General features: G+C 41.6%; 1 long non-coding RNA gene and 9 other non-coding genes across 10 annotated transcripts; 5 read left to right on the forward strand and 5 right to left on the reverse strand.

Moving 5' to 3' along the window:
- Nucleotides 1-9,199: 9,199 nt before the first annotated feature.
- On the forward strand, nt 9,200-9,270 carry TRNAG-CCC (transfer RNA glycine (anticodon CCC)). Its single transcript has one exon. It is a non-coding gene; the product is annotated as a tRNA-Gly (tRNA).
- A 9,574-nt stretch (nt 9,271-18,844) lies between these two features.
- TRNAQ-CUG (transfer RNA glutamine (anticodon CUG)) lies at nt 18,845-18,916 on the forward strand. Its single transcript has one exon. It is a non-coding gene; the product is annotated as a tRNA-Gln (tRNA).
- An 8,809-nt stretch (nt 18,917-27,725) lies between these two features.
- On the reverse strand, nt 27,726-27,889 carry LOC126074190 (U1 spliceosomal RNA). The gene has a single exon (XR_007516991.1). It is a non-coding gene; the product is annotated as a U1 spliceosomal RNA (small nuclear RNA).
- A 433-nt stretch (nt 27,890-28,322) lies between these two features.
- On the forward strand, nt 28,323-31,345 carry LOC126073316 (uncharacterized). Its single transcript, XR_007516720.1, has 3 exons — nt 28,323-28,411; nt 29,731-29,925; nt 31,030-31,345. It is a non-coding gene; the product is annotated as an uncharacterized LOC126073316 (long non-coding RNA).
- LOC126074191 (U1 spliceosomal RNA) lies at nt 28,981-29,144 on the forward strand. The gene has a single exon (XR_007516992.1). It is a non-coding gene; the product is annotated as a U1 spliceosomal RNA (small nuclear RNA).
- A 7,131-nt stretch (nt 31,346-38,476) lies between the features above and the next one.
- TRNAN-GUU (transfer RNA asparagine (anticodon GUU)) lies at nt 38,477-38,550 on the forward strand. Its single transcript has one exon. It is a non-coding gene; the product is annotated as a tRNA-Asn (tRNA).
- A 9,249-nt stretch (nt 38,551-47,799) lies between these two features.
- On the reverse strand, nt 47,800-47,872 carry TRNAK-CUU (transfer RNA lysine (anticodon CUU)). Its single transcript has one exon. It is a non-coding gene; the product is annotated as a tRNA-Lys (tRNA).
- Nucleotides 47,873-48,754: 882 nt separating this feature from the next.
- On the reverse strand, nt 48,755-48,826 carry TRNAH-GUG (transfer RNA histidin (anticodon GUG)). Its single transcript has one exon. It is a non-coding gene; the product is annotated as a tRNA-His (tRNA).
- Nucleotides 48,827-49,673: 847 nt separating this feature from the next.
- On the reverse strand, nt 49,674-49,745 carry TRNAG-UCC (transfer RNA glycine (anticodon UCC)). Its single transcript has one exon. It is a non-coding gene; the product is annotated as a tRNA-Gly (tRNA).
- A 5,699-nt stretch (nt 49,746-55,444) lies between these two features.
- Nucleotides 55,445-55,516, reverse strand: TRNAE-CUC (transfer RNA glutamic acid (anticodon CUC)). Its single transcript has one exon. It is a non-coding gene; the product is annotated as a tRNA-Glu (tRNA).
- Between the last annotated feature and the right edge of the window lie 16,573 nt (nt 55,517-72,089).

Raw genomic sequence — 72,089 nt, forward strand, 5'->3', positions numbered from 1 at the left:
TACAGAAGATGAGATCTTTGGCCCTAAACCCCTTTTGAGATTAAAAGGAACCTGTTAGAGGGGGGGATTGAAGCCTCCGCTGAGGCTTTCTCCGCTTCGCCATGTCCTCCCCTTGCAGCCTGCCAAGCCCCAGCTTCTAACTGTGGTTTGGCCCAACCACACCAGGGCCCTAACCACAGTTTAAATTTGGCCCCAGAATCCTGTGCATAAGTGAACCAGCATTTTGGCGCATGCACAGGACCTGAAGAGCTGTGTCCTTAACCTGTCCTTGGACCTGAGCATCACCACAGAGGAAGATATTTTCCAGCATACCACAGTGCCTGAGCCTAATTGAAAAGCAAAAGGTGCCTTCTTTGGTAACACGATTCAGCATCTGGACCTCCAAATGTGGACATGGGAGGGCTACGGGCAGAGAGTTCCAGGCACCAAACCAACCCCCAGACACCTTTGGAAATAAAAAGCTCCCAACCCCCTCACAAGGTTAGCTCGTGGTCTTTTGGCTGCTAGGTCTCACCTTGCTCTTTGTTTACACAAACAGTAAATTGCCACTCTCTATTTCCCTTGTAGCTTGTGGTGTGGTGCCCATCTTTTTTCAATCAGCTAATACGACAGGACAAGAAACCGTGTTCGGTTACATGCAGGGGACAGAATCGCTCTCTGTTGAGAACTACAGACGTGCACAATCCCTCCTATTCCTGGTCTCTGAACTTGGACTAAGGAGTCTCTTGTTAAAAGTGTGAGTTCAATTCAGCTTGTGCCCTGGGCTCACTCAGAAGCCAGGATTTGAGAGTTTAATCTCCGTATTCTGGGGTTGGTGACACCGTTGTGCCTTTTCTTTGGACACGTGGGAGAAACCAGCCAACCCCAGTCCAAGAGGGACCTCAAAGGGTCCTGAAGGGAAAGGAAGGTGTGAATCATCTCCTCTAGAGTGGGGAGGGAAGCAGGAAATAGAACAAAGGAAAGGGAAGAAATCCTTTGAAATTTTCATTTCTGAAGTTATCAAAAAGTCATCTCTGAAACCAAGTCCTCTAATGGCTGGTGAAGGTGAGTTGAGTCCAATTTTCAGTTGCCAAAGCAGACAAAAAGAGACACACTTGGCCTGCTGCCAGTGAGTAAGCAATCCCCAGTTTTCCCAGTTGAGTAGCATTTGAAACTTCCCTACCCCAAATTTCTGTGAATTCCAAGAATGAACCTGAATTTTTTTTTTTTAATTACCTGTATCTGAAGAAAGAATTAGGTGTAAAGAAAATATGAAAACCACCACAGTGGGGAAACCAGCTACTGTTGAGACTGTCAAATTTCTGCTGTCCCTTTCATTTTAATTCCACTTTTCCACCAGACCTCCTAGATGGGGCCCAGTGCACAGTCTGTGGAATCTTAGGTGAGTCTAGCTTAGATGAGTCTAGGAGGTTCACTAACGAATATGCGAAGTATAAAAACCCCAGTGCCATTGAGTGTGAGGTATAGTAGTCACTTTATTTAGATATACATATGCATTTTATTTAAAAATGCATAAGAAGTAAATAAAGCACATCTGTGTTGTATTACATACATGGAAAGAAAAATTATGTATAAACCATTGACAAGCAAACAAAGGCTGCCATTCACTACCAAAACCCTGAAATCAGTTTTCTTGTTCTAGCCTGTTTTTCCATTCTGTATCTCAGCCTCTTCCCCCATTTTCTTACATGAGCACAAAAACTCAACCCTCTCTCAACTTTTAATTTGCATCATCCTACCAAAAAATCAGTTTAGCAAATTAGGGACCCTCGTGAGAGAACATCTTCTCTGAAAAATGATTCAAATCTTGAAAATATAAAGAATTTTTAGAAATGAATGAAAAAGCCTAGTCAATTAAAAATGGTTAAAATACCTGAGTAGGCTTTCATCAGAAATTAATGGCCAAAAGACACACGAAATATGCTCAACATCATTATTCATTAGGGAAACACAAAATAAAAGCTCGGTGATGAACAGCTGCCACCTTTGCCATGAGACCGGAAGAACTGGATGGTGCCAGGCTACCACTACTGAACATTTTGATCCAGAATTCTATAGGGAAATCCTGATCTAAACAGGGGAAATGCAGAACAGAATGTCAAATTCTCAGGGACTCCAGACTTCCTAGAACCACGGAGGGTGAATGAACCCCTGAAACGATTGCTCTGAGACAATTTTTAAACCTGAAACCAAAAATATCCCCTGAAGTCCCCTTAAAACCAAACAATACTTTAGCTTAACTAGAAAAAGGTCTGCCTTCAGCATTATATTCTTTTCTAAAAAAATTGTGTTTTCAGTGAAAGTTTATACAGAAAATTAAGTTCCCATTTAACAATTCTACACAATTTATTCAGTGACAATGGTTGTTACGTTTTACCCAGTGTGTCAACTTTCTCATTATTTCCATCTGGTTGTTCTGTTTCCTGTTATCTAGTTTCCTTGCCCCCTTACCTTCTCCTCTTTGTTTTAGAATAAGTGTTGACCTTTGGTCTCATACAGATGATTTTTATTTTTTTAAGGAGTACAGTATTCATGGGTGATATTGTTTATTTTATCAGCCAGTTTATTATTTAGCTAGATGATGACTTCATGGAATAGTTTTGGTTCAAGGTTTAAGAGTATCTCATGGAGATAATCATGGGGAGTCCTCCAGCCTCAACTGGTCCAATAAGTCTGGACTTTTTAAGAATTTGAATTCTGTTCCACATTTTGCTACCATTCTATCAGAATCCATCTATTGTGTTCCCGATCAGAACGGTCAGTAGTGGTAGCCAGGTACCACGTAGTTCTTCTAGTCTCAGGGTAGATAAGGTCATTGTTCACGTAGACTATTAGTCCTATGGACTAGTTTCTTCTCTGAGTTTTTGGTTTCCTTCAATCACTTCTACTCTGGATGCCTAGAGACCAATAGTTGCATCTTAGATTGCTGCTCACAAGCTTTTAGGACCTCAGATGCTATACACCAAACTAGGATATAGAACATAAATTTAATGTACCATACTGCGCCAATTGACTGAGTTGTGCCTTGAGAGTATGGTCCTAAGCCTTCAGACCCCATAAACCAATTCCACAAGGTTTTTAATAAGTATCCACATTTGTGCCACCTATGTGCTTTATTGTATATATGAATAGATATGGATGCATACACTTACATATGTATATAATTGCATACAGATACATCTATATATGCCCACCTAGATATTCACATATATCCCTGATAACCACCTGGACACCCTGGTGGTGTTGTGGTTAAGAGCTACAGCTGCTAACCAAAAGATCAGCAGTTCATATCTCCCTCATCCATGTTATCAGATACTTGGAGAACTCTTCATTATTCTTTATGGCTCCATAGTATTCCATTGTATGTATGTACCACCTTTATGTTGAGCATTATGCCCTCTCAAGAAGTTTCTACACGTGATCAAATTGACAACAGCAACTGAAAAGATTAGATAGGAACCTAAGGGGGTAGTGAGTTTATGTTAAAGGAGATAGGATCAACTCAGAAAAGGAGGATAAGAATGGTTGCACAACTCAAAGAATGTAATCAATGTCCCTGAATTGTACATGTAGAAACTGTTGAGTTGGTGTATGTTTTGCTGTGTATACTCTCAACAACAACAAAATAAATAAATAAAATAAATGGGAATTAAAAAAAACTCAGTGAAATGTCATTACACACCCACCAGAAGAGGTAACATTTAAAAGACAGAGAACACGAAGTGCTGACAAGATATGGAGTACGTTATTACTGGTTAGAATTCCATTCTAGGGAACTGTTTGGCAGCTTGTGATGAAGTGAAACTTGCACCTACCCCATGACCCAGCAGTTCCAGTACTTGGTATACGTGTATTGAATAAAAATGCAACATATCAAAATTTGTGGGTAGCATCTAAAGCAGTGCTGAGAGGGAAATTTAAGGCACTAAATGCTTACATTAGTAAAGAGTCTTAAATCAAAAACCTTAAGCTATCACCCAAGAAATGAGAAAAGACGAATACACCTAAAGCAAACACGATGGGAAATAATAAAGATAAGAGCAGAAACTAATGACAGAGAAAACCCATGGAACAAACGCTGGCTTTCTAAAACGATCAATAAATTTGACAAAGAGAGAAGATAAATCAGGAGTATCAGGAATGAAATGGGATATCATATGACTGACTTGGTGCTGAAGAAGCTGGCCAACTGGAAATGCCAAGAGATGAAGACAAAAAAGTTCCAACAAAATCCTATTCTGTCTAAAGAGTAGGAAAAGGCTTCTTAGCAATACAGAAAGCTTTTAGACAATAAGTACCCTCCTCCAACCAAACAGCACAAAGAAAACTGTTTTTATTATGTGGCATGATGGGGCGGGAGAAACGGAAAGAAGACATGAAAGAGAGAAAAGCACGAGGACTTGCGCCTGTCCGAGAACAAATCAGCAATATATTGTGAATGTTTTCACGCCAAAAACATTAAAGGAAGTATAGTGGTTGCTAGGAGATTGTGGCGTGCCGTGTCCTATAGTGGTTAGTATCCTGTGTTGTGGCCACAGCAACTTCGGTTCGGATTCTATTCAGGGCAGTGTCATGGTGTACCATGGCTGAGCTGGTGTATCTTTTTCTTTCGCTCTTTGTCTCTGTACTGGCTTCGCCCTTTACCTGTGGCCAGACAGTTTCGCTTACTGGTGGCTCCCGAGCCCTCAGCTGTCAGGAGAGGAGAAGGAGACCTTGGTGCACACACCTGTGGCCCGGTCATGTGGTAACCCTGGACTCGCCCAATGTCTGAGCATGCGCATACACTATCTCAAAAGGTGAAGGCTGTCTCTCAATTAGCCTTGTCCATACCTTGCACTAATGAACTGTGTAGTCATAATCTTGTTTTTCTTTCAGTCGAAGTATGTCACATATCAGTGGGGACCTTTAAGACGAAAAGAGAAATAAGACGAAATAAAAGAGTTCCCACTCCAACAGGAAATTTTACAATAAGATCAACTAATCTAAACTGGATGCTGTCCCTTGGCCCCCAATTTTTATGCTAACAGTAAATTACTGAAGTATAATTCACGCAGAGTAAAATACAGAAATCTTATCCACACAGTCCAATGAATTTTGACGAATGTAACCATCACCAAGACCAAGTTACAGAAATTTCCCATCAAACCACAAAGATTCTTGGAACACTTTTCCAGTCAATCTACCTCACCCCCACTTAGGCAATCAACATCCTGATTTCTATCTCCACAGATTAGTTTTGACTATTCTTAAAATTTACATAAATGACCATACTTTTTTGTATCCATCTTTTTTTTTTTAATGCATCCTAATATTTTTGAGATATATCCACGTTGCTGCATGCATGTGTGTGTATTATTTTGGTGTTATTGATGAGTGTAATTTCTATGTGTGAATAAAAGACAGTTGGTGAACAATTCGGTCATTTCTAGTCTTGGCTATTGGGAATAAGCTGCTATAAAAAATTTCGTGCAAGTCTTTTTGTGGATATGTGCATTCATTTCTTGGAGTATGTACCTATTAGCGGAATTGCTGGGTTGTGGGGTTTTCCAGAATGGTTGTGCTGTCTTACTGTCTTAGCAGCAACAAGAGATACCATTGATCCATATTCTTGCCAGCACTTGGTGTTCTCTGTTTTTTACTTTTTACCCATTCTGATCAGTGTAGAATGGCATGTCATGGTGACTTAAATTTGTGTTTCCTTAATGAGTAATGATGTTGCAGGTCTCTTCTTAAGCCTTTTGGCTTTTTTTTTTTTTTTTTTTTAATTTTCTTTGGTGAAGAGAGCCTGCTCGCTTTTAATTGTCCATTTTCAAGTGGCTTAACTATTTTTTTTTTTAGTTTTTAAATAAATATTTTATCTTAGAATTGATTTATGTTTACAGAAAAGTTGAGATGATAGCACCAAGGATTCATATATATTCCATAACAGTCTCTCCTATTATTAATTTCTTAGAATGGTATATTTCACACAATTAATGAACAAATATTGATACATTATTATTAACTAAAGAACATATTTTATTCAGGTATCCTTAGTTTTTACTTAGTGTCCTTTTTCTGTTCCAGGATACATCATTACATTTAGTTGTCATGTCTCCTTAATCTCTTCTTAACTGTGACAATTCCCCAAACTTTTCTTACGTGTGATGGCTTGACAATTTTGAGGAGTACTGGTCAGGCATTTTGAAGAATGCCCCTCATTTGGGATTTGTCTGACGTTTTTCTCCTGGTTAGACTGGGGTATGGGCTTGGGGAGGTAAAATGCTATCCCGTCACATCGTATCAACGTGACTTAGCACTGCTGATGTTAATCCTGATCATCTGGCTGAGGCAGTGTTCCTCAGGTTTCTTCCATGGAAAGTTGCTCTTTTTTTCCCCCTTTCTGGACTGTTTCTTTGGAAGGAATACACTATGAGTAGCCACATTTAAGTTAGCCCTTTGTGAGGGCTGAGTACATAAATTACTTGGGATTCTTCTGCAAGGGACATTTGTCTATTCTCATGACAATGGGGGCAATTATTTATTTATTCATTCGTTTATATTAATATGAACTCATTGATATGTATTTTGTACTTTGGATTATAATCTAATACTACTTATATTTGTTGCTCAAATTATTTTAGGTTGGCCATTGGGAGTTCTCTCAATTGATTCCTGTGTCCTTTTGTCATACTCCTATCATTTTGTTTTTTTTTAAATGAGTTCCTCTGTGGCAAAAAGAGCTAAGCATTCAGCTAGGCAGTATGAACTTAGAGGTGCTTCAGAAGACAGGCCGATCTGTTTCCCAAAGATCTCAGCCTTGAAAACCCTATGGAGCAGTTCTGCTCTGCACATATTTGGTCACCATAAGTCATAACAGACTCCACAGCAATGAACAAACACCTTTCTTAAAGTCAATATTTAGATTTACTTCAATGAAAAGCCTAATTTATATTTACATCTACAAACATAAGTTCACAATTTAAATGAATGCATTTATGATATGTGGAGTACAGACCCAGGCAGATTCTCACTGCCTCTGCCCGGCTTTCTCCTCTGCTTTGTCTCTGTTATGTTCTTATTTCTGTCTAGATTGGGGCCACTGCAGCTGTCATCACTTTGCTCAGCTTTGCCCCTCTTTGGATGCCCCACTGCTCTCAGGCGTCAAATGACACTGCTGAGGGTGGCTGAGCATGCCAAGCTGGTATAATTGAAGAACACAGGCTCCTGATTTATCCAGGCTCTTACCTTTGGCCATGCAAAGGCCTAAGGTCCTACTGGCTGCTTCCCGCCAGCTGTATTCTGATTATTACCCACAAGCCTCACCCTTCCCTGGACCCTAAGGCCATGGTCTCTAACATCTTCACCACTGCTAGGTATGTGTACCACCTCAGAGCAACTTTCTTTCCTGGAGGTTCAGTTGCTTGACCCCCACTGTGTGGTGAGCCCAGCAACCAGCCCAAGGCCCAGCATGCGAGTCTGGGATCAACGGTGATGTTACAATTCTTTGCCTTGTCTCCCCGGGTCTGCTAGGAGAATAGGCGAATATGACAAGAATATCATTTCTAAACGTTTCATACTACTGAAACATACCTGAACTTACTTCCCAGCTAGCCAGAAGTTCAGCAGTTTGAATCCTCCAGCCACTTCTTGGAAACCATATGGGGCGGTACAGGTCTACCCTGTCCTAACTGGTCACTTGATTTGACAGCAACTGCTTATTATCCTGTTGGAAAGAGCCAATTCCAGAATTAGACCCTTTCAAGGCAGATCATTTTATTTGGATGCTATAACTTTATAGTGTGTTGCCTGATGCCCTTTTTTCTGGGCATCTTTTATGTGTTAGCTGTTTTTTCCAAAGAGAACTGTTTAAACCCATTTTGTTGTTGTTGTTGTTAGGTACCATCAAGTTGGTTCTGATTCATAGCAACCCTATTTGCAAAAAAACAAAACACTGCCAGATCCTGAGCCATCTTATGATCTGTGTTATGCTTGAGCCCATTGTAGCAGCCGCTGTGTTAATCCATCTGGTTGAGGGTCTTCCTCTTTTAGCTGACCCTCTGCTTTACCAGGCACGATGTCCTTCTCCAGGGACTAATCCCTCCTGATAACATGCCCAAAGTATGTGATACCAAGTCTCCATATTCTTGCTTCTAAGGAGCATTTTGACTATACTTCTTCCAAGACAGATTTGTTTTTCCTATTGGCAGTCAATGGCATATTCAACATTCTTCACCCACACCATAACTCGAAGACGTCAATTTGTCTTTGGTCTTCCTTATTCATTGTCCAGCTTTCGAGTACATATGAGACAATTGAAAATACCACGGCTTGAGTCAGGTGCGCCTTAGTCCTTAAAGTGACATCTTTGCTTTTCAACACATTAAAGAGGTCTTTTGCAGCAGATTTGCCCAGTGCAATGTGTCATTTGATTTCTTGACTGCTGCTTCCAGGGGTGTTGATTGTGGATCCAAGTAAAATGAAATCCTTGACAACCTCAGTGTCTTCTCCGTTTGTCATGATGTTGCTTATTGGTCCAGTTGTGAGGATTTTTGTTTTCTTTTTGTTGAGGTGTAGTCCATACTGAAGGCTGTGGTCATTGATCTCCATCAGTAAGTCCTTCAAGTCCTCTTCACTTTCAGGAAGCAAGGTTGTATCATCTGCATATCACATGTTGTTAACGAGTCTTCCTCCAATCCTGATACCTGGCTCCTCATGTAGTCCAGCTTCTCGGATTATTTGCTCAGCATACAGATTGAACAGGTATGGTGAAATGATACAACCCTGAAGCACAATTTTCCAGATTTTAAATCATGCCGTATCCCCTTGTGTTTGAATGACTGCCTCTTAGTCTATGTACAGTTTCTGTATGAGCCCAACTAAGTGTTCTGGAATTCCCATTCTTAGCAATGTTATCTATAATTAGTTATGATCCATGCAGTCAAATGCCTTTGCATAGTTAATAAAACACAGGTAAACATCTTTCTGTTATTTTCTGCTCTCAGCCAGGATCCATCTGAAATTAGCAATGATATCCCTCGTTCCACGTCCTCTTCTGAATCCGGCTTGAATTTCTGGCAGTTCCCGGTCGGTGTACAGCTGCAGCCGCTCTTGAATGATCTTGAGCAACAAAAAAATATTTGAGTTGCTTTTTCCAAGTCCTGCTAGTCTTTTTCTCAATAGCCATACCAAGGTAAGTGTGCAAATTATTCCCAGGCAAGCATTGGTGGTTCAGTGGTAGAATTCTCGCCTCCCATGCGGGAGACCCGGGTTCGATTCCCGGCCAGTGCAAGAGCTCCTTTTCCCCCTCTCTCCTTCACTTGCCCAAAGCTTTTACATTTCCTGCTCTGCTGGATTATTCATTGACAGGCAAAACAGGTCATTTGGCCCTCTGGCTGCAAAAGCGGGAAAGGAAAGTGAGAACTGTACACCTGGAGTTATTTCTGGAGGAGAAGACTTTAAGGAGTAATTCTGAACGGGGCCGCGTGGTGTTTTTGTAATGGTTAGTACTCGGCAGGCATACCAGCAACAACGTGGCAGACACCCAGTCTTTGAACGGACAAGTGATGTGGGCGGGTGTGCGGTTTTGTATACTTGAAATCCAAACCATTGTTATTTTTATCTTTTCTCCTGGAGGATCCCTGGAATCTAAAGTGTCACCTGCCCATTGATTCAAATCCTGGAACTTGAACTGATCACTGGGCCAGGTCTCACTATGGAGTAAAGAAAAAGCAATGAAATTCCTGAAAGGAGAGAAGCTGTGGGCTGGGCAGATACCCCGAGAAGAGGGAGGTTTGTGGGGAGGAAGTTCTCAAGATGAGGTGAGCTGTGCAGAGGGGCCTTAGATCTTCCTTCCTCCCTGATGCTCTCCTGCTCTTGGTAAAATTAAGGACAAACACGACCCAGATGTGGAGAGCAACATGTACAAGAAAATCACTTTTCTCACTCCTGTTTGTTTAACACTCCACTAGGTCAATCTTCAGGTCAGTGTATCATTTTTATTGCTCATGGTTAAATAACACTGGGAGGAGGCCATGTCAATCCTTGGCTCTGGAGGTTTGGAGGAGGAGACTCCAGAAAAGGAATGTCTGGGGGCCTGTGGTTTGTCCACACTGTTTTCGTCAACTCTTTTCTCCAGCAAAGCTTGTGTAGTTCTCAGACATATTGGTGGTTTCAGTCCACCTGACTCTTTCTTGAAGGGACAAGAAATGACTGGCCCAGGCCATTGGAGTGAGATGCAAGCACAGAACTGGAAATGCTTTCCTCCATCTTGTCCTCTGTTTGCTACCTCTGCACATCACCTTCCTCACACACCAGTTCACGATTGCCCGTAGTCTCTCTGTTGTTGTTGTTAGGTGCTGTGGAGTCGATTTCAACTCATGGCAATCTCATGTGAAAGAATAGAACTGCCCGTAGGGTTTCCTAGGTTGTAATCTTTATGGAAGGAGTCCTGGTGGCACAGTAGTTAAGCGGGAGGCTGCTAGCCAAAAGGTCAGCAGTTGGAACCCAGCAGCCTCTCTGCCAAAGAAAGATGTGGCCTTGGAAGTCCTATGGGGCAGTTCTACCCTGTCCTATGGGGTCAAAATGAGTCGGAATCGAGTCAACGGCAGTGGATTTAGTTTTGGTTTAATCTTGATGGGAGCAGATTACCAGGTCTTTCTCCTCTGGAGCCGCTGGGTGGGTTGAAATTGCAAACCGAGCAGTTAAACAGCCGATCACTTAACCGTCGCACCACCAGGGCTTCTTTGCAGTCTCTCAAAAGGTTTACAATTCTTCATACTTCCTGGAAATCATGTTTGCCTCTTGATCGTATCATTCTTCCAGGGTTGATTTTGGGGGAACCAATCAGCATCCCAGACTAGTTCAACATCCTGATTTACTTGAATTTCCCAGACTGTCAATAAATATCACATAATGCTCAGTTTTATTTTAATTTTTTCCCAGGCACTTCCTACATGGTACTCCACCCTTCTGCACACATCTCCTTTGATTGCTCTCTAGCCCAACTGCATGCCTGTCATGCTGGGGCTTCCCGTCCCTCCTCTATGGTGTTGGATCTCCTGTTTCTTAGATTTCATATCTTCCTCTGTCTTGTTTTTCACTCATGTTTCACTGGCAGCAAATATCTCTAACACACCATAACGTGTGTTTGACAGTTTGGTTCCACATAAAATTCTAGCTTAAAAGTAATTTTCTTTGATTTATCTTCTAGGGTTAATAATGTTATTAAAAACTTCAATGACATTCTGACCTTATTTTTGTTTGCAAGGTTCCTTTTTTTTCTTAGAAGAACTGAGGATCTTTTCTTCATTCCTGGTGTTCTGACGTTCCAGAATACTGTCCTCCAACTTTCCTTCTTGGGCTGGGCACTCCGTTGAGATTTTTGATAGGGCGCTATACATCTGTAGGTTTCAGGGTATTTACTTACAATGATTATTGGATAATTTCCTCTACTTTATTTTCTCAGCAGATAAGAGAAATGGTTTCCATTGTGTAGTGGTGTATTATGCCTTCGTCAACGGAAACCGTTTTGTGTGTGTGTGCGTGCGCGCACACGTATGAGTGATTAATTTACCTGTCTACGGAAAGTAGGTGGTGTAGTGGTTAAGTGCTACGGCTGCTAACCAAAGGGTCGGCAGTTCGAATCCTCCAGGTGCTCCTTGGAAACTCTATGGGGCAGTTCTACTCTGTCCTATAGGGTTGCTATGAGTCGGAATCAACTCGAGGGCACTGGGTTTGGGATGGAAAGTAGTACTGTAGATCAAATTACAAAATATGCACACAGAGTTACACCCAAAACTCTGAGTAGATACCAAAAGGAGATCCTATTAGAGAAGCTCATTTACACCCCCACCCTATCTCTGTGATTTTCCCGTGGTTCCAAGAATGCTAACAATCTAAAATGCCTCTTAAAAGAAAGAAAGGTGCCTTACTGCCTTTTTTTCATACTATATTTTTTTGAAAAGTGTTCAGGATTTTTTTTTTTCCCCTCACACTCTTGAGCCTTTGGAACTTGCCGGAATCAGTAGACTTGTTTATGCAGAAGAAAGTGGAGTGCGTTCCTACCTTTCAGGAGATGTTGGTTCCTCAGAAAGTTAAACATAGACCTACCTTACAACTCAGCTATTCCACCCCTAGGTATATACCCAAAAGACTTAAAAGCAGCAATGCACTAACAGACACACACATATCAATGTTCATTGCAGCACCATTCACAACAGCCAAAAGGTTGAAACAACCAATGTGTCTATCAATAGATGAATGGATAAACAAAATGTGGTATATATGTACAATAAAATACTACTCAGTCAAAAGAGAAATGAAGTCCTGATACATGCTACAACATGAGTGAACCTTGAAAACATTATGCTGAGTGGAATAAGGCAATTACAAAAAGACAAATATTGTATGATCTCACTTATATGAAATAACAAAACTAGGCAAATGGATAGAGACTAAAGTTTATTACTAGTTACTAGGGGCGGGACAGAGGGGGCAAAGGGGAGTCATTATTTAGGAAGCAGTGAGTTTCTGTTCATGATGATGAGAGGCTTGGCAAGCATTATGGGTGATGGTTGTACAACATGTTTAATGTAATTGAGATCAGTAAACTGTATGCTTGAAAAATGTTGAATTGTCAAATGTGTTTTATATATTTTGACAACAATAAAGAAAAGATGTTGAAGAGGATTTTGTTTTGACTTTTGGAGGCACCGTCTGTCAGTGCACATTGTGCTTGTGAAATCAATGACATCATTTTCTTTTCTGCCTGAAAATTAGCCCTTTTAAATTGGACAAATTAGCCTTTAAAATTGACATTACTTCCTGGGCAGTAAAACAATGGGAGATTCTTCAGTTCCTGGAGCTTCTGCACATTAATAGGATTATCAGAAGACAAAATACTTCCCTATAAAAACGGCACAGGGATGGTGTCTGACCTCCTCTAACTTCGCAAGTGGAAAGGAGACCCAAGATCAACAGCCCAAGGCTGATTCCTATGAGGCGGAGGTCAGACATGCCTCCTGTCTCTGCCATCTTTACCGATTGTGACACCAACTGCCCCTTCCACAGCACTCTCTACTTCTCTGCTGGGCTTAATAAGTTCTTTGCAATGGCCGCACAGGACTCAGACAATACCCATGATTATGTGGTTCATTAGGGAAGTAACAGGTTATACTTCAGGTTCAGAAACGCTCAGGATACAGTTCTCCCATCAGGACAGCCTCTTCCCAGCCCTGCTTGCAGGCATGCCTCTTCCTTACCCTCTGTCTTTGACGGAAGGCACTCAGCATTCTCCCTCCATGGGCCAGGAAGCCCACTGAGGTCTCTCCTGCCACCACTTCTCTGCCACTGCTTCTTGCCTTCTTCAGGGTTACAGCTTGCTCTCTGTTTCCTGAGTGCAGGATCTTCTCAACACAGGGATCCCAGGTCCAAAGGACACACTCTCTGCTCTTGGCTATTCTTCCTTTGTACTGGCAGGATCTTCTCTTTCCTGCCTCTGGAGTGGCTCATTTCAAGCCCAGCTTGTTTTCTAGTTCTGAGCCAGAACCTGGTCTGAGGGTACGATGACAACCCTTTTTCTGCCTTCAAAAAGCTCACTGTCCAGTGATTGACGTGTAAATTGAAGACTGTGGTCTTTTCTCCCCAAACCATATATCTTAGTCAAAATATCTGGGACACTGGCTCTCTCATTTATATTCTCTGAAATCACCAGAGAGTTTATTGGGAGAAGATTCCTGGGCTCCAATTCCAGTGATTTTATAGCCATGGGCCCTTGGAATCCGCATTTTTTATTATTTACTTTGTTTTCGTTGTTGTCGAGCTGAGAATATACACAGCAAAGCATATACCACTGCAACAGTTTCTACATGTACAATTTAGTGACACTGACTACATTCTTTGAGTTGTGCAACTTTCCTTTCTAAATTATTCCTCCTCCATTAGCATAAATTCACTGTCCTCCAGTGTTCCTATCTAATCTTTCCAGTTGCTGTTGTCAAGTTGTTCCCGTACAGATAAATCTTAAAAGAGCATAATGCTTAAGGTAGACGTTCTTTACTAAAAAAAAAAAAGCTAAAGTATTGTTTGGTTTTAAGATGACTTCAGGAGATATTTTTAATTCAAGGTTTAAAGATTATCTCAGGGCAATAGTTTCAGAGGTTTATTCAGCCTCCATGGCTCTAGAAATCCTAGATTCCATAAGAATTTTAAATTCTATTCTGCATTTTCCTGCTTTTGATCTGGATTCCTTTATAGAATTTTTGATCAAAATGTATAGTGTGGTAGCTAGGCACAATCCGTTTCTTCTGGACTCAATGCAAAGGAGGCAGTTGTTCACGGAGGCCATTAGCCACACATTGTATTTCCTCCTCCTGTTTCTGACTCTTCTTCCTCTATTGCTGCAGACAAATAAAGACCATTTGTTGTGCCTGAAACCTGCTCTCTACCAAACTCTCTAGGCTCTCTAGGCGATTCTGATGCATGTAGACAGCAAACGACAGTATGAAAAATAGTGCTTTAGGGCACCGGATCATATGTGACTAAATATAATAGTTTTTTTTAAGTTTTTATTGAAAATTGCATGATAGACAAATACGGTTTGAGAAAAATTAGTTAACCATGTTTTTGCCTTCTAGAAATAAAATAAAGCTAAAACCAAAGAAACCAAACCTGCTGCCGTTGATTCAATTCTTACTCGTAGCAACCCCATAGAACAGAGTAGACCTGCCCCATGGGGTTTCCAATGAGTGGGCTGGTGGGTTTGAAAATAAAGCTACTACTCCCATATTCTTTCCTAGATTCATTCAGGAAAACCAAAAAATTCAAAGAATAAAAACAAAACCCATCAAATATACAGAAATAAGTCTAGCCGACTCACACCTTGATTATACACGGACTCGCCTTTAACTCTACTGCCCTCAGCTATTCAAACACGAACACGAATGAGAATTTAGTTATATGTAGATGAAAACATTGGCTTAAACCGCTAAGTGAGTAGGTCCAGGTGCTTATCTCCCGACTGCCAAGTTATTAAACTTTTCCTGCTTTCTTTCCTTCTTTTCTTCTTTCCTTTCTGCTCCTCCTCCTCCTACTTCCTTCCTGGCTCTTCTTCCCCACCACTAGTGGAGGCCACCAGAATATCAGAACAGACTGCCAAAATCTGAGAAGATGAGGGGCTGTTTTTCACCAGTGTGTGTGCAATTTTCTCTGGTCAAGTCTTTTTGTTTAGAGCTTCCCTCCCCATTCTTATTTTAGAGCTTCCCTCCCCAGTCTTAGATTCTATGAGCTCATGGATTGTTCCTTTTTTAATTCAACGTATTATTTTCCATTACTATTATCGTTTTTGATGCTCAAATTACCTCAGTTTGGATCAGTTCAGACCTCTTCAAGGTGGTTCCTGTGATCTTTTGACATGTTTCTGTGAGTCAGGGAGGACATTCTCGCTTTCTGGCACAAGAATTTTCAGGATCAACTTTGATTTCCATTTCCAAAATCAGTCATTTCTCCAAGAATTCTGGTTCTTCTGGTGCAGAATGGCATTCAAAAGAAAGATGCAGCCACTAGGTAGCTAAGTGGACATAAAAAAGAAGTGAGTAGATATTCATATTTAAATCCTTAGTTTATACTGACACCTTCAATCTCAACCCAACACCAAGAGGTTCTTCCTCAACTTCCCCTAGTCCATATTTTTATCTCCAATCTACTCAATGGCACTGGGTTTATCTCCCATGTTGATAACCCTGATTCCAAACAATTTTTAATACATTTACTTGTGCTCTGTCCTATAATTCATGCAAAATTGTTTCAAAATTATTCCATCAATATGACTACCAACAATAAATCTACAAAGTAAAGTTCAGAATTTGTTTGCAGATTCTTCTGACATTAGAATATACACCACTGTGGATAACAGACACCTGCCTTCAAAATTTATTTGATTATTTTCTGTGTGATTGTATTATCATTTTGATATAGTTAGATTTAACTTCTTCTGCTTTTGTTTATCAATTGTGTTTTCTTTTTCATCCTTTTCTAGAAATGTAAAATGTCACATGGCTCAAAAATCAAAACTAAATAAAAAAGATAGTACTTAGCAAAGTCTCACCATCATTCCTATAGCGTAAGCCACGTTCCCTAGATGAAAACATTTTTATATTTTCTGGCTTATCCTTCCTGAAAAACATCCATGTATTAAAAATAAGCACAAACACATCTCTCCTCTCCTTCCTTAAAGAAAAAGTAGAATATTGTACACGTTTTTTCACTTCTTGCTTTGCTTTTTTCCCCATAAACAATTTATCCTTGAAATAATTCAACAGCTGTCCGTAGAGATCCTCACATTTTGGCCATGTAGAACTCCATTATATGTATGAATGCGCAGGTCATTCTTTAATGTGTTATATACAGTCTAATCATTTTGAAATCAATAGCCCAGGTGCACATGCAGCATCATCCTTTGACCTGGAGCTACAGCAGGCCTCATAAGTAAAGGGCACGTTCCTCCAGACTGCCAAGTCTGCCAAAGATCTCAGATGCCAGCCTCAATCTTGGGAGTCTCCATGATGCACTCACTTCTGTCTGCTGGCCACAAATTCACAAATTTCCTCTACCCTTCAGGATAGTAGCCACAAACTTGGAGGTCCTCAGGCCCCTCACTTCTGACCTGCCAGCTCTCACTGCTCCCTTGAGTTTGATAATTCACTGAAATGACTCACAGAACACACAGAAAGTCCTCTAAGAAAAAGGATACAAAGAGGCACACAGAGCAAGGATAGGGAGGGTTTTGAATGTGGAGAGTCCTTGTCCAAAAAGGAATGGGCTATCCTGCTGTTTGCATAGAAGTCTCTCACCATCCAGGAAGCCCAAGGAGCTTTAGTATCCAAGGCCTTTATTGAATAGAGCCTCATTACTTAGGCATGACTGAATGAATTTTTCCCATCACCCCCCAGGTTAGCTGATTTCAGGAGGTTGTCTTTCTATCCCCACCAGTCCCCACTTGAGTCACCTTATTAGCATAAACCCTCAAGTGTGATCTGGTGGCCTATAGAAAACAAACCAAAACCAAATCACACCTGTTAACAAGGGCACTTCAATTACTCAGCAAATTCCAAGCATTTAGAGTTATCTCAAGAAGTCCTGGCTACATAGTTTTCAAGTGCTGGGCTTCTAACCAAATGCTTGGGATTCAAACCTACCAGCCACTCCTAGGGAGAAGTTGTGGCAATCAGTTTCCGGTTTTGGTAAAGATTTAGGGCTTTGGAAACCTACTGGGCAGTGCTACACTGTACCATGGGTTACTATGAGTCAGAATCGAATGGGCAGCAACAGGTTTAGTTTTTCTTTTTTTTGGATTAGAGTTGTCTCTCAGAAACCAAGGACAAAGAAAGTTCTTGGATGCAGCTAAATTATTTTACTCCACAGTACATTTCAAAAAATAAATAAATAACTGTGAAGTTTCAGGGTCACGATATACTGAGAAATTGGAACATAATGGACATGGCCAAGCTCTCAGAAAACAGACTTTAGCTGTGTAAGTCTCAGACTCCTGTCTTATAACTGCTACAGCATGTGGTCTATCTTGAGCCATAGCAGATGAAGTTATTCCGGTTTTTCTGAGTGTATAAATGTTAAACATAGTTGATTGCTTTTTATTGTAAATCAAACAGACATTGTCATAAGAAAATTTATCCAAAAAATGATGGGTATAAGAGGAAAATGAAAGCTCTCCTACCTCTCAATCCTACTCCCGAACAAACCACTGCTGACACTCCTTTATATATTACACTTAGGAAGCTGTGGGGGCTTCGGCCTGTAGTAGGTGCTGTTTGGCCAAGGGACCCAGGAAGTCCCGAGTCCTCCCCTGACAATCATCTGCCCTTTCTGGGCAATGAGAAATGAGTGAAGGCAAAGACAAGGAAAATAACATCATTGTTTGCAGAAATTTCACCTTGGGACAGGAAACTCTCGTAAATGAGGCCGAGTATGTGGTTTAGGAAGGAGGCTCAGAGAGCTGTGCCATTGCCCTAGACCCAAAGTGGGCTTTACCTCATTTCCTGAGATGCGGATGAAATGATAGAAGTCAATAAAAGGAGAGGGGCAGAGAGAAAGCCAGACAGATGAGCCCATTCACACGGGTGATAGAGGACTGTTTTGAGATTAGTCGGTGGAAACTATGGATACTAAATCAGTATTTACATGCATTTTTCTATTGATACGGAGGATTGGTAGGGAGGAAACCCTGGTGGCGCAGTAGTTAAGTGCTTCGGCTGCTAATTAAGAGGTCAGCAGTTCGAATCCACCAGGTGCTCATTGGAAACTCCATGGGGCAGTTCTACTCTGTCCTGTAGAGTCGCTGTCAGTCGGGATCGACTCAACGGCAGTAAGTTTGGTTTTTTGAGTTTATTGAGATGGACGGAAACCCTGGTGGAATAGTGGCTAAGTGCTACCGCTGCCAACCAAAAGGTCGGCCGTTCAAATTCACCGGGCGCTCACTGGAAACTCTGTGGGGCAGTTCTACTCTGTCCTAGAGGGTCGCTATGAGTCGGAATCAACTCGACGGCAACAGGTTTGGTTTTTGTTTTTGTTTTTTTTTTAATGAGATGGAAACCCTGGTGGATTGATTAGGAGATACCGATGCTAACCAAAAGGTTGGCAGTTGGAATCTACCAAGTAGTCTTTGGAAACTGTATTGGGCAGTTCTACTCTGTCCTATAGGGTCGCTGTCAGTCGGAATCGACTCCAGGGCAACGAAGTTTTGTTTTGTTTGTCATTGAGATGCTCATATAGGGTAGCTCTGAGTCGGAATTAACTAGAAGGCAGGGGATTTCAGGTGTGGTATTCAGATACAGTGGGGAGCTCTCCAGGTGGTTCCATGGTGTAACGGTGAGCACTCTGGACTCTGAATCCAGCGATCCGAGTTCAAATCTCGGTGGGACCTAGATGTTTAACTCAAGTAAAAGATCTTAAAAAAAAAGAAAAGCTCCTTAGGTTTAGTGTATTTTTTTTTTTTTTTAATTTGTTGCTGAGAATACATACAGAAGAACATACACCAATTCAGCAATTTGTACATCTGTAATACTATGACATTGAATACATTCTTGGAGTTGTGCAGTAGTTCTCATCCTCCTTTTGCAAGTGTATTCTATTTTAAAGACTCGAAAGGAAGCCTTTGATTACTGAGTTAGTAATTTAACGCACTAACTGATGTGTCAAAAGGCTGGCAAATCTGAAGTCTTTGTGTCACACTAGAGCCTAGGCTTGTGTCTCTTTCATCCTCTGATCTACCAAAGTGCCTTGTGGGCTCCCTTAGTGTTCATTAGCAGGTGGTGCACCCACTTACCCAGACGCACACAGTTTTTCGCCTTGCAGCCTGTCTGCAGGGCCTGGAGTGGAAAATCAAGGCGTAACAATATTTATTAAAGAGAGAAATAGCTAGATAGTTGGTTACATGGGTTGAAAGTGGTTATTTCTGGAGAACAGGAAATGTAGAAAGGGACCAGGGGACTACTGCTTTTCATAACAAACTTTTCGGCATATAAAAATATATACTAAATAAAAATAATTTCTTCGTTATGTAGAATGTTTTTAAAGTTCATCATTTGTATTTGAATTGAAATTTTGATGTAGTCGTATGCATCACTCTTTTTAAAGATTCTCAGTTTTGTGTCGTGTGTAGAAATGTATTCCCACTGTACAATTATAAAAATGTTATTGGGGCAATTTTGAAGCAAAATCAAATCGTTATTTCCCTTTTAATGAACTGAACAAATGAGGTAATAAATTCCCAGATCTTCTCAGATATGACTAATTCCACAGCTCGTGCCCTGAAGCACCAACAGCTGAGAGGACTGGACAGAATTTAGTGCTAAACAGTCCTGAGACCAAACCTCAGCTTCCTCATCAGCAGCGCGCCAAAGATTTCCTTCAGTGTTGGCTCAGATATTTTCCACCATCTTCCACACTAGGGAAAAAGAAGCTCTTACTCTTCAGGCTAGCTCAGTCCACAGGCCATACAACTTCTCCTTTTAAGGTCCTATATATTGCCTAGATTTCTTTTGGATCCGCCCGCGATGGACCTCTTTGGAACCCTCTTCGGTATCCAGCAGCTCCCCAGGTTGCACAGATAGATCTGTATGCACTGTCTCCACTGAGGCCACAAGGGAAGTGCCTGAACCTTCCCCTTGGAACTGTTGTCATCTATTCAAATGTTTTTTCTGCCACTCTAGCTGCTCAGTTTCTGGGACTCCAGTTACATGGATGTTAGGCCACTTGATGTTTTCTCACAGGTCAGTGATGTTTCGTTCTTTTCATTTTTAGTTCTTTTTTCTCTCTGTGTTTCATGTTGGATAATTTTTATTGCTATGTCTACTACAGCATCTAATTTGCTGTTAAAGTCATCCAGTGAATTTTTCATCTCTAGAAGTTCTATTTGAGTCTTTTTTTGAATATCTTTCATTTCTCTCTGCATCAAGCTCGTGCTTTCCTCCATCTTCCTGAACATACAGAGTATGTTTATTAAAAAAAAAAAAAAAAAAAAACCCGCTGCCATCGAGTCGAGTCCGACTCATACCGACCCTATGTGTATGTTTATACAACTGTTTTAATAACTTGCCTACTGATTCTATCATCTTTGGCATTTCTATGTCTGTTTCTATTGATTGATTTTTCTCATGGTTATGGATCATATTTTCCTGCTTCTTTGCATACTTAATAATTTTTATTGGATGCTAGACATTATGCATTTATGTTAAGCACTAGATATAAATATATATATGTATATACATATAAACCACACCCGTTGCCACTGAAACAATTCTGACTTATAGAGCCCTATAGGGCAGAGTAGAACTGCCCCATAGAGTTTCCACGGAGCACCTGCTAAATTTGAACTGCTGACCTTTTGGTTAGCAGCCATAACTCTTAACCAATAGGCCACCAGGGTTTCCTTTTTATACATATATATATATATATATATATATATATATATATATATATATATATATATATATATATATATAGCCCTTTAGATTTTTACTTTGATCTGGGATGCAGTTAAATTATTTAGAAACAGTTTGATTCTTTTGTTGTTGTTATTGTTAGTCATAGTCTGGTCCTAAGGATGAATTCTTGTCACTTTAGTTGAAATTGGTCTTTTTTGAGGCTCTTCAGCAACAATTCATTTCATATGAGTTTTTAATAAAAAGATCAATGTGATTAAATGGAGGGCATTTCCTAAAGATCCCATATTGGCATGATTTTTGCCAATTAAAAGTTTTAATTTTGGACAGAAAATTTTCAGAAAATTCATTACATCATCATGCTTTCATAGCAGGTCAACTAAGATATTAAAAATATCTGAAAGCTATAGCATATGGAGAACATTTGAAGGAACCAAAAATGTTATGGAGTAGAAAGTCATGGGGAATGTCAAGTATATTATAGACTTATGGAACTTTAGAGGCCCTTTAGTCTTTTTTTTTTTTTTTTTTTGTCTAGTCTTCTATACAATATTAGAATCCTGTTCTAAAATTTTCCCAGTGGATAGTCAATGCTCTCTTTTGGAGCACTTGAACTTCTATCATAAGGAGCTCACTACTTGTTAAGGAAAGTTTCCATATTTTTTTTTCAAGCATTTCTATGTGTTCTAACTTTTTCCCCCTATTAATTTTTTTATTGTACTTTAGATGAAGACATACAGAGCAAACAAGTTTCTCATTAAACAATTAATACGCATATAGTTTTGTGACATTGTTTGCCAACCCCATGACATATCAGTACTCTCCCCTTCTTGACCTTGTGTTCCCCATTACCAGCTTTCCTGTCTCCTCCTGCTTTCTTGTCCTTGCCCATTTAGTCTCATTTTGTTTTATGAGCCTGTCTAATCTTTGGCTGAAGGGTGAACCTCAGTAGTGACTTCATTACTGAGCTATAAGGGTATTGGGGGGACATACTTTTAGGGTTTCTCTAGTCTCTGTCAGACTAGTAAGTCTGGCTTTTTTTTTTTTTTTTTTTTTTTTTGTAAGTTAGAATTTTGTTCTACATTTTTCTCCAACTCTCTCTGAGACCCTCTACTGTGATCCCTGTCAGGGCAGTCCGTGATGGTAGCCGGGTACCATCTAGTTGTGTTAGACTCAGTCTGGTGGAGGCTATGGTACTTGTGGTCCATTAGTGCTTTGGACTAATCTTTCCCTTGTATCTCTGGTTTTCTTCTTTCTCCCTTGCTCCAGATGGGGTGAGACCAGTGTAGTATCTTAGATGGCCTCTCAAAGCTTTTAAGACCCCAGACACTACTTACCAAAGTAGAATGTAGAACATTTTCTTTATAAACTATGTTATGCCACTTGAGCTACATGTTCCCAGAGAGTTTGATTCTTTTTAGGTTGGCTTTTAAGTTTTGTTGGGTGGGTTCAGAAAATCCTTTAGTCTAAGGCCAATTTAGACACAGTATGGAGGTATTACCTTACTGAAGACTGCCCTTCATGCCACATGTGTTAGATGCTTTTTCCATTCAGGCTGGTGTTACTGGCTCAGTCTGAGCTCTGTTCTAACTTCCTGTGGTCCAATGTCTGAAAAGAGCCGTTTCACACATACTTTGTCTTGTCTTCTGGTTTTTAAGGTGGAAGAGTAAGTATTGTCTCTGTTACTCTATCATGGCCTGAAGCAGAAGTCTATACAGTTTTCTTTTGTCGTATTTCACAATTCAGGCAAAAACTTTATCTTGGATGTTGTTTCCTATCTCCTATACCTAACATGCGCCATACACTATGCTATGGGTATTGTATCATCCTGTTAATCTATACAATAACTCTATAAGACATTTAATATTATTTTCATATAAGACTTGAAACACTGAAGGAGCTGGCCCAAGGTCAAACAGAAGGCAAGTAGCGGTGCCAGAACTGGAAGGGAGGTCTTCCCAGAGGTAGTGCCTCTAGCCACAGACCAGACCAAAGGTCCTTGTAATAACCTTGGTGTATCTGATTTTCCTGGTATCCAGTATCCAAGGAGTTCCTAGATGCTGTGTTGGTTGACTCCTTTTGGTCAGAAATTCCTCCCTCATGAAGTCAGAGCATAACTTGGCCCTTAAGCTCTGACTGAGAAAAGCCCTTAAACTCTCTGCAAACCCATGTTTTCTGACTGGTAAACCAAAAAAAACCAAACCCGTTGCCATCAAGTCGATTTCAACTCATAGTGACCCCATAGAGTTTCCAAGGAGCACCTGGTGGGGTTCGAACTGCCCACTTTTTGGTTAGCAGCAATAGCACTTAACCACTATGCCACCAGCGTTTGCCTTGTCATTGTAAGGCACTGAAAATGGACTTTGATCTTAATTCAGATATTTTGTGTTTGGGCGACGAAATCTCCAGATGCTGGGGAGAAAGTTCCCAGCTCTTCTTCATCGAGTTCTATCAGTCCGTAGGATGTACTTCTAGTTTCCATGTCCTGAATACTCACTTGGCAACTGGTGCGTTTTAGTTGGTTTTCTTTGCCTGCCCTTGTGTTCCCCGTCCTGCCCCGCAAGCCCTTGCCCACCCTAGCATTACCTGGGGCCCTGTAGACCTCTATGCTGTCCCCGAGGTAGCCATGAGGGAGCGCCATGGCCTTTCCCTCATTTTCTCTGTTTGACTAGTGTAAAATGGTTGCCAGTAATTTAAATTTACCAGGACACTGGCTCAGAAGTGGAAGCGAGGTGAGTACACACCCTGGGAGGTGTTAGGAGAACGCCCACACCTGCCAACACAGGACCTAGGGTTTTCTTCTAAAATACAGTTTAATATTCAGCATTTTTAGATAAGGAAAAAATTAAAGTTATTTCTCACAGTGAAAAATAATGTTCTATTTATTTACAATTCCCGGAGTCCCTGGGTGGTGAAAACGGTTAAATGCTCAACAACTAGCCCAAAGGTTGATGTTTGGAATCCACCCTGAGGAGCCTTGAAAGATAGACCTGGAGAAATACCACAGGTTTGAAAACTATGGTTTTCCCTCTCAGCAGGCCACAGATACTTCATTTGTATAGTAGGCTATAGACACTTTATTTGCATAGGTTATAGTCACTTCATTTGCATAGTGTATTGACCAATCCCTGAAAGGGGCATGCTAATTACAGGGCAGGCTGCAGCTCAGGGCCAGACAAAAAGTATCAAACCTCAAGTTGTTTACAGCTTACCCAGGAAATATCAGTCAACCTGGACGAAAGTAACAAACCCTTTGGGGCAGAAAACTGGGGCAAAGGTAACTCCTCAGGGCTTAGGGAAAAAAAATCTCTCAAGCAGTTTTACCAAAGAATCAAGGCAAAAGGTCACTTAAAGGATCTCATGTCGCCATAGGTGTGTTGCGGTGGCATCTGGAGAGAGTTGGCGGCAATGGGGGTAGGACTTGGGAGCAAGACATAAAGCAGGGCAGCTGTCACTCAAGGAAAGAAGTCTGAGGAAAGTTTAGATTTTTAAAAGGCATTTGATGAAGCACTGCTGCCTGGTTTGTGATACCAACACTCCGTCTCATCTTTATACGGAGGCATCAAAGTGGGCTTGATGTGCTTGTTATGTATGGTGGGTATGAATATGGAATAAAATACATGCTTACTCATATTAAAATATTCATCCTTGTACCACCTAAAATTATCTCAAGCATGACCAGTGCTACCCCTACCACATACAGGGAAACTGGCTATTGAAAAGTAAAATGAGCCCCACCTGGGGGTACAAAGTTGTTTGCTGTGATGGAATCTCCTAATACAGTCTCTCAGGCCAAGGAAACATGATGAATCATAATTCTTCTGAAAACAATTAGCCTGGGGCAGCTCTAGAAACTATTCCAGGCACCCTCTCATTTACAGACAGAGAAACTGGTTCAGAATTGAGGTCCATGACTTCCCCAAGACATGTGGCAAGGCTGATGCAGATGGAGAGGTTCTTGGTCTCCCAGAGTCTGCGAAAATGTAGCTAGGAGGCAGATGAATTTGCTCAGGACAAGGCCACAGCACAGTAGCCTACTGGTGGGAAATTTGAGACTGAGACCCAGAATCTAAGGGCTATGTATTTCCAGAGTGATTCTACCAGAAAGCCCATTCTTATACACTTAGGTCAATAAGGAATTCCAAGTCTTTGTCCCTTTACTAAGACCGGTGTTCCAATCTCCAAATCTTGGGCATTTTTTCTACCTTACACCTTCTTTCTTACATTTTTAACCTGATTTTGGTACATGAAATTCTCAAGCATAAAACAATTGTAGCTAATTTCTTTGAACATCCATTGAGTTCAACTGACGTCTTCGCAGACTAGTTGAAATCCACCTTCTTTTCTTCTTCATTTTTTTTTTGCCTGACTCTAGGCTGCAACTCCACAGCAATAGCAGTAGCAATTTCTCTGTAAAAAAGAATCTAGCTAAGCAATCAAGAAATGGACATAAATTGCAAGAATTTATTATAATGGAATAAAGTCTGACAAGCAAACAAAATGCTTTGACTGTCCAGCAACTGACCACCAATCTCTGGGTGTCTTCATGTGACTTGAGGGTCTGGAATTCAAGTCAACAGGAGCTGAATCTTCTTGAGGCTAGAAATCTTATGAGGAAGAATCTGTTCCTGCTACTGTGGGTTCTGGGTAAATTAAAAAAAAAAAAAAAAAGGCCCCAAAGTCATTGACAAAGTCTGGATTGAGATATTGGATAAAGTCAGAGATTGCAATTAGTAGTTAATGAAGAACTGTGAAAGAAAGAGCTATATGCAAAGATACTCTCCACCTGCCATCTCCTGTAGGTTCTGGTTCTTCTCTGGATAGAGAAAGGTGCTTGAATTCTTAGTGACACCTGGCCGTGGACCTCCACGCAGGGCCAGCCTCATGGGCACGTGGCCTGTGCAGGCACTGAGGGCCCCACACTCAGAAGGATCCTCATGCTTGGTTTAATGTTCTGCTGTCATTATCTTGGAATTGTTCATAATTTTGTCTTTGAACTTGTGCTTTGTAAGTGAAATTCAATGGGACAAGAAAGAGTGCACATGAGCAGAAGAAATGTGCACAATACATATGTCCACTGCAGTTCCTCACTGGCTCATTTATATACAGCATTCTTGATAACCCCATGAGCACAGACTTAAGGTGAACCGACAATGCATGGGGGTTCGGCAAGACTCAAAGTGAGTACAACGTGTGAAGCACAAGACAAGGCAAAGTCAAGGCATGACAGATTCAGATGGTTTAAAAAAATCCTTTTTTAGACTCAGTTTATGACTTACATGGACAGTGAAAGGAAAAGTTGTCAAAGGTGCCAGCTCCTCATGGCCCTCTCCTAAGTCGACACCCAAAAAAGGTGGCCAGAGGATGGCAACATAAGTAGTTGGAAGCTCTGTTGCTGAGGAGTCAATGCCTCACTGCAGCGGAGCAGTTTTATGTCCTGTGGCTGTGCCCTAAGGAGGGCTAGGTGAAAAGTCCCACCCCTCACTGGAAGCAGGGAGGTGGACAGGAAAACTGTCTAGGGGCAGCCTCTCACGGGAAAGAGAGGCAGATGAGAAAAGGGTCAAGCTCCTCACTAAGCTGTCCATCTTATTATGTTCCTGGGTGGAGGACAGGGTTTTCCACCAAGACTTGGGTTCTGACCTGCATGGCCTATGTAGACATGTACAAGGTGGCCAGAACACCATGGCAGACTGTTCCCCTGCATAAGGCGCGTCTAAAACTAATGGGCGCACTAACAGCCCGGGGAAGAAATGCTTTCTTGTCGACCAGAATTTGTTTCAGGATCTTCATGCTGTGAAAACAGACAGGATTTTTTACTGACATTAAGAACATCAGCCACGGAATTGTCTCCCTCTAGTGTTAAAAAAAAAAAAAAAAAAAAAAAAATTTTTTTTTTTTTTTTTTAGTGTTAGGGATTGAATTGTGTCCCCCAAAGAGATATGTTGGAGTCCTAATCCCCGCTACCTGTGAATGTGACCTTCTTTGGGGTAATAAGATCTTTGAAGATAAACCCACTGTGGTTGGAGTCAATTCTGACTCATAGAGACCCTATAGGACAGAGCAGAACTGCTCCATAGGGTTTCCAAGGCTGTAAATCTTTACCGGAAGCTGACTGCCACTTCTTTCTCCCACTCTTTTAAGAGAGTATCAGTTAAATAATACCAGAGAAGGGTGGGTCCTACTCCTAATCCTTTCTGAGTGCTGTTTCATAAAAGAGAAGAGAGTCGCAGAGAGGGTCAGGCACAGAAGGAAGACACTATGTGAGGAAGACCTCTCACAGACCAAGGAAGGCCAAGAAGCCAAACCCCCGGGGGCTACCGACAAGGACTGCTGTTCCCCCAGGAGCCCAGGGGAGGATAGCCCCGCTGAGGCCCTAAATGGGACTTCTACCCCCCAGGACACTGAGGAAATAAGTAAACATGTGCTTTGCAAAGCCAGAAACTTGGGTGTATTTTTATTATAATAGGTCTTCCTAAAAAACTTCGAGCAATTGGCACAAATGACTCAGGACAAAAGCTCAGCTGCCGCTTGAACGGGTTCTCTTATTAAGGGGCAAAGTGTTTCTGTTGTCGCAAGAGATTCTTCATATGTGCTGATTCGCATTTCTCGTGGAAAAAGCAGGAAGAACGATCTGACCATCTTCAGAAAAGCAATCAAAAGCTAGGAAAGAAACAAAGCCACGGACCTCCACGAGACTTTCTCTCCTGAACATGCGAGTGCAGAAAACAGACTAAACTAATACCGCCGCAACAGGGTTAGTTAAGTCTATCTTTAAAAAACAACAAGGATCAGGGGAAAGCGCGAACGCAGTCCCCCACTACCACAAATTATGCAGTCGAGTTTCCCACATTTGGGGAAATCGCAGGGGTCAGCACATCCGGAGTGCAATGGATAAGCCTCGCCCTGGGAAAACCACCTTCGTGATCATGGTATCTCCCCTGCCAGGTAAGTATGAGTTGCTTACCCTCCGCCCCGCCGCAGCCTCACACTCCTCACACTTTACAGAGACGGTCATTCCGCTATTCTCACTTCCGAGCCCTCATAGCCCCCCTACGCTCCTATTGCACACAATTCCAAGCCACGGCCCGGACTCGCTCCCACAGCACGGACGATCATAACGTGTTTAAGCAGCAGACACCGATCCAGCAGCCACTGCGCTGCCATATCTACATAAGACACCGCGCCCGTCAGTGACATCACCGACCGCTCTCTTCCCGCCTACCCACGCACCGCCCCCTCCCCGCTCTGCCCGCGAACCCACGCCCCGCCCCCCTGTCGGCGTTTTCCTCCTACCATTCCTCCCAGCCGGCCAATGAGCGGGCCGGCAGGCGGACGAAGAAGTGACGTCTCTCTTCCCCCTCCGCAGCTACCACCTCCCCCACCCACCGTTTAGGCGGCGAGCCCAGCCCGCGGCCTGGCCCCACTGCGCGGGTTCTTCACCTCTCCTTCCCACACCCCTTTGGCGATCAGCTGAGGTCTGTGTTTCCTTCTCGGAATAATGGTTCTCAATGCGTAGAATAGAACAAATGTTTTACTTGCTTCTAAATGTTTACCAAGGATACCGGCCGTTTTCAAATTCCAGTCTTCTTTGTGATATGCCACTTCAATTGAAATTTGGAGCCATCCTCAGAAAGGAAGAAACAATACTTCCGAAAATAGAGGGACTGCCCAGTGGGCTACAAGCCCGCACCCCTTACTGGTTTTACCACTATTGGACAGTTTCCAATCTAATTTCATGAATCCAGTAGGAGTTTGTAGCAGAGACGACTGGCGATCTTAAACTCTCAAGCATGGTCGGTGATGTCACTGACGGGCGCGGTGTCTTATGTAGATATGGCAGCGCAGTGGCTGCTGGATCGGTGTCTGCTGCTTAAACACGTTATGATCGTCCGTGCTGTGGGAGCGAGTCCGGGCCGTGGCTTGGAATTGTGTGCAATAGGAGCGTAGGGGGGCTATGAGGGCTCGGAAGTGAGAATAGCGGAATGACCGTCTCTGTAAAGTGTGAGGAGTGCGAGGCTGCGGCGGGGCGGAGGGTAAGCAACTCATACTTACCTGGCAGGGGAGATACCATGATCACGAAGGTGGTTTTCCCAGGGCGAGGCTTATCCATTGCACTCCGGATGTGCTGACCCCTGCGATTTCCCCAAATGTGGGAAACTCGACTGCATAATTTGTGGTAGTGGGGGACTGCGTTCGCGCTTTCCCCTGATATTTGTTGTACAAAAAAAAGATATTTGTTTTCGTTGGGAAACTAGATTGGCGCTTTTACGGGTCGACGTAGGAGAAAGGCAGCGAACGAGACTGCTGTTTCGAGTTCGTGGGTTGGTTTTCGGAAGAAAAAAGACCACGGTGTTTTTTCTTTTTTAGGCTGGCGGGGAGCTTTAATGAGCACGCGTGCGCAACTTTTTCAGGCGCTGGCCTCATTTGCTCTTTGACTCAGAGCTTCGTACTGACCCCATTTCTAGCGAATGTTCGGCTTGTTTCCGGGACGGTCGGAGAGCGACGGATGATCATACGGCTGTCAGTGAAAAGTTGTCTACACAGCCTGACAAATCCGCCTCTCATGCCACAGGTTTCAGAGGAACTTTTGCGTGACTCTTGCGCTAAGAGGCGATGCGGTTTGTGCGCTCACCTCATAGAGCGAAGCGGAAGCTTCTTAAAACTGGTTGAGTGTTTGTTTTATTGCAGACTTCGAAGGTTTCCTTGATTGACCATGGTTTTGTCTCCTGTATTTTGTTAGAGGCTCTATTCAGACACTAACTCGATATTTTCCAAATTTAATTTCTTAAAAAAGGATGTCTCAGAAGCATCGAATTGGCAGCTTGCAAGAACTAACTATGAATGAAACCCATAAGGAAGGGAGGACTGGAATCTGCCTCATGCCTCAGTCTCTCACCTCCCCCGAACTCCCAACCTTAATGATGGGAGTGTCATTAAAGAGAAGGGGATCCGCCAGCTTGTAGTTGCATGCAAGCCCGACGCCCACAAGGTGAGCCAGGATAAAGGACCACATGTGACACAAAAGGATACGGTGGCCGCTTCAATTCCGCCTCCCAAATCGTGGAAAATGTCTCCTTTGGCCCAAAGCTATGCAGGAATGGGAATCCTGGGAGATGTGTTTCCAGCTGAGCTAAACTGACACACTACAAATCCACCACAGCCCACCTCTTGTTCACTTGGCATCCAATGCACAACTTCTCCTCCCCCCTCCTCCTCTATATCTTCTTCCTACTCCTCTTTCTTTTAACCATACTTGACTTTCGAAGGGAAGCCCTGCTAACCAAAAGGTCGACAGTTTGAATCCACCAGCCACTCCTTGGAAACCCTAGGGGGCAGTTCTACTCTGCCCTGTGGGGTCGCTGTGAGTCAGAATCAACCGAAACGGATTTTAGCTTTCAAAAAAAAAAAAAAAAGACAATACCGAAATCATGCTTTTCTGGTCCCATGAAAACATGCTAGCCCTTTCCCCCAGAAAGGATACAAATTTTGTTATTTATCTTTAAGTGATGTGCTTTCCTTCTCTAGCCGAGAGTCACATTCCCCCTTTGCTACCCTGTAACTTAAAACTGAGATAAAAAGTTAACTACTACGACAAATATTATGTTAGCTGGTAGGGGGAGAAAAGAGAAATATTGGTTAATATATACACAAATGTATTCATATCAAAATAAGGAAGAAATAACTGTTACAGACCTCATTTTTGCAACTCTCGCATGGTCATAGCTGGCATATGTAACTACCTCCTTCAATACCCATTTCCTATTCCCTTTGCCATCAGCAACCACCACAGCTTGTCTGTCGCTGGTTTCTTGCCTGGTGAGGCAACGCAAAACCTTCTTTCCTAAAGGGCCTGGGCCATTTTCAGTCCTGGCTGCATTGGGTTGTTCTAGGTTTCCACTGAGCTGAATCACATGGCACAATGATTACTAAGGAGCCTGTTATGGATTGGATTGAGTCTCCCCAAAATGTGTGTTGTAAATCCTAACCTCTATGCCTGTGGTTATAATCCCATTTGGGGATGGGTTTTCTTTGTTATGTTAATGAGGCAGGATTAGTGTAGAGTGTGTTTTTAATTAATCTAATCTCTTTTGAGATATAAAAGAGACTAAACAAGAAAGCGAGAGAAGCAGAGATGGGGGAAGAGAGACGCCAAGGGACATGAAGATCGCCCAGGAGCAGAAGCCCAGAAGAGACAAGGACCTTCTTCCAGAGCCGACAGAGAGAGAAAGCCTTCCCCTAGAGCTGGCACCCTGAATTCGAACATCTAGCCTCCTAAACCACAAGAAAATAAATTTCTGCTAGTTAAAGCCGCACACTCGTGGCGTTTCTGTTATAGCAGCACTAGATAGCTAAGACACCTCAGGGGATCGCCTGCATTCCATGCATACTCCCCCTCACCTTCATTGTGTAGTGCCAGCTCAGTTTCCCCTTAATGGTGGGGATCAGTCATCTCAGTCAGTAAAGTAACCCTCTTTTTCCCCTTTGAATCCGTCATGAGGTGCCCAAAGTGGCCAGGTGGCAGTCTCAATGTCTACTTTAACGCGGCCATTATTCTATCTCCTGGTGGAAGCATTCCTCTCTTGGGAGCTAAGGCTTCTGAATCAGTAGAGGCCCGAGTTGCAGGGGAGGGAAGTAACATTTTTACTAATGCAGGGGGTCTAACATATGGCATAAATAGAATACCAAGCATAACTAAAAATGTGCAAGCAGCAGCAGATGAACTAGGTAAAGGGGACCTCCTAAAAATTAAACACTTATGCCTATCGAAAGTCTTCGTCAAAAGAGTAGAAAGAGAACCTAGAGACCAGGGAAAATTTCTTGGCTATGGCGTATCTGACAAGTATCTAATCTCTAAAATTTATGGAAAACCTTGACATCTCAACAACAAAAAGACTAACAAGCCAACTAAAAAGTGGACAAAGGATGTGAACAGACACTTCACCAACGAAGACATTCAGGCAACTAACAAACACATGAAGAGATGCTCGCGACCATCAGCCATCAGAGAGCTGCAAATCAAAACCACAATGAGATACCATCTCACCCTGGCAAGAATGGCACTGATCTGAAAAACAACGAATGCTGGCAAAGCTGTGGGGAGATTGGAACCCTTATACACTGCTGGTGGGAATGTAAAATGGTACCAACCACTGTGGAAAATGGTATGGTGCTTCCTTAAAAAGCTACAAAGAGAAATACCACATGACCCAGAAATCCCGCTCCTAGGTCTATACCCTAAAGAATTAAGAGCCATGACACGAATAGACATATGCACACCCATGTTCATCGCAGCATTATTCACAAGAGCAAAAAGCTGGAAACAACCTAAGTAGCCACCAACAGATGAATGCATTAGCAAACTGTGGTACATACTCACAATGGAATACTATGCAATGACATAGAATAACTACGAATCTGTGAAACATCTCACAACGTGGATGAATCTGGAGGACATTATGCTGAATGAAACAAGTCCATCACAAGAGGACAAATACTGCATGAGGCCACTATTATAAAGAAACAAGAAAACATTTACAAACAGGGGAAAAAAAAAATCTTTGATGGTTACCGGGGATGGGAGGGGGAGGGAGGGAAAGGTACCAAATAGATAGAAGACACGTGTTAATATTGGTGAAGGGAAAAGCAATACACAATACGGGGGAAGTCAGCAAAATATGACCAAGGCATGGGAGGACACTGAGAGGAACACAAGAACAAAGGGCAACAACGGTAATTACATAGACAACCCTGCAAGGAGCGTATTAAGAAACACTAATTTTTGAGTGGATACATAGGTAGATAGTTATGCCAAGAAGTGTGGGAGGGTGTAAGGGAAGACACCCACCTGCAGATACAGGTTTGGTGGTAGATATTTCTATATACATAACTGTAGGTGCTGCTTATATATTAATAGAGCACACAAGGGCCACAGTCAGGGCAACTTCTTAGACATAACCAAACACCTAGCGGGACGAAGTTCCCAGGCTCAAAGGCGAAGGACCATAGACCTGGGGGACATCTACGTCAATGTTCTGCATCCTACTTCGGTGAGTAGCGTCTAGGGTCTTAAAAGCTTGCAAGCAGTCATCTAACATAAAACTATTGGTCTCTTACCATCCGGAGCAAAGGAGAGTGAGGAAAACCAAAGACTCAAGGGAGCAATTAGTCCAAGGACTAATGGACCACATGAACCACAGCCTACACCACCCTGAGACCAGAAGAACTAGGTGGTTCCCGGCTACCACTACCGACTGCTCTGACTGGGATCACAACAGAGGATCCCAGACAGAGCAGGAGAAAATTTGGAAGACAAAATATCAAATTCACAAAAAAGACCAGACTTACTGGTTTGACAGAGACTAGAGGAACCTCTGAGGCTATGGCCCTAAGACACCCTTCTGAGCTGGAACTGAAGCCTTTCCCGGAGACCACCTTTCCGGCGAACTATAGACAGGCGCATAGAATAAACAATAACGCCCGCTAGGAACATACTCCTTAGAACAATCAATTATGCGAACTCAAAAGGGCAACGTTTGACCAAAGAGAAAGAGGAGAAGGCAGCAAGGGGTAGAGGAAATGGGGAACCTCGGACGGAAAAGGGGAGAGTGCTGACACGTTGTGGGGAATGGAACCAATGTCATGGAACACTTTATGTACAAACTGTCCAATGGAAAACTAATTATCTCTGTAAAATTTCACCTAACGCACAATGACAGATTTAATTTTATTATTTTTTTTTTTAACTAATGTTATCAGTAGCGATAATAGAGGAACCACTCTCATTTCCACCCGTTGATCTGTGAACCTGGGAGAAACATCACCATATATTGGACACTGATTTAGGGCATGTACTACATCCCGTAGGACAATACCCATATCCTCAAGGTGTCGTCATTCACTGGCATTGAAACTGAATCTTCAAAAGGACCATTCCATCATGCTAGCCACTGCAGGGTAAAACCATGAGCCCAATGCAATGGTCAGATTAATTCTTGTTCAGAAGCAATGCTGTGTGGAATACCATAATGGGGGATAAACCATTCTGTAAGTCCACACAGATGGTTGTTTTAGCAGAATCACTGCAGGTAGGGAAGACAAATCCTTAACAAGAGTATCTATTCCAGTGAGAACAAAGCACTGACCCTCACTTGTTGCAAGGGCCCTGTCTCAGGCTGGATTCTCTAGAGGAGCAAAACCAGTGAAATGTATATGTATACATACAGAGATATTTATGTCAGGGAAATGGATGGAGCAGTTGTGGTAGCTCGTAAGTCCCAAATTCATGGTCGGTCAGGTGTCAGGCTGGAGGCTTCACCTGACTCACTTGGTTGCAGCGGCTGACTCACATTGTTTCAGGGGCTGACCCGTAGTGTTGCAGAGGCTAGGGATCCAAAATAGGCAGGTCAGGCAGAAGGCCTCTGGTTCACAGGGTTCTGGCAGTTGGCAAATCCCAACATCTGCAGGCCAGGTGGCAGCATCTGGCTCACACCCCAAGAACCAGAGGTCAGAGGATGAGGAGTCACGTGCAGGATCCAGAGCAAGCCAGCAAACTTTGCCAGAATGTCCATAGATATTGGATGCAGGCCACATGCCCAAAGAAACTCCTCTTAGAACTCATTGGCTGATCACATCATATTACATCATGGAGGTGATTACACTACATTACATTACGGAAAAGCGGTCAGTTCAATGTCTACCAAACCACTGAGAATCATAACCTGATCAAGTTGACACATAGTATTAACCATTACAGGTCCTATGTGCTTAACCTGCCATCATATGGCTGGCTGATACTCTGCACCTCTGCTGGGGACTGGTGTCATATCAGGGGCTCAGAGCTGTTCTCTACTTTTGGCTGTTGAGGCATTCACTCACTAGTGGCTGTAGCCAGATTATCCTTGGTAAGTGGAACCCCACGTCATTAAGCACATGTATAATTTGCATCCCAGCTGCTAGGCCACTTTGTCTATGAGCCCATTGGGCATTCCTTTTTATGGTTTTCATTACTCTTTTGAGATTGTCTATCAGATCACTCATTGACATCATGTTTTCCGTGTGTGTGTGTGTGTGTGTGTATGCGTGTGTGTGTGTGTGATAGCTACTTTGAAGTCGGCTAAATCTAACATCTGGGACATCTTGGAGTTGGGAGTTGGTTTCTATTGACTTATTTTTCCCTTGAATATGGGTCACATGTTTCTTTGCATGTCTAGTATTTTTTGTTTATTGGACACATTGAATGACACACTGTAGAGATTCTGGATTCTGATATCTTCCTCCAGATTATTCATTTTTGTTTTAGGAAACCTTATGGGACAGTTCTACTCTCTCATATAGGGTCACTATGAATTGGAGTTGATTTGATGGCACACAACAACAACAACAAGCATTTTGATTACCGGCTGATTACCTTGAACTTGTATAGGACTGGATTTAGGCTTTAACGTAAAACTGTGGAAAACTCAAGGTGTTCACCAAAACCCTCAACTTGTTAGAACTCAACTTCCAAACGTTGTCTCCCCTGCAGCTCTGTCTTATCAGGGTTTGGTTTGCAGCACAGTTAGGGACTGTCAAGAGTAGACCTTACATTAGGGTGTGGCTTCTGCTCTTAAAGCACACCCTTTCTGGAGAGAGTCTCCGCTGGGTGCTCAGAGTGGTAAAGAGTTGTTAACAAAGCTTGAATTCCAACATTGCCTGGTACTGACCTCTAGGACCTCTGTTCTGTTCTCTATCCTGTAGCATCTGTCCTCTGGCAAGCCTTGGGTAGTACCTTCCTGCACATGAGCAGCCCAGCACTCAGCAAATGACCTGCAGTAGACCTAGAGATGGACTTCTGAAAACTGGCCTCTAAACCATTTTCTCCCTTCCAGTGCTATAATCTGTCCTAACTCTGATCTCTGCCTCCTCATGTGAGTACCATGCTCTGCTGGATTTCAGCTTGCTGAAATTTTGTACCACCATCAGGAATTCTTCCCAACCCTCTCTCAGGGATCACAGTCTTGCACTGTTTTTGTCCAAAGTCTCTAAACTGGTACCTCACACATTTTGTCATTTTTATGGTTATTTAAAGGAAGAAAACTAATTTGGGAGGAGTTACTATGTCATAGCTGCAGGTGAACAGAGCGGTGCACAGGCTTCAGCAGACCACCTTTAAAATGGTGGCTTTTCCACATGGATTACTGATTCTTGTCAGTGCCTTTGCAAATGAGGGTTTAATCACATGTGTTACTGATTTCAAAATAATTTGAACATCATTTTCCGCATTTGCAAATGAGTACAACCAAAAATGACCTGGGACTGCTGGATTCACTTTCAGCATGATGGCCCCACAATACCTAGGTTGAATATCCTGTTTTCTGGTGATAATTCAATGCTTCTGACTCTCCTAGGACCACAAAAAAAGACTGGCAAAAGGAGACCTGTAAGGGACCAAAATTTGTCCTGTTAGAGAGGACTGGGCCTAGGCTCAGCAGGTGCAGTAGAAAATGATAGCATTCCCAGAATCAGGAGACAGGTGGGGGGATGAGAAGCCACCATGAGAGGCAAAGGTGGGGAGGAGAGGCCCAGATAGACAAGCTGTCCTTGCTGAGGCCAGTGACTAAATGTGTCCTGGGATCGTCCTCACCATTTTTCTTCATCCTCCCAATCCTGTCCCTCTTCCCTCTGAATCTCCCTCTCCATAATCTTCTCCATTGCTGTCTAGACAGAGCAGAGTCAGAGGCCTGGTCCCACTACATCTTCTCTCCCATACGAGCTAACCTTTCTTCTGTGGGGACCCCCTTTGGGGGCCTGCTGAAGCCTGTACACTCTTCTTGTAATAATGGCTTTTAGTGTGTAGAATAGAACATTTAGAATGAAAAAAAGAAGTCAATTACTTTTAAATCCGGTTATCTTGTGTTGCTTCCACAGTATGGTAAGAGAGAATGAGAAAGCACCAACCTCCCAAGCATCGGAACCCTTACACCCAGAAGGACCTCAGAATTGGAGTTGTCCAGTGTACGAAATCTAAAGTCCAGTCCGTCTCAGGGCAATTGAAACCACCAGAATTCATTCTTCTTTACTGGCCCAACAGAAAGTGTAGTAGTTCCCAGGAGTAGGGTTCCAAGAGGAAGGACCACATGGTCCCTCGTGGCCACCCGGGGATCCGCATGGCCCCGGAAGCAGCCATATCCCGATCCAGAGAAAACACACTGGACTTTGCGCGACACTCAAGACCTTGAAATTAAAAGTCTTCCGCGGTGTAGACCGAACGAGCTGGATGACGAAAAGCCGTGAGCTTCTCTTCTCTCTAAAAAAAAAAAAAAAATCAGTTGTCCGAATGTAAAGTATCTGAGCAAAACCCGAAGTCAACCTGGGCGCGTTGCTGATGAGGAAAGTGAGGTTTGCAGAGAGCTGAATCATTTCCTCGGTCCCAGAGCTGGTCGGCACTAAGTCAGGGTCCAGGTCCCTGATGCGCCCTGCTTCTGAGCACAAGAGGGGAGCTGGGCAGTGGATAGAAACTGCTGCGCAGAGGGGGCATCTGACTGCGGGAGCGACTCCACCCTCCCTTGGCCTCTGAGAAGTCTCCACCTGTGCTCTTTTCCTCCAGGCGGAAGTCCAGGCGTCCATGGAAAGAAAGGACGACCAGTCTAAGGGTCTCTTTCAACCTACCCCATGAGGTCCCACCGAGACTTGCCATGGATCCACCTTCTTAGTCCTGGTAATGGAATTTGCGAGCGTTCCACGACCATCGTGAATGCTTTTCTCCCAGTTCTTTAGGCACAAGTTCCCTTGGCCCCAAGATAACCTGCTGTTTCCTCGCCTCCCCTTCCTCACTGCTTGGTAGGGAGCCTCAGCCCCGCTCGCTCTTCATTTCCTCTCTGGGTGCTATGTGGGAAACAGAAACCGAAAGCCAAAGGAATATGCCTATTTATAAATAAATTTTTAGTTAAATTTATTATCGAGCCAGGAAAAAAAAAAAAAAACCCGAAATGCAAGTTTGCAAGTAACCTGGAAAGGGCTACAAAGCTATAGCGGATTTGCAAGTCTACATGGAATTAAAGCTACAGTTGTTATACATTATCCTACTCTTCTTAAACAATCTGCTTTATTCAATATACAGCTCTGAAGCTTACTCTGACGCTCTGTTCGTCATAATTCCTTATCACTGCCTCCTACGGTAGCCCCTGACAATAAATCTTTATTGTCAACATTCCTCGGAAAGGCCTCAGGCGGGTAGCGGGGGGCGTTGTGGGCTCCCAGCGGGGAGCCTGGGCGGATCTCCGCAGCCTGGGAACGCGGAGTCCTGGTGGGCGGTGGTGAGCAGCGACTGTGCGCCTCCAACTGCGCGAGGCTGCGGGTGTCGAGTTCCCACGCTCACTCCGGCTGAATATCAACGCCCAAGCGTGTCCAACGGTGTGACACTCCGCCTAAGTGTCTCTTGTGCTCCCAGTCTCTGGAGAGAGCGCGATTGGACAGCCAGAAAGCTGTGAAGGTATCCCCAGCCTGAGGGTAAAGGGTATGTCCTGACATCACAAGCTGTGTTCCAAACTCCAGATGCCTGTGTCTCTGTGGCGCAATCGGTTAGCGCGTTCGGCTGTTAACCGAAAGGTTGGTGGTTCGAGCCCACCCAGGGACGGTGGTTTTTACTTTGAGCTCCTTCTAACTGCTTGAAAGCAGCTTTAGGCTGCTAGCAACTTTTATCCTCAGAGCCCTCTGAGGCTATATCCGCTTTGAATCAGACCCCAAAACTTGCTGCTCGAAGATTCAAGTCCCATAAAAGAGGCCAAAATAAGCAATTTCTGGGCAAAAGTTTTATTCTTCTACCAAGCTCGCGTCCGGGGCTTCAGAGTTTACTTATTCCAGAGCCACTGCACAAATTCTCTCACTTCCCAAAGCTGGAGTTTTACAACTGCGCATCCCAGAAACCTGAAAAATCCCAAGAATGGAGACTAAGAAAACCCCACTCTCATCTGTAGTGCAGCCAAAAGCTCTGTGAGGAAATCTTGGTTCTGCAACGGTACAAGTTTAAACAAATTATTGAATTTTTCGTGTCTCTATTTCTTCTTATATAAAAAGGGGCAAATAGGAGTACTTCCCTCATGGGTTAACCTAAATTTTAATGACAGGCACATAAAGCATTTGAGCACTTAATAAATGCTCACTGACCTCAGCTATTATAATTATTTTCAATGGCATCATCATCACCATTGCCGTTATCTACCCGCCTTTTTAAACAACTGCATATCCTTTCATAGTACAGATAGACCATTGTATATTTAAACATTTCTCAATTGATGGACATGAGATTGGTTTTAATATTTATTGTCAAACGTAATTCTTCAGAGAACTTATACAAATATTTTGAATCATGTGTGCAAGTATTTCTCTAACATATATTCCTGGGAAGTGGGCTTGCCTGATCAAACTATTTGTACATTTCCAATTTTGCTAGTTCCTGCCTAATTGCCCTCCAAAGAAGCCGTACCTAGTAATATCCCCACATTCTAAGAGAATGCTGTTTACTGGGAAACACCGTATCTGGCATTTTAATAGCCGTGCAAATCCATCACTTTTGGTTGGAGAATGTTATTGTTTGTTGATTTCATACGTTAGTCTGAATTTTATGGACGAGGGGCTGGCTCTGTGATGTTCTCCTGACTCCTAGAATTCTGGAAAAGTGGTTTCCAGGAGATACTTGAGCTCACATTCACCTGACTGTAGAAGTGTTGACAGAGGTAACCCTGTTCCCATCATTCCTGTGACAGAGAGCCCAGGCTGCAGCTGCTGAGGAACCCAGAACTCACCCATCCTCCAGGGTGCGACCTTTATGACTGGTCCTGAGCCAAGTAAAAATTGGAAAAAACACTTTCAAATTTAATTTTTTATCAGATTGGGACTTAAATAATGGATTTTTTTCTTCTTATTTTCTGTGGCAACTAGAGGAGACATTGCATCCTTGACACTTTATTTGAGGGAACTTCATACTAGTGGGTGTTCTGTTGTGGTTGTGGAATTGTTTGATCCATGCTGGTATGTGCTGCTTGCTATAAAATCTTATCTGGTGAGCTGGGGTGGACAAGCAGCTAACAAATACTTGTCATAGGAAATAGGGGATGAATTCTCAAATAATTTTACCTAGAGTCAAGTCCTACTTTGATCCTTTGAGAGGTTTGGGTGGTAACACTGAAGACAGGCTCTGAGATGCCTGTCACAGTGATCAGGTTGCAAGTTCTCAAGAGGTGTGTGTAGGACTTTTTTGTAGTTCTGTGATCTTTTCCTCCCAGAGGGATTGGCATATGATTGTCTGATAATAGAAAATCAAGGGAGTATAAAAAGGCACATGTGGTGAGAAAATTCTCACCTTCTCTACCCAAGCTGCCAGTTCCTGATGGCTGAACAAACACTAACCTCATTGTTTGAAATACAGAATAGTATTGACCTTCAATAAGTGTTTAGGAGAGTGGAGCACAAGAGTGAGGCTCTCTCCACTGTCTGTTTCACAAAAGATGCATCACTTGTGAGACTCATTCCAGGGAGGAGTCTCACACCCCAGCCTCGCTTTCTCCCTACCACCCTTTTTTATGGTCTCCTTTTATCATCCAGTCCCCTACATGTCTGTCATTTTGTCGTACTGTGGGGGCTTGCGTGTTGCTGTGATGCTGGAAGCTATGCCACCGGTATTCAGATACCAGCAGGGTCACCCATGGAGGACAGGTTTCAGTTGAGCTTCCAAACTAATACAGACTAGGAAGAAGGACCCGGCAGTCTATTTCTGAAAAGTATTACCCAGTGAAAACCTTATGAATAGCAGCGGAACATTGTCTGATATAGTGCTGGAAGATGAGCCCCCCAGGTTGGAAGGCACTCAAAAGATGACTGGGGAAGAGCTCCCTCCTCAAAGTAGAGTTGACCTTAATGACGTGGATGGAGTAAAGCTTTCGGGACCTTCATTTGCTGATGTGGCCCGACTCAAAAATGAGAAGAAACAGCTGCAAACATCCATTAATAATTGGAACCTGGAATGTACGAAGTATGAATCTAGGAAAATTAGAAATCATCAAAAATGAAATGGAACACATAAACATCGGTATCCTAGGCATTAGTGAACTGAAATGGACTGGTATTGGCCATTTGAATCTGACAATCATATAGTCTACTAAGCTGGGAATGACAACTCGAAGAGGAATGGTGTTGCATTCATCGTCAAAAAGAACCTTTCAAGATCTATCCTGAAGTACAATGCTGTCAGTGGTAGGATAATATCCATATGCCTACAAGGAAGACCAGTTAATACGGCTGTTATTCAAATATATGCACCAACCACCAGGGCCAAAGATGAAGAAATAGAAGATTTTTATCAGCTGCTGCACTCTGAAATTGATCAAACATGCAATTAAGATGAATTGATAATTACTGGACATTCAAATGAGAAAGTTGGAAACAAAGAAGAAGAATCAGTAGTTGGAAAATATGGCCTTGGTGATAGAAACAACGCTGGAGATCGAATGATAGAATTTTGCAAGACCAACGAGTTCTTTGCAAATACCCTCTTTCACCAGCATAAATGGAAACTGTATACATGGACCTCGCCAGATGGAGCACACAGAAATCAAATTGACTACATCTGTGGAAAGAGATGATGGAAAAGCTCAATATCATCAATCAGAACAAGGCCAGGGGCCAACTGTGGAACAGACCATCAATTGCTCATACGCAAGTTCAAGGTGAAACTGAAGAAAATCAGAGCAAGTCCATGAGAGCCAAAATATGACCTTGAGTATATCCCACCTCAATTTAGAGACCATCTCAAGAATAGATTTGATGCATTGAACATTGGTGACCGAAAACCGGACAAGTTGTGGAATGACATCAAGGAGATCATCCATGAAGAAAGCAAGAGGTCATTGAAAAGATAGGAAAGAAAGAAAAGACCAAGATGGATGTCAGAGGAGACTCTGAAACTAGCTCTCGAACGTCCAGCAGCTAAAGCAAAAGGAAGAATTGATGAAGTAAAAGAACTGAATGGAAGATTTCAAAGGGCAGCTTGAGAAGACAAAGTAAAGTATTATAATGATATGTGCAAAGAGGTGGAAATGGAAAACCAAAAGGGAAGAACACGCTCGGTGTTTCTCAAGCTGAAAGAGCTGAAGAAAAAATTCAAGCCTCAAGTTGCAATAGTGAAGGATTTTATGGGGAAAATATTAAATGATGCAGGAAGCATTAAAAGAATATGGAAGGAATACAGAGTCATTATACCAAAAAGAATCAGTCGATGTTCAGCCATTCCAAGAAGTAGCATATGATCAGGAACCGATGGTACTGAAGGAGGAAGTCCAAGCTGCTCTCTCTGAAGGCATTGGCAAAACACAAGGCTCCAGGAATTGATGGAATATCAACTGAGATATTTCAACAAAGAGATGCAGTGCTGGAGGTGCTCACTCGTCTATGCCAAGAAATATGGAAGACAGCTTCCAGGACAACTACTGGAACAGATCCATATTTACACCTCTTCCCAAGAAAGTTGATCCAACCAAATGTGGAAATTGTAGAACAATATCATTAATATCACACGAAAGCAAAATTTTGCTGAAGATCATTCAAAAATGGCTGCAGCAGTATATCGACAGGGAACTGCCAGAAATTCAAACTGAATTCAGAAGAGGACGTGGAACCAGGGATATCATTGCTGATGTCAGATGGATCCTGGCTGAAAGCAGAGAATACCAGAAGTATGTTTACCTGTGTTTTATTGACTATGCAAAGGCATTCGACTGTGTGGATCATAACAAATTATGCATAACATTGCAAAGAATGGGAATTCCAGAACACTTAATTGTGCTCATGAGGAACCTTTACATAGATCAAGAGGCAGTTGTTTGGACAGAACAAGGGGATACTGATTGGTTTAAAGTCAGGAAAGGTGTGCGCCAGGGTTGTATTCTTTCACCATACCTATTCAGTCTGTATGCTGAGCAAATAATCCCGAGAAGCTGGACTATATGAAGAAGAACGAGGCATCAGGATTGGTGGAAGATTCGTTAACAACCTGCATTATGCAGATGACACAACCTTACTTGCTGAAAGTGAAGAGGACTTGAAGCACTTATTAATGAAGATCAAAGACCACAGCCTTCAGTATGGATTACACCTCAACAAAAAGAAAACAAAAATCCTCACCACTGGACCAGTGAGCAACGTCATGATAAATGGAGAAAAGATTGAAGTTGTCAAGGATTTCATTTTACTTGGATCCACAATCAACAGCCATGGAAGCAGCAGTCAAGAAATCAAAAGATGCATTGCATTGGGTAAATCTGCTGCAAAGGACCTCTTTAAAGTGTTGAAGAGCAAAGATGTCACCTTGAAGACTAAGGTGCGCCTGACCCAAGCCATGGTATTTTCATTCGCATCATATGCATGTGAAAGCTGCACAATGAATAAGGAAGATGGAACAAAAATTGATGCCTTTGAATTGTGGTGTTGGCAAAGAATATTGAATATACCATACACTGCCAGAAGAACGAATAAATCTGTGTTAGAAGAAGTACAACCAGAATGCTCCTTAGAAGCAAGGATGGCTAGACTGCTCTGACATACTTTGGACATGTAGTCAGGAGGGATCAGCCCCTGGAGAAGGACATCATGTTTGGCAGAGTACAGGGTCAGCGGAAAAGAGGAAGACCCTCAATTGGGTGGATTGACACAGTGGCTGCAACAATGGGCTCAAGCATAACAACGATTGTAAGGATGGTGCAAGACCGGGCAGTGTTTCCTTCCTTTGTGCATAGGGTCGCTATGAGTCGGAGATGACTCAGGGCACTTAAACAAGACAAGATCATCCAGTCGCTATGAGTCGGGATTGATTCGACGGCACTGGGTTTGGTTTTTTTGGGTTTTCTCATCCAGTCGGAAAACCCTGCTGGCATAGTGGTTAAGAGCTAGTGCTACTAACCATAAACTTCGACAGTTAGAATCCACCAGGTGCTCCTTGGAAATGCTATGCAGCAGTTCTACTCTGTCATATAAGCTATTGGAATCGACTTGATGGTAGCAGGACCATCCAGTTATATCTGATATAATGTGATAATATGCAATTTAGGCTTAGGAGAAAGAAAGAACACATCAGGACTTCAACCTAAGCCACGTGCTCTGTCTCAATTTGTAAGAATTCCTGAGTCTGATGAAAGTCCTACAAACAATGTTACCATTCCTTATCATATTTATCAGGGTAGACAGATTATTGTCAGAGTAAGTGTGAGGATATCCTGGGTGTCTAGCCTAAATGGCATCTAAAGGACCTCAATCAACTATTGCTTCATCATTATGACTGAGAAAGTTGTACATCTGCACTATTTTTTTTAAAGGCCATACAGCAAAATTTTAACAAGAATTACCTCTTAGCAGTGGAATTGAGAATTAGGGAAATTTCATTTCTTATTTACATCTCATGAGTTTGTTTGTTTCACAACAAGCATGACTTTATTACTTTTATAATAAATAAATGACCCACTTTAAAAGTATATATTAAAAACCTCAGACAGTCCAGACCATATTGGCCTGCTGTGACTCAAAGTTGATCACGGGCTGCTGAAGCCACTAGATAGGCCATTATCCCATAATCACAGCCTGTCCCCTGAGAGTTTGGGGAAGTCTCAGTCTTTATGGACATCTTAATGCATCATGATCCAGAAGTTCCACAGGATTTTCTCCCCTTTCTTCTTCACTTGGCTTTTCCAGTCTTCTCCAGGCTAGAAACTTACAGATGCTAATTAAAAAGAAACTTTAAAAAAAATCCTGCACTTTGAAATTCCAGAAACATTGCCACTACTTTTTTGTGAAAAAGAGAATCCAGTTATGATATTCAAAACATAACATCAGCTGTAGAACTTTATTTTAATGAAATAGGAAGGCTCTGACAAAAATATAAGAGTTCTGACAATGATTTGTGGAAAATTTATCTCAGTGTTTATAATGATCTGGGTGAAAGGAAGAGTGAATCAAGTGAACATATACAGATAGATGGTCTTCCAGTCAAGATATGATACAGGCCTAAAGCAAACTCACTCTCACATAAATGAAAGAAATCAGAAAATACAAACTTAAAAAAAATTTTTTTGACACCAAAATGCAGCCAATGACAAAATTAATCACACACAAAAAAATTTTTATTGTGCTTTAGATGAAGGTTTTCAGAGCAAATTAATTTCTCATTAACAATTAATATGCATATTGCTTGCCAACCCTATTATGTGTCAACACTTCACTTCTCTACCTTGAGTTCACCATTACCAGCTTTCCTGTCCCCTCCTGCCTTCTTGTCTTTGCCCCTGGGCTGGTGTGCCCATTTAGTCTCGTATACATGGTTGAGCTACATGTATTATTGTTTTTTTTATGGGCCTGTCTAATCTTTAGCTGAAGGGTGAACCTCAGGAGTGACTTCAGTACTGAGTTAAAAGGGTGTCCAGGGGGCCGTACTCTTGGAGTTTTTCAACAAAAATCTTAAGAATGAAAAAGCCATGTGTGCTGGGTATTCTGCATTTGGCCCTCTAGATCCATTCTCACTGTAATCCACCCCATTCTTTGCCCCAAGAGGCCGACTCCTGCACAGAAGGATTCCCTTGCCCACTACCTTCCTGGCAAATACACCCAATGGGATGCATTAACTGGAGATGGGAGGGTGGCAAGAATATGAGTTGGGGGTAATTATTCCCTGCAGGTTGGCAGAGATTGTGTCTCCTCCATGAAGTCCACAGCTATTGTCTAGGGGCACTCTACTACAGCTGCAGTCTTAGCTACACCTATAACTTCTTCCAGGTTCCAGAAATAGCTCTCTCCCCTTGCCCCACCAGGTCCAGGGGTAGTAATGACTCTTCATTGTTGCTCAAGCTGGGATGTCACACCATCTTTTGATGACTGCATTCCCTTCTTAGACAGAGTCCAGTAATCCTGAGCTGGAGGTCCGAGGAACTGCCTCAATCCTCAGCAGGTAGGGCCTTCACAGAACCTCAGGGAATGTGCCACAAAATTATCTGGGAGCTAATTGTGTCCCCAGTAAGCTCATTAGCAGAAGAATAAATAACACCATACTTCCTTCAAAACTACCTCCAGTGAAAATTTCATAGTTTTGTAGGCAGAGCCATTCCCCCACGAAAGTTAAGAACAACAAACTGGTAAAATACTTGAAAAGCCTTTCTAAGCCTGACAGAAAACTTAGAAGCCTTAAGGGGAAAGACTGATATATTTAACTACATGAAAGTTTAAGAATATATATGGCAAAAAAATCAGATTTGTCAAGCACACACAGCTGGTAAAGATATGAACAGTCACATTTAGATTCAGGCAGTTTATTACTTACATAGGCAATAAAAGAATGAGTAGCCAAAAGTGCCTGGGTTCTTATCCCACACACCAAAAAGGAAGACACAGAAACAAAGGGGCTTGTTGACTGCAGCAAGAGTTGTGGGATACCTGTTGATGAGGAGCCAATTCTAGGCTACAGCTAAGCAGTTTTATAGTCTGCAGCTATAGCCTGATGGTGAACAGATCATAAAACTTCATATCTCATCAGAGCCAGGAAGGTGATGAGAAACGGTCCCATGACTGCCTCCAAGGGAAGATAGGCAAGTGAGAGATGGTCTCCTGGCAGATCTTCACAAGCCTCAGGCTAGTTCTTTAATGCCTCCAAGGTCTCTTGTTCTGGGAGAATCACTTTTTATGTTTAAGGATAAATCATTTCCCATCGAAATGATCTGGAGAAGGATAGTGAAAATGAACAGTTGCATAGCTTGAAGAAGGTAATCAATGTCACTGAATTGTACATGTAGAAATTGTTGAGTTGACATGTTTTGTCAAGTATATTTTCACCACACACAATACACACACACATATGTACATATATGTGTATATATTTGTGAATATACATACGTACATATATATATTTTTTCTGGTGTGTTGACAATATATTGTTGTTATTAGTTGTCGGGCTGAGTCGGTTCCGACTCATAGTCCCCCTCGCTCCCCGTCCTGTGCCATCTTCACAGTGGTTGCTATGTTTGAGCCTATAGGTGCAGCGACTGTGTCGATCAATCCCCTTGAGGGTCTTCCTCTTTTTTGCTGACTCTCTACCAAGTATGATGTCCTTCTCCAGGGACTGATCCCTCCAGGTAACATGTCCAAAGTACCTGAGACAAAGTCTCACTATCCTCACATCTAAGGAGCACTGGCTGTACTTCTTCCAAGACTGATTTGTTCGTTCTTCTGGCAGTCCATGGTATATTCAATACTCTTCCCGAACACCAGAATTAAAATGCGTCAATTCTTCTTCCATCTTCCTTATTCATTGTCCAGCTTTCACATGCATATGAGGCGACTGAAAATATCATGGGTGGAGTCAGGGGCACCTCAGCCTTCAAAGTGACATCCTGAAATACATACATGTATATGCGATACATATGTATACATATATGTTGACAATATGCATATATGTTTTTTTTTTTTTTTAATTTCCCACCGGCGCGAAGACAACGAATGTGTTTCTATCTGGTCACGTTCCAAGGTATCTTCTTGGAGTGTTCAGGGAGGACGAAGGGGGAGCCTGGAGCTCCGGGGCCCGCCACTCGGAACTGCTCAGACTCCTCCACCTTCGCCCAGCCGAGGAGCCCGGCCGGGGACAACCGCAGATCAGGAGCCTCTGGTCTCATGGACCAGAGTCGCTCGAATCTACCGCCTGGAATTATTTTTTGCTGAATTGGGGGCGACTGGAAGCTATTCCTGAAAATAATTCACCAAAGTTTAAAACAACAGTGGCAATTTAAAAGCTCGTAGTTCTGTTGATAGCTGACTAGAGAAGTTTCCGTAAAAATGGAAGAGAGGGGAAAAAAAAACCCGCCCAACGTGGGGCTCGAACCCACGACCCTGAGATTAAGAGTCTCATGCTCTACCGACTGAGCTAGCCGGGCTCCGGCACTTAGCTCTTTCCTACATTATTATCATTTTTTTTTTTCGAGAGCTCGTGTCAACGGTCTAATTATGTAGTGTGAAAGTAATCTCTGGATCTAGAATTTCATAGACGCAGTCTCCAAGTTTTACCACTGAGAAAACCCGAAGTTCAAAGACAGAGCCTGCGGAGGTTAGGCGAACTCACTGGATGTGCGAATGGAGGGTCCTGAAACCCAGATATTTCAGCAAATTCCTTCTGGATCGGGTCACTCTGAGAACCCGGTTTCAAGGACTCCGGCTCTGCAAGAGCGCGAGGGGAGGAGGATGAGTGTCGCGAACAACCACGGGGAGCAGGAGGGGAGCGGACACTCGCTCCTGGGACCTGGGAGCTGCAGCGCAAACTTCTTCCCAGTCCAAAACCCTATTCTCCCCTAAACCATGCCGGGGAGGGGGAGGGGGGACAGCTGGGAGAAGGCGACGCGTCATTGGAAAATAGGTCCTATTCACTATTTGGGGGGCACAAGTTTGTTTTTAAATACTAAAATTTTGTGTGGACTGAATAAAAGAGCATATTCATTGCCTCTGGAAGTCCCACCGAGATGTAAACTCAGATGGGATTTGCGTACTTGCTCGCGGGATCCTTGCCTCCTCTCCCCAAAGCATTCAGATCTCCAGCCTCTGGGGTCCAATCAGGCGCTCATGTGAAGGTCGACGGATACTGCCCTTGCAGCCTTGATTACCGCTTACACGAATTTTCATCCTGCTCTGAAACGTCTTTCCCTGTGTGGATGGTGGAAACTATTATTCATCAATTCTTTAACTGCAGTCCTGAGAGGCTGCCTCCAGCAAAAGCAGAATTACACCTTTAAAAGGTAGGGCTGCCAAAAAGCTTAGTAGTTTTTTGCCGTGACTCGGATTCGAACCGAGGTTGCTGCGGCCACAACGCAGAGTACTAACCACTATACGATCACGGCGCGCTACCCGCTAGGCGGCGGGCTGCCCCCTGATTTGATGTCTTTTGAAACAGAAATGCCAACCAGTTTCCTACATTGTGTTGATTTACCCAGTTCGTGTGACTCTCACCAGCCGAAATTCCATACGGATGCTTTCTCTTCGCAACTTCAAAGACCCGACACCTGAATCCCGATCTGAGCTCCTAAACACAGTGGGGAGCCAGGTCCTGACTTGAAGGGAGAGGCTGGAACTGCAGTCCTCGACCGCGCCCCCCGCCGCCCGTCTGCATCGATTTCTCTCTTCCTTCTTCTTCCTCCTCCAAAGAATCAAACCGTCTCGCCCAGGATTGGGAGAGGGAGCCCCGAAGGACTTTCACGTTTACATCTCCAACCTGTGGCCTATAATTGAGTTTTCTGTTCCCGGAATGGTGGCTCCGGAAGAGAAGCGAGGCTGAGAAGCTGCCGGAGGGATGAGGGTCCTCCTCCTGATTATTTTTCCTTGCTCACCTCACGGGAACTGCGGGCGCTTGCGGTGACTTCCTTGTGCTGCGTTTTCAGTAAATCAGAGCCGTCTCCGCGGATTCAGAAAAAGAAAACGGACCAGTCTGTTTCAGACACTTTCCTTAAGACCTCCAAAAGGACAGTTATCTTAAACCTCGTGCGACGCCAGCGGTCGAATCCCACAGATGTGCTCGATTCGGAGGCTGTAGATGCAAAAACCCGGAGGCTCGCTCTTGGGAGGGCTTCTTCGGAGATTCAGGGTGTCCGCATACAAACGCGGCCAAACCCCCTTTCAGCTCTTTGGGCCCCTTGTTTGCTGAAGTTGATGTCGTCCCCAAATTTCGGGTTGAAATAGAAAAAAACAACCTGCGTTGGCCGGGAATCGAACCCGGGTCAACTGCTTGGAAGGCAGCTATGCTCACCACTATACCACCAACGCACACGGCTGTTTCTTCGGCTGGTTTTTATATGAAGACTACGACGTCAAGTTTGCACCGCCCCCCCACCCCCCCATTCTTTGAAGATTTACATTAAAAGAAATTTAGATAACAAAGCTAAAGAAGGTAAAGGAAAAGAAGCTCTCTCGAGGATTTCGCTTACAATTAATGGTGTTGAAAATGTGGTAGTTTCCTGTTGTTTCATAAATTTAAAGAAAATCAGTTCTAGTTTTTTTCTATCGTCGCTCGAAGGAGATCTCTGAAATCCAGTGCACGAGTTAAATGTGAGAGTCAACTTTGTACATACAACGTTACGCATTAGAGTGTTTCCTTACGATATGAAATACATAAAAAATAAAATTGCAATTGAAAAAATATACACATTTTTAAGCTTTAAATACATATTGCCAAATTTCTGTGTGGAAAAGTTCTACCAATTTTTACTAGTCACCAAGTGTGTTAGTTATCTAGTGCTGCCATAACAGAAATACCACAAATGGATGGCTTTAACAACAACAAAAATTTATCTTCTCACAGTCTAGTACGTTACAAGTCCAAATTCAGGGCACCGCCTCCAGGGGAAGGCTTTCTCTCTCTGGAGGAAGGTCCTTGTCCTCAACCTTCCCATGGTCGAGGAGCTTCTTAGGCGCAGGGACCCGTGTCCAAAGGATCCGCTCTGCTCCTGGTGCTGCTTTTTTGGTGGTTTGAGGTCCCCAGCTCTCTGCTTGCTTCCCTTTCCTTTTACCACTTGAGAGATAAAAGGTGTTGTAGGCCACACCCCAGGGAAACTCCCTTTACCTTGGACCAGGGAGGTGACCTGAGTAAGGGTGGTGTTACAATGCCACTCTAATCCTGTTAACATAAAATTGCAATCACAAAATGGAGGACAACCATACAATACTGGGAATCATGGCCTAACCAAGTTGATCCACACATTTTTGGGGGGACATAATTCAACCCATGACACCAAGTATTACTAAATTACATTACAACTGGATCTCATCATTCTTTCTATAAAAAAAATAATTTTTTTTCTTTCTACCTGTGGCAAAATGCAAGATAAAAATATGAAGCGTCATTTTAATTTGCATTTACATTATTATTGAGGCTGATCATTTTTCAAAAGCTTTCCAACTATTTGTGTTAGTTTTGAGACTTACTAAGTCATGTGCTTTGCCTATTTTTTTAATTGGGTATTTACGTTTCCCTACCGATTTATACCAGTTTATCATCTGTCTTTTAATATTATTTGTGGGATTTTTTAGACGGGCAGAAGTTTTCACTTTTTATTTAGTCTAAATTATCAGTTTTATCCTTTATGATTCATCTGTCTTTGCCTTAATCTTGAAAAAGCCCTCCAGCCCAAGATTAGATAATTATTCACTAACTTTTTTTGTAGCTTTTAAATAGTCTCAGTTCTTGAGTTTAATTCTTTAATCTGTTTGATATGTGATTAACACAATAACTGCAACAATGGACTCAAACATACCAACGGTCATGAAGATGGCACAGGACTGGGCAACATTTGTTTCTATTATATGTATGGTCACCATGAGCAGACTCCAGGGTGACTAAAAACAACAAATGAGTTAGTAATTCCACTTCTAGGAATTTATTCTGAGGAAACGTCCAATAATATACACAAAGAGTTATCAAAAAAAAAAAAGGGATCAAAGTATTATTTGTAAAACCAACTTTTTTTTTTTTTTTTGGAAAGGAGAGAATAGGATTAAACCTATTTTAACGAAAAAGTACATTGGCTTTTGTTTTTAAAATATTTAAATCGTACATTGCTTGTATGAGTATAAATTGGTACAGCCTCTAAGGAGGGCAAATTGGCAATATCCATCCACAAATGCACATGCCTTTTGAACTAGCACTTCAATTCTTGTACACTTATTCCACATATGTACAAAATGAGTGACAGGTACAAGATTATTTATGGTAGCATTGTTTGTAATAAAATATCTCACATTAAACTTAACAACATTGGTTACCCCATTAGAGAGAAACTAGACAATCAGCGAAAAACAGGAAGAACCTCAAGGAGATGAATTGACACAGTGGCTGCAACAATGGGCTCAAGCTTAACAACGAATGTGAGAATGACACAGGACCTGGCAGTGTTTCACTCTGTTGTACATAGGGTTGCTATGAGTCGGAACCGGTTCAATGGCACCTAACAACAACTGATGGCAGAGATGGAAGTCAGGTTTATCAGTTACGCCCATTTGAATATTTGAATCCCGAACCATGTAAATATATTACATTTTCAACGATTAAATAATTAACTTGAAATAAAATATCGTGTTTTCTTGAGAATATTTATTTCTACTGGAAGGTGTTAGGAATATATCATTAAGTTAAAAAGAATAGCTGGATTCTCCCTCAAGATTGGGAACCAGACAAGGATGCCCTTTATCACCGCTCTTATTCAACATTGTTCTGGAGGTCCTAGCCAGAGCAATTAGACTTGATAAAGAAATAAAGGGCATCCAGACTGGTAAGGAAGAAGTAAAAGTATCTCCATTTGCAGATGACATGATCTTATACACAGAAAACCCTGCAGAATCCTCCAGAAAACTACTGAAACTAATAGAAGAATTCAGCAGAGTATCAGGATATAAGATAAACATACAAAAATCAGTTGGATTCCTCTACACCAGCAAAAAGAACATTGAAGAGGAAATCACTAAATCGATATCATTTACAGTAGCCCCCAAGAAGATAAAATACCAAAAAACCAAACCCAGTGCCGTGAAGTCGATTCCGACTCATGGTTGACCCTATAGGACAGAGCAGAACTGCCTCGTAGAATTTCCAAGGAGTGCCTGGCAGATTCAAACTGCCAACACTTTGGTTAGCAGCTGTAGCACTTAACCACTACACCACCAGGGTTTCTGGAAGATAAAATACTTAGGAATAAATCTTATCAGAGATGTAAAAGACCTATACAAAGAAAACGACAAGACGTTACTGCAAGAAACCAAAAGAGACCTACATAAATGGAAAAACATACCTCACTCATGGATAGGAAGATTTAACATTGTAAAAGTGTCCATTCTACCAAAAGTCATCTATACATACAATGCACTTCCAATCCAAATTCCAATGACATTTTTTAAAGTGATGGAGAAACAAATCACCAACTTCATATGGAAGGGAAAGAAGCCCCGGATAAGTAAAGCATTACTGAAAAAAAAGAACAAAGTGGGAGGCCTCACTGTACCTGATTTTAGAACCTATTATACCGCCGCAGTTGTCAAAACAGGCTGGTGCTGGTACAACAACAGATACTTAGATTGAAGGAATCGAACTGAGAATCCAGATATAAATCCACCCACATATGAGCAGCTGATACTTGACAAAGGCCTAAAGTCAGTTAAATGGGGAAAAGACAGCCTGTTTAATAAATGGTGCTAGCATAACTGGATATCCGTTTGCAAAAAAATGAAATAAGACCCATACCTCACACCATGCACAAAACTAACTCAAAATGGATCAAAGCCCTAAATGTAAAATCTAAAATGATAAAGATCATGGAAGAAAAAATAAGGACAATGATAGGAGCCCTAATACCTTACTAACAATGAAGAACAGAAACTAGATAACTGGGAGCTCCTAAAAATCAAACACCTATGCTCATCCAAAGACTTCACCAAAAGAGTAAAAAGATTACCTACAGACTGGGAAAACGTGTTTAGCTAGGACATTTCCGATTAGCGTCTGATCTCTTAAATCTACATGATACTGCAAAAACCCAGCTACAAAAAGACAAACAACCCAATAAAAAAATGGGCAAAGGATATGAACAGACACTTCACTAAAGAAGACATTCAGGTAGCTAACAGATACATGAGGAAATGCTCACCATCATTAGCCATTAGAGAAATGCAAATCAAAACTACAATGAGATTCCATCTCACGCCAACAAGGCTGGCATTAATCCAAAAAATACAAAAGAATAAATGTTGGAGAGGTTGCAGAGAGACTGGAACACACTTATACACTGCTGGTGAGAATGTAAAATGGTACAAAAAAAAAAAATTTTTTTTTTTTGGTGGGAATGTAAAATGGTACAACCACTTTGGAAATTTATTTGGCACTTCCTTAAAAAACCAGAACTAGAACTAACATGGGACCCAGCAATCCTACTCCTAGGAATATATCCTAGAGAAATAAGAGCCATTACACAAACAGATGTATGTACACCCATGTTCATCGCAGCACTGTCCACAATAGCAAAAAGATGGAAGCAACCAAGGTACCCATGAACAGATGAATGGATAAATAAACTATGGTATATTCATACAGTGGAATACCATTCATCAATAAAGAACAATGATGAATCCGTGAAATATTTCATAACACGGAGGAATCTGGAAGGCATTATGCTGAGTGAAATTAGTCAGTTGCAAAAGGACAAATATTGTATAAGACCACTATTATAAGAACTGGAGAAATAGTTTAAACAGAGAAGAAAATATTCTTTGATGGTTATGAGAGGGGTGAGGGAGGGAGGGTGGGAGGGGGTATTCACGAATTATATAGTAGAAAGAACTATACAGGTGAGGTCAGCACAACTGGACTAAACCAAAAGCAAAGAAGTTTCTGGAATAAACTGAATGCTTCAAAGGCCAATGTAGCAGGGGTGGGAGTTTGGGGACCATGGTTTCAGGGGACATCTAAGTCAATTGGCATAATAAAATCTATTAAGAAAACATTCTGCATCCCACTTTGAAAAGTGGCGTCTGGGGTCTTAAATGCTAGCACATTGCCATCTAAGATGTATCAATTGGTCTCAACCCACCTGGAGCAAAAGAGAATGAAGAACACCAAAGACACAAGGCAATTATGAGCCCAAGAGACACAACCCAGCCCAGCCCAGAGGGCCACAGAAACCAGAGACTACATCAGCCTGAGACCAGAAGAACTAGACGTTGCCTGGCCATAACTGATGACTGCCCTGACAGAGAACGCAACAGACAATCCTTGAGGGAGCAGGAGAGCAGTGGGATGCAGACCTCAAATTCTTATAAAAAGACCACACTTAATGGTCTGACTGAGACTAGAAGGATCCCAGAGATCATGGTCCCCAGACCTTCTGTTAGCCCAAGACAGGAACCATTCCCAAAGCCAACTCTTCAGACAGGGATTGGACTGGACTATGGTATAGAAAATGATAATGGTAACGAGTGAGCTACTTGAATCAAGTAGACACTACATGAGACTGTGTGGGCAGCTCCTGTCTGGAAGGGAGATGAGAGGGCAGAGGGGATCAGAAGCTGGCTGAATGGACAAGAAAATAGAGAGTGGAGGAAAGGCGTGTGCTGTCTCATTAGGGGGAGAGCGACTAGGAGTATATAAACCCAACCCAGTGCCGTTGAGGAGTATATAAAAAAAATGGCAAGGTGTATATAAATTTTTGTATGAGATACTGACTTGATCTGTAAACTTTCACTTAAAGCACAATAAAAATGAAAAAAAAAATAGCTGGTGATAAAACAATGTTTATAGTGTGATTTCATTTTCTGTTTTAAAAAATTGTACGTCAACAGTTGTATTACGAGAAATCTTTTTGTTTGTGTTTTCCTACATTTTCTGTATTTGATTAGGTGGTAGATAGAGGGGTTGATTCGCAGAAACAAAGGTAATCATCAAAATGAGAGCTCCACAGACGCGAGCACGAAAAAAACGTACCTTCCCTGACCGGGAATCGAACCCGGGCCGCGGCGGTGAGAGCGCCGAATCCTAACCACTAGACCACCAGGGACGCTGGGAAGCTCCTCCGATATAATTCCTATGGTTCTAAGTAGACGAGTGTTTTTTACTCTGTCTTGTGCATTTTTAAAATTACCTATATTTTCAGACTTTCGAACATTGGGTCTTCCCCACATTGAAACTACTTTTCCCTCATAGTTCCTTTTTCTTTCTTTTTGTGTCAAAAGAAACACTGTGAGAGAATCCCCAAAATCAGCTCTTAGAGCTGATGGACGATTTTGTACACAAGAATACGGTCCCCAAGTCAAGAGGCAAAGGACCAGAGAGGAGCAAGAGACTGAGAAAGGAGCGCTCTTTGCTCCAAGTAGTCACAGTGATTTCCTGAATTACAATAGCAGGAAAGTAAAAATCTCTAGCCGGACATTTGCCAAAAAGGACCAAGAACTTTACCTTGAGAACGAGGATGTGTGGGTAACGTTAGGAAATACTGGGCTTATTGCAGCTTTTTTTTCATCTCCTGTGAATTTAGACCAAACTCTGTAGGTTAAAACGAATATTATTAATAAGCAAATACCACTCAGCCCACGGGTGCTCATTGCTCACCAGAATCTGAGCTTAACTCGCCACTGGGAGACTAAAAGAAGGGCAGGGTCTTGGAGTTTTACGTTTTTTAATTATGAGGAAGGAAGAGAGGGAGAGAGGAGAAAGAAAATTGTTGGGTGCATGCTTAGACTGAAGGAACTTGTAAAACGATTTCCATCAACGCATGAGAGTGAAAGAAAGCAAATGTGGCAAAACGTTAACAATGAATCTAGGTGAAGGATAATCGAGTGTTTATCATGTAATTTCACCTTTCTGCAGGTTACAAATTAAAAAAAATAAAAAGTTGAGAAAAACAAAAATGAAACAAACAAAAAAAAGCAACCCCTCCCAAGCCTTTTTTTGGCCAGGTGACCATAACGTGATTAATCTCTACATATGAGTTCAAATGGAAAAATTTAAAGCAATTCCCCATACTTACATCAGGAAATGTTTTTGAAAACGAATGAAAAAAATAGAATTCAAAAATTAAATCATCAATGTTGTGTGCATGTCCCCAGGGCCTGACAGAAAAAAAACGAGTGATAGGACTTGAGGTGTTCGGGATTTTTTGTTTTGGTTTGCTTTTAAAGGTATCAATGTTAAAATGTTGTTAAAGAAGAGTATTAATCTTCCGCTCATTCAGCCTCCGCATTTTTATGGATTTAAATGCCAAAATTAAGGGAAAGAGTAACTAAATGCCAGACATTTATTTTCAAGCTCAAATAATCCTGGTGTCACATTTCACCAAGGAGCATGACAGAGCCCACTTGCTTTTACTCTGTACCACTACCTGTGCCACAAGTCTGAAAAAGAGTATCTAATTTTCAGAGTAATATCTTGGGATTGAACAGGGTGGGCACAAGGTAATAGAATTTATTTCTCTAGGTCTTCGAAGAAAATCATCCTCCTTACGTTTTGGACAAGTCCATTTTAATCGGTTACTCTACCACCTGCTGGTAACTTTGGGTAACACACGAGAACCTAGGAAGGAAAGTATAAGCTTGGAAAGCTGGTTTGAACTGACAAACCACCTTTATCAATAACAGATCGCCACGAGGAATCTTCATTGTTCAAGATAGGATTGCATCTCCTCCTCTTCCTATCATGACACACTTAAGAGTGGACAGAAAAAGAACGCGGTTCATTCACTTAACTCCACAATCCATTTTGTTTTATCAAACATGTAAAGATCATGAGCAAAGCTAGGTATTGAAGACAGGCCAATATACACTTAAAAAGTTCACAATCTAGTGGGAAAACAAATAAACAAACTATTAAAAGAGGTTTAGAGAAGATGGAGTAGATGTACGTTTCCCTATTTCTCCCTCTAAGTACAATTAATAACCCTGAACATTACATATAAAAGAAACATAAAAATACTCTGAGAGAAGAAAGCAGACCAGCTAATGACCTCGAGATCCAAGGAACAACACAATGGTGAGTTTCCTGAGTTTTCTTTTTGCCTCATATATCCCAGACTTGGAGCTGAAGAACCCAGCAACCTGAAACACAATAGGCACAGCCAGCCTCCACCCCCAAAAACCTCCCTAGCCAAAGGACCAGGAAAGAGGAAGCCCAGCAAAACAGAAAACTTTTAGAAAATAACCTCTCTACTCCAGCCGAACACCAAAATAAAAATTTTAATGTGGCCTACCCACACTCACACTGGCAAAGGCATTGTGGGGAATCTAAACTTCCACTCTCATCAGGCTGTAATGAGGTACCTCTCCCTACTTTTCCAGCTAGGGTGGTGTCAGAGGAGACCTTGTGAGAGAGTCAGGACTTTCACCATCACCTAGTGGTAAGGAGACCATCTTCCGTTCCCGGTGTCAGTGGTGGCCATGTGGGGAGCAGTAAAGAGGCACTCTTACTTCTCCCAGCAAGGTAGATACCAGTGCAGGTTTAGTGAGTGTCTTAGATATCTACTGTTGCCATAATAGAAAAACCATAAGTGGGTGGCTTTAAGCAAACAGAAATTTATTCTCTCACAGTCTAGGAGGCTAGAAGTGTGAATTTAGAGTGCCAGCTCTCAGTGAATGCTTTCCTTCTCTGTTGGTTCTTGTTATCAACCTCCCCTGGTCTAGGAACTTCTCAGCACAGGTACCCCAGGTCCAAAGGGCACACTCCACTCCTGGCACTTCTTTGTTGGTGGCATAAGGTCCCTTTCCTCTCTGCTTGATTCTCTCTTTTGTATCTCAAAAGAGATTGACTCAAAATACAACCTAATCCTGTAGATTGAGTCCTGCCTTATCAACATAACTGCCTCTAATCCTGCCTCATTAATGCCATAGAGGTTAAGATTTACAACACACAGGATAATCACATCAGATCACAAAATGGTGGACAACCACACAATACTGGGAATGATGGCCTAGCCAAGCTGGCACACATTTTGGGGGGGACACAATTCAACCCATAGCAGTGGGGAACCTGGACTTTTTCACTCACCTGTGTGTAACAAGGCAACATCTTTCTGTCTTCATATGCCTGAGCAGTGTTACAGAAAGTCAGCTAAAACAAGTTTAAATAAGACCCAGAGTCATAATACCTAACATGTCCATGTTTCAATAAAAAATCATGTATCATACCAAGAAGAGGAAGATCTGAAAGTGAATGAAAAAAGACAATTAATACATGTCAACATCTAGATGACAGAGAAATAAGAATTATCTGACAAAGATTTTAAAGCAGTTACCACAAAAATGCTTCAATACGCAATTACAAATATGCTTGAAACAAACGAAAAAATAGCAAGTTCCAGCAAACAAATTAAAAGTTTCAGCAAATAAATACAAGATGTAAAGAAAAACCGAATGGAAAATTTAGAACTAAAAAAATTCAATATCTGAAATAAAAACTCAATGATTGGGCCCAACAGCAGAATGAAGGGGACGGAGGAAACAATCAGTGAACAATACAGAATAGAAATTACTCAAACAGAACAAAAGGGAGAAAATAGACTAAGGGAAAAAAAAGCTGAGCTGCAGGGATCTGTGGAACTATAACAAAAGATCTAACACTGGTGTCTCTTTCCAGAAGGAGAGGAGAAAGAAGACTGAAAAAGTATTGGAAGAAATAATGGCTGAAAACTCTTCAAATTTGTCAGAGATAAACCTACACATTCACGAAGCTGGGTAAACTCCAAACGGGACAGACTCAAACAAATACATGCCAAGACACATCACAGCCAAACTACTGAAAGCTAAAGACAAAGGAAAAAATCTTAAAAGCATTGAGAGAAATGATACCTGTAGGATGGCATCGCATTTCTCATTAGAAACTATGGAGGCCAGAAGAAAGCAGCACAAGATTTTTCAAGTGCTGAAATAAAAGAACTGTTAACCCAGACTGTTATATCCAGTAAAAATATCCTTTAAATATGAAGGGAAAATCCTAGCAAGATATTTTGTAGATATAGACAAGATTATTCTAAAAGTTATATGGAAGGGCAAAGGAACTAGAATAGCTAAAACAACTTTGAAAAAGAAGAATTAATGGGAGATATCAACTTTTTTTTTTTTTTATCAACTTACCTATGTTCAAGACTTATTATATAGCTATAGTAGTCAAGACTATGTGGTATTGCCAGAGGATACACAGAACGATGGAATAGACTAGAGGATACAGAACAAAGAAATGAAAAATAGACTAAGACCCACCTGATTTTTGGAAAAGATGCAAAAGCAATTCAGTGAAGAAAAGATAGGTTTTTCAACATACGGTGCTGGAGAAATTGAACATTCATAGGCAAACAAAAGAAATTAATCTTGACCTAAGTCTCATACCTTATACAAAAAATTAACTCAGACTGGATCACGGGCTTAAATGTAACATGTAAAACTATAAAACTTAAAAAAAAAATAGAAGAAAATATTTGGGAGCTAAGACTTGACACCTAAAGCATGATCCATAAAAGGAAAGATTAATAAATTAGATTTCATCAAATTAAAAACTTTGCTTTGTAAAAGATGCTGTTAAGAGGATAAAAAAACAAGCTACAGAGAAAATATGTGCAAACCACATACCTTCATAGGACCCTACAGGACAGAATAGAACTGCCCCATAGAAATGGCTGGTAAATTCAAATTGCCAATGTTTTGGTTAGCAGCTGAGCTCTTAACTAACCACTGTGCCACCAGGGGTCCAACAAAGGGCTAGTTATCTAGCATACACAAAGAACTCTCAAAACTCAACAGTAAAAAAAATAATAAAATAATTCAATTACAAAACGGGCAAAAGAAATGAACAGATAGTTCACTAAAGAGGATATAAACCAAAACCAAAAACCCATTACTGTCACGTTACTTCAGATTCATAGTAATCCTAAAGGACATAATAGCACTGCCCCATAGGGTTTCCAAGGTGGTAGTCTTTACGGAAGCAGACTGCCATATCTTTCTCCCATGGTGTGCCTGGTGGGCTCCATTAACACCTGAGCACTTTAACCGCTGTGCCACCAGGACTCGTCAAAGAGGATATACAGATGGTAAATAAGCACAGGAAAAGATGTTTAAAAGTACTAGTCATTAGGGAAACGCAATTAAAACTACAATGATACGTCACTATACACCTATCAGAATAGCTAAAATAAACAAGTAACAATATCAAATGCTGACAAGATGCAAAGAAGCTGGAACACTCATACATTGCTTGTAGGAATGAAAATGGGACAGCTACTCTGGAAAACAGTTTGACAGTTTATTTAAAAAAAAACAAAAAACTAAATATGCAACTACCATATGACTCACATGCACTCCTGAACTCTTATCCCAGAAAAATGAAAATTTATGTTCACATAATAATCTGTATGCAAATATCAACAACAGCTCTATTCATAATTGCCAAAAACCAGAAAAAAAGGTAGGTGTCCTTCAACAGGTCCATCCAAAGCATGGACTACTACTCAGCAATAAAAAGGAGTGAACTAGTGAGACACCTAACAACCTGAATAAATCTCCAAAGAATTGCATGGACTACTACTCAGCAATAAAAAGGAGTGAACTACTGAGACACCTGACAACCTGAATAAATCTCCAAAGAATTATGCTGAGTAAAAAAAACCAATCCCAAAAGGTTATATACTGTATGATTCCATATATATAACATTTTTAAAATGACAAAATTATAGAAATGGAGAACAGATTAATGGTTTCCAGAGGTTAAGGTAGGGGTGCGAGTGGGAGGGAAGTGGATGTAGCTATAAAAGAGTAACATGAGGGATCCTTGTAGTGATAGAGGTGTTCTGTATGTTGACTGTATCAAAGTTAATATCCTAGTTGTAATACATACTATAGTTTTGTAAGATGTTATCATTGGGGAAAACTGGGTAAAGGGCACAGGGGATCTCTCTTTGTTATTTCTTACTACCACATGTAAATCTATAATTACCCCCAAATAAAAAGTTTAATTTAACATAAAGTAAAAAAAAAAAAAAATTTTTTTTAAATGGCCTCTGGAAACGTTTAAACTCAGTGCTGAGGTGACTCCTGAGGTTCACTCTTCAGGCAAAGATTAGACAGGCCCATAAAACAAACAATAATACACATAGTTCAACCATGTATACAAGACTAAATGGGCACACCAGCCCAAGGGTAAGGATGAGAAGGCAGGAGGGGACAGGAAAGCTGGATGAATGGAAATGGGGAACCAAGGTTGAGAAGGGGAGAGTGTTGACGCGTCTCGGGGTTGGCAACCAATGTCACAAAACAATATGTGTATTAATTGCTTAATGCGAAATTAATTTGCTCTGTAAACCTTCATCTAAAGCACAATAAAAAAAATCGCAAAGTAAAAAGATTTTATAAACAAGCAAAAATAGAATTGATTAGGGTTAAAAAGATTCCTCTTTTGGGAATGGGAAAAAGTGCAATAAATTCCACCAGGAGGAGTGAAGAAATATTAGAATGATTAATGCAGCACACCAACAGCAAAACCAGCATTGGGACTGATGATATCACTTCTAAATTATTTGAGATTCCCTTTTAGTTGGAGTTTTGAGATCCACATGTACCTCTTAACCCCCTTTACAACATCAGATTTTCCAAGGTGACGCCAGTCTCTACACTTCCTAATTGTTCACAGTATTTCATATTTGTTTGGACATTCCTGTGCGTACCAGCCCTTTAGGCCAGTGATCACAACCTTAGCTGCACATAAAATTACATGAGGGGGAAAAAAAATACTAGTGCTGGTTACTTCCCCTAGAGATTTTGATTTAATTAGCCTGGGATACAGCCTGAGGAACTGAATTTTTAATGCTCCCCAGATGATTCTGACATGGACCCAAGGTCAAGAGCCCCTGCTTTAGGCACTGAATAGTGCATTTTTTATATAGCACTTTATTACACTTGTTCTGCGTTAGACTATTATTTTTCACTTGTGTATATTTTGTCTCCATGGCAAGACTGTAATCTCAAAAAAAAAAAAAATTTTTTTTTTTTTTAGAAGGCATTAATTCTATAATGTATTTCTAGCAAATTATAAGTGCTCAGTCAACACTTAAAGAATTGAACTAAGCCAACTAGCTAAAAATATTCCTGGCTTGGCACCAGGATCCAAGTAATTTTGGTTAATTAGCATAATCCAAAATTGAGATGGAACAGAGGAAGGAGATAAACTCTAGTATTTGATGGGAATGACAGACACTATTCCTGATACAGCAGTGGCTATAGTAGGAGGCCTAAGTAACAGAAATCTTTGTTTGATTAGCAATAAATATTGGGGGGAGGGGGAGACACAAAGCATTAATCATCAGCCCAAATCTGATTAGGTGCTTTTATCCACAAGATTAAAAATAAGTATGCCAAGTTCTCTCTAGGAGATAGAGGCCCATCTGTGTGCTAGAGCCCAGTAATCAATCAGAAACACCCAAAGTTCTTCTGATAGCAGCCAAGGTAGACATAATCTCTACCTTATAACTAAGAGACTCAGCAAGTAGATCTAAAGGTGTAGTAATTCTCTTTCCTGCCAAGTGCCAGTTGCATCCTTGTTGTTGTTGTTAGGTGCCATCCAGGCAGCTCTGACTCATAGCAACCTCATGTATAACAGTTCCTTTTATGGTATCCCATGGACTCTGATAATTTGGAACAGTCTATATCCAAAGATGTTTACCTGTGTTTTATTGGCTATGCAAAGGTATTTGACTATGTGGATCATAACAAATAATGGATAACATTGCAAAGAATGGGAACTCCAGAACCCTTAATTGTGCTCATGGAGAATCTTTACATAGACCAAGAGGCAGTCATTTAAACAGAACGAGGGGATATTGCATGACTTAAAATCAGAAAGAGTATGTGTCAGGGTTGTATCCTTTCACCATACTTATTCAATTTGTATGCTGAGCAAATAATCTGAGAAGCTGGACTATATGAAGAAGAACATGCATCAACCTGTGATATGCAGATGACACAATCTTGCTAGTTGAAAATGAAGAGGACTTGAAGCACTTACTGATGAAGATCAAAGACTTCAGTATGGATTGCACCTCAACATAAAGAAAACAAAAACCCTCACAAATGGATCAATAAGCAACATCATGATAAGTGGAGAAAATATTGACGTTTTCAAGGATTTCATTTTACTTGGGCCCACCATGAATGCCCATGGAAGCAGCAGTCAAAAAATCAAATAACGCATTGCATTGGGCAAATCTGCTGCAAAAAAAAACCTTTAAAGTGTTACAAAGCAGAGATGTCACATTGAGGACTAAAGTGCACCTGGCCCAAACCATGGTTATTTTTTATTGCCTCATATGCATGTGAAAGCTGGAAAATGAATAAGGAAGACCAAAGTAGAATTGATGCATTTAAATTATGGTGTTGGTGAAGAACACTGAATATACCATGAACTTTCAGAATAAACAAATTTGTCCTGGAAGAAGTACAGCCAGAATGGTCCTTAGAAACAAGGTTGGTGAGACTTTTTCTCAGGTACATTGGACATGTTATCAGGTGGGACCCGTCCCTGGAGAAGGACATCATGCTTGATAAAGTACTGGATCAGCAAAAAAGAGGAAGCCCTTGACCAGATGGATTGACATAGTGGCTGCAACAATGGCTTAAACCTAGCAACCTTTATAAGGATAGTACAGAACTGAGCAGTGTTTCGCTCTGTCGTATATAGGATTGCTGTGAGTCAGAACCAACTTGACAGCGCCTAACAACATACCCAAAGGGCCTAAAAAGCCTGACATACCCAATGACAGGGCTGCAAGATACATAAAACAAACTCTATCAGCATTGAAAAGTGAGATAGGCAGCTCCACAATAATAGTAGGAGACTTCAACACACCACTTTCGGTGAAGGACAGGACATCCAGAAAGAAGCTCAATAAAGACACGGAAGATCTAAATGCCACAATCAACCAACTTGACCTCGTAGACATATACAGAACACTCCACCCAGCAGCAACCAAGTATACTTTCTTTTTTAGCGCACATGGAACATTCTCTAGAATAGACCACATATTAGGTCATAAAGCAAGCCTTAGCAGAATCCAAAACATTGAAATATTACAAAGCATCTTCTCTGACCACAGGCCATAAAAGTGGAAATCAATAACAGGAAAAGAAATCAAACACTTGGAAACTGAACAATACCCTGCTCAAAAAAGACTGGATTATAGAAGACATTAAGGATGGAATAAAGAAATTCAGAGACTCCAACGAGAATGAAAACACTTCCTATCAGAACCTTTTGGACACAGCAAAAGTGGTGCTCAGAAGTCAATTTATATCAATAAATTCACACATCCAAAAAAAAGAAAGGGCCAAAATCAAAGAATTATCTCTACAACTTGAACAAATAGAAAGGGAGCAGCAAAGGAAACCTACAGGCACCAGAAGAAAACAAATAATAAAAATTAGAGCTGAACTAAATGAAATAGAAAACAGAAAAACAATTGAAAGAATTAACAAGACCCAAAGCTGGTTTTTGAAAAACTCAACAAAATTGATAAACCACCGGCCAAACTGACAATAGAAAAACAGGAGAGGAAGCAAATAACCCAAATAAGAAATGAGATGGGCGATATTACAACAGACCCAATTGAAATTAAAAGAATCATATCAGATTACTACGAAAAACTATACTCAAACAAATTTGAAAACCTAGAAGAAATGGATGAATTCCTAGAAACACACTACCTACCTAAACTAACACAAACAGAGGTAGAACAACTAAATAGACCCATAAAAAAAGAAGAGATTGAAAAGGTAATCAAAAAACTCCCAACAGAAAAAAGCCCTTGTCTGGATGGCTTCATTGCAGAGTTCTACCAAACTTTCAGAGAAAAGTTAACACCACTACTACTAAAGGTATTTCAGAGCATAGAAAAGGACTGACTACTACCAAACTCATTCTATGATGCCACCATATTCCTGATACGAAAACCAGGTAAAGGCACCAACAGAAAAGAAAATTATAGATCTATAACCCTCATGAATGTAGATGCAAAAATCCTCAACAAAATTCTATCCAATAGAATTCAACAACATATCAAAAAAAAAATTCACCATGACCAAGTGGGATTCATACCAGGTATGCAGGGATGGTTCGACGTTAGAAAAACAGTTAATGTAATCCACCACATAAATAAAACAAAAGACAAGAATCACATGATTTTATCAGTTGATAGAGAAAAGGCATTTGACAAAGTTCAACACTCATTCATGATAAAAACTCTCAGCAAAATAGGAATAGAAGGAAAATCCCTCAACATAATAAAGGGCATTTATACAAAGCCAACAGCCAACATCACCCTAAATGGAGAGAGCCTGAAAACATTCCCATTGAAATCGGGAACCAGACAAGCATGCCCTTTATCACCACTCTTATTCAACATTGTGCTGGAAGTCCTAGCCAGAGCAATTAGGCTAGATAAAGAAGTAAAGGGCATCCAGATTGGCAAGGAAAAAGTAAAATTATTTGCATTTGCAGATGACATGATCTTATACACAGAAAACCTTAAGGAACCCTCCAGAAAACTACTGAAACTAATAGAAGAGTTCAGCAGAGTATCGGGATATAAGATAAACATGCAAAAATCAGTTGGATTCCTCTACACCACCGAAAAGAACATTGAAGGGGAAATCACCAAGTCAAAACCATTTACAGTAGCCTCCAAGAAGATAAAATACTTAGGAATAAATCTTGCCAGAGATGTAAAAGACTTATACAAAGAAAACTACAGTACGCTTCTGCAAGAAACCAAAAGAGACTCACATAAGTGGAAGAACATACCTTGCTCATGAATAGGAAGACTTAACATTATAAAAATGTTTATTCTACCAAAAGCGATCTATACATTTAATGCAATTCCGATCCAAGTCCCAAGGACATTCTTTAATGAGATGGAGAAACAAATCACCATTTTCATATGGAAGGGAAAGAGGCCCCGGGTAAGTAAAGCATTGCTGAAAAAGAAGAACAAAGTGGGAGGCCTTAGTTTACCTGATTTTAGAGCCTATTATACTGCCGCAGTAGTCAAAACAGCCTGGTACTGGTACAACAACAGATACACGGACCAATGGAACAGAATTGAGAATCCAGACATAAATCCATCCACGTATGAGCAGCAGATATTTGACAAAGGTCCCAAAACAGTTAAATGGGGAAAAGACAGTCTTTTTAACAAATGGTGCTGGCATAACTGGATATCCATTTGCAAAAAAATGAAACAAGATCCATACCTCACTCCATGCACAAAAACTAACTCAAAATGGATCAAAGACCTAAATATAAAATCTAAAATGATAAAGATCATGGAAGAAAAAATAGGGACAACGTTAGGGGTCCTAATACATGGCCTAAACAGTATACAAAACATTATAAAGAATGTAGTAAAAAAACTAGATAACTGGGAGCTCCTAAAAATCAAACACCTATGCTCATCCAAAGACTTCACCAAAAGAGTAAGAAGACTATCTACAGACTGGGAAACAGTTTTTAGCTATGATATTTCTGATCAGCACTTGATCTCTAAAATCTATGTGATACTGCAAAAACTCAACTGCAAAAAGACAAATAACCCAACTAAAAAATGGGTAAAAGATATGAACAGACACTTCACTAAAGAAGACATTCAGGTAGCTAACAGATATATGAGGAAATGTTCACCATCATTAGCCATTAGAGAAATGCAAATCAAAACTACAATGAGATTTCATCTCACACCAACAAGGCTGGCATTAATCCAAAAAACACAAAATAATAAATGTTGAAGAGGCTGTGGAGAGATTGGAACACTTATACACCACTGGTGGGAATGTAAAATGGTACAACCATTTTGGAAATCGATTTGGCGCTTCCTTAAAAAGCTAGAAATAGAACTACCATACGATCCAGCAATCCCACTCCTTGGAATATATCCTAGAGAAATAAGAGCCTTTACACAAACAGATATATGCACACCCATGTTTATTGTAGCACTGTTTACAGTAGCAAAAAGATGGAAGCAAACAAGGTGTCCATTGATGGATGAATGGATAAATAAATTACGGTATATTCACACAATGGAATACTACGGATCGATAAAGAACAGTGAGGAATCTGTGAAACATTTCATAACATGGAGGAACCTGGAAGGCATTATGCTGAGTGAAATTAGTCAGTTGCAAAAGGACAAATATTGTATAAGACCACTATTCCAAGAACGTGAGAAATAGTTTAAGCTGAGAACATTTTTCGTGGTTATGAGAGGGGGGAGGGAGGGAGGGTGGGAGAGGGGCACTCACTTATTAGATAGTAGATAAGAACTACTTTAGGTGAAGGGAAAGACAGCACGCAATACAGGGGAGGTCAGCACAACTGGACTAAACCAAAAGCAAAGAAGTTTCCTGAATAATCTGAATGCTTCAAAGCCCAGCGTAACAGGGGCAGGAGTCTGGGGACCATGGTTTCAGAGGACATCTAAGTCAATTGGCATAATAAAATCTATTAAGAAAACATTCTGCATCCCACTTTGAAGAGTGGCGTCTGGGGTCTTAAACACTAGCAAGCAGCCATCTAAGATGCATCAATTGGTCTCAATCCACCTGGATCAAAGGAGAATGAAGAATACCAAGGACACAAGGCGATTACGAACCCAAGAGACAGAAAGGGCCACATGAACCAGAGGCTACATCATCCTGAGACCGGAAGAACTAGATGGTGCCTGGCTACAACCGATGACTGCCCTGACAGGGAACACAACAGAGAACCCCTGAGGGAGCAGGAGAGCAGTGGGATGCAGACCCCAAATTCTCATAAGAACAGACTTAATGGTCTGAGACTAGAAGGACCCCGGTGGTCATGGCCCCCAGACCTTCTGTTGCCCCAGGACAGGAACCATTCCGAAAGCCAACTCATCAGACATGGATTGGACTGGACAATGGGTTGGAGAGGGATGCTGGTGAGGAGTGAGCTTCTTGGATCAGGTGGACACTTGAGACTATGTTGGCATCTCCTGCCTGAAGGGGAGATGAGAGAGTGGAGGGGGTTAGAAGCTGGCGAAAAGGACACGAAAAGGGAGAATGGAGGGAGACAGTGGGCTGTCTCTTTAGGGGGAGAGTAATTGGGAGTGTGTAGCAAGGTGTATATGGGTTTTTGTGTGAGAGACTGACTTGATTTGTAAACTTTCACTTAAAGCACAATAAAAATTATTTTTTTTTAAAAAGTGACTTATTGAAGAGACATCCTGCTGTACAATTTAACAGCCTAGATGTTTCCTATGTCCACCCAATTTCCAAGTTAATATTCTGTGCAGATGAGGGGATGGGGTAAGTGATGGAATTATAAAGACTCTGGAGCCCTGGTGGCAAAGTGGTTAAGAGCCCAGGTGCTCACCAAAAGGTCGGTAGTTCCAATCCACCAGCTACTCCTTGGAAATCCCATGGGGAAGTTCTACTCTGTCTTATAGGGTCACTATGAGTTCGAATCGACTCAACAGCAACAGGATTGGTTTTGTTTTTCTTGGCACCAGAAAAGATATCTGAGATCTGACATAGGAGACCTTAAAAATCATATAAGGTGCTTGACCAAAATTAATAAGGATGAAGCAGGGTCTGGGGCTAGAATCCATTTTGAGTGAGAGTTTGTTAAAAGTTGTAGTTAATCATTATGAAAAGTTCCAGGAAGGAGTGAGAGTAGGAGCTGAAACTCATTGTCTCCCATACCTAGGGGAGGAATGTTCCATGAAGGGAACTTTATCCTGATCAACAAGCAAGCTATGTTCTTAGAAAGGAACATATTGCAATTACTTTGGGACCATCCTGTGAACCCATTGCTGTTACCAAGCCAAAAACAAATGTTGCCAAGTTGTTCCCAAGGAAATCTCCCATCGCCACTAGGCAGTAACTAATCAACAAAGCACGTATCAGTAAGCAGTAACCAGGCAATAAAAATTCTTTAAACCAATCATTTAAACCCACGTGTTATGTTCACCAATGATTATAAAGATCCCACTTTGAATGTCTCACCTTGACAATGATGCATCGATGAATAACCAATCAGAATTTTTTTAAACTTTACTTCCTTCTGTAACAGTGTATTAGAGACTCCATGACTATGATTCAGTTGGATCCATTAGTTTTTGTGCCTGGTGCACACTGATGGCTTCCTCATTCAAATGATTTTCTTTGTCTTGGCTTAATAAAAATCTCTTTTGATTGGATTTGAGTTCGGAGTCTTTTTCCCATACCACATTTTGGTATAGTTGGCCAGAATCCAAAGCTGTCTTCCTTCTGTAGGATCCTTGTGGTGTTGAGGACTGGAGCAGGCACCCAGTGACAGGACCCCTTGTGCCTTAACATTTCCACAGACCCTGCGGATCCCACTAATATAAGCACTCTTGGATTCGAATCCCATGATTTACGGCATGTTTCTCCAAGATCTTTTATTAAGCCTTTTTCTGTGTGTTTCTGTTCGGATTCTCTTAAATGTCTTAGTATACTTTTGTTTTTGGTGTCTAAATTTGAGTTTCTCAGTTTCCACGGAGATAAATCTACTTTCAAGGAGTCCTAAACCGCCATAAGCCGCTGTCCGAATCCCAAAGCTTCCCTAATAAGATTTCTCTGTGGTTGGGCAAAATCTGAAAGTAGTTCTCTATACAGGCAGTTTGTGTCTGAGATTGCTCAGAGGTGAAGTTTGAGCACCATCTAGTGACAGTTGGATGTATCTGCAGATTTCTGATTTTTTTTTTTTTTTTTTTTTCAATGCTAGGCTTTGGTAAGATGGGGAATGCTACTCTTAAAGACCAGAACAGACCCCCTCTGGTACTTGGGCCATCTACATGGTTAGTTATTATGGGCCAAACTCAGTTCAGTTTCTTGGGAAACAGCACGCGCTTACCAAAGACAGGGTTTCAGAACAGTGGCTGGTCTGGGGAGTTCTGAGCTCAGGAAGTTGATTTTCTTGTGCAGCAAATTAGAAGCTAAAAGATAAGGAACTAATCAAAAATCAGTGGGAAGCGTTCTTCATTGGCATTTGGAGGCCTCCTTCAGATAGCAGAATGAGAAGTTTGCTTCCCTGAAAGACACTGTGGCTTAAGAATCTAAACAGATAAGAGAATTGCAACGTCAGATCCAGCCCGTGGCTCCAGTTTCTTCTTTTTCTTCTTCTTCTCCTCCTGATCCTCTGGAGGCTACCTCTCTTTATCCTTCTTTACTGCCAGTGTCTTCTGGGGAACCTGACAATCCATTGTCAGAACTTCCCTACCACAGCAAGGATTCTTCAGATTCACCTCTTTCCGTTCCTGAAATGCCCTTTGCCAATTTTTTGCTTAATGGGACAGCCTCTTTACCAGTTTTTAAAGGGCTCAGCCCCTGATTCTTTCCAGCTGTCTGAAGATGGGTTACAAGCTATAAACATATTAAAAGAAGCTTTTATTGACTACTCCTGCCTTCGGCTTTCCTAATTATAAGCTGGACTTCTCTCTGTGCTTTCTTAAGAAAGCTGGCAATGCATTGGGAGTCCTCACCCAACACCACTGGGGACAACAGTGCCCTGTTGAGTATTATAGCCTCCAGCTAGATCCTGTGGCCTGTGAATATCCACCCTGCCTCCAGGCCATGGCAGCCCCCACTAGACTTGTAGAAGCCACTTCAGATATACACTTAGAAAATTTTCTTGATGTTTTTGTCCCTCATTCAGTTTCTGTAATATTGAATTCTATTTCAGCTTAATATTTGTCTGCCAGTCAATTAATCTCCTATGGAATGTTTTTACTGGCAGCCACAATATTAGATTACACACAGTAAATTTTTTGAACTTTCCTACCCTATTGCCACTTCCTGAGGAAGATTTTTTACTCCTAGAAAAGACCTACAGGAACCCCCTCTCTCCAACCCGTCAATGATTCTTTTTGTTGATAGTTCTTATTTAAAACCAAATCCCTCCAGTTCTCATTTTCAGGGTACATAGGCTGTAACTACATCCACTGAAGTACTGGAAAGTGACACCCTTCCTGAAGTTACCTCAGCCCAACAGGCCAACTCGATTGCACTCACCAAGGCTTGCAAGCTGGCTTCCAGATTATTGATAACTGTCTCAGGCTGGGTTCTCTAGAGAAACAAAACCAGTGAAGGGTGTATATATATACAAAGAGACTGAGGGAGAGGGAGAGACAGATCGAAATTTATTTCAAAGAAATGGCTCACATGGTTGTGGAGCCTGGAAAGTCCCAAGTCTATGGGTCAGACATCAGGTTGGAGGTTTCTCCTGACTCACATAGCTGCAGGGGCTGATGAACCCATGACAGCAGGTCAGCCAGCAGGCTGTTGGCTCAAGTTCCAAGAAGCAGAGGTCAGATGATGACAAGCTGAATGCAGAATCCAGAGCACAGCAAAAACCAGTGAGCTTTGCCAGAAAGTCCATATATATTGGATACAGGCCGCAGCCCCAAGGAAACTCCCTTTCAACTGATTGGTTGCTCATAGCAGATGTCATCATGAAGGTGGTTACATTATATCAGATCTCATCATAGAGGTGATCACATCCTTACGTAATTGCCAAACTACATCATAACTGACAAACCACTAAGAATCAAGGCCCAACCAAGTTGACAC

Source organism: Elephas maximus, chromosome 3 (assembly GCF_024166365.1).
Source record: "Elephas maximus indicus isolate mEleMax1 chromosome 3, mEleMax1 primary haplotype, whole genome shotgun sequence".
Classification (NCBI taxonomy): Eukaryota; Metazoa; Chordata; class Mammalia; order Proboscidea; family Elephantidae; genus Elephas; species Elephas maximus.